At 46.0% G+C, this 53,685-nt stretch overlaps 4 protein-coding genes across 4 annotated transcripts; all 4 read left to right on the top strand.

Annotated features, from left to right (window-relative positions):
* The first annotated feature begins 7,280 nt into the window (after positions 1-7,280).
* LOC142388973 (olfactory receptor 4B13-like) lies at positions 7,281-8,210 on the top strand. The gene has a single exon (XM_075474524.1). It carries the CDS (start codon positions 7,281-7,283, stop codon positions 8,208-8,210), a length of 930 nt encoding a protein of 309 aa, XP_075330639.1.
* Positions 8,211-18,406: 10,196 nt separating this feature from the next.
* Positions 18,407-19,759, top strand: LOC142388972 (olfactory receptor 11A1-like). Its single transcript, XM_075474523.1, has 2 exons — positions 18,407-18,414; positions 18,820-19,759. Exons 1-2 carry the CDS (start codon positions 18,407-18,409, stop codon positions 19,757-19,759), a joined length of 948 nt encoding a protein of 315 aa, XP_075330638.1.
* Positions 19,760-33,632: 13,873 nt separating this feature from the next.
* On the top strand, positions 33,633-34,571 carry LOC142388971 (olfactory receptor 52K1-like). Its single transcript, XM_075474522.1, has one exon. It carries the CDS (start codon positions 33,633-33,635, stop codon positions 34,569-34,571), a length of 939 nt encoding a protein of 312 aa, XP_075330637.1.
* Positions 34,572-46,483: 11,912 nt separating this feature from the next.
* On the top strand, positions 46,484-47,434 carry LOC142388970 (olfactory receptor 52K1-like). The gene has a single exon (XM_075474521.1). The coding sequence runs from the start codon at positions 46,484-46,486 to the stop codon at positions 47,432-47,434; it is 951 nt and encodes a 316-aa protein (XP_075330636.1).
* Positions 47,435-53,685: the final 6,251 nt, after the last annotated feature.

Raw genomic sequence — 53,685 nt, 5'->3', positions numbered from 1 at the left:
GTTATGAGGCCTCCAAAATAGGGTAGTTTTTTGCTTTTTTGGATCGTTAAGTGCTTTTCAATTGATTTTCGGCCCAACATTCATAAGACAGGTCTTTTTTTTTTTTTTTAAACTTTTTATTTTGGATTTTGAATTTTGTACAGAAAGAAATAAAGGAAAAACAAAAAGCAAACATACAACATACTCATGGGTGTAACAGTATAGGGTCACATTCTTCTCAATACATCGAAGTACAGTGTCACACTATTCCAGGTACAGTGCATACATGATCCATTTTTCCCAACGTTCAACACATTTCTCCAATTCCAATCTTAAAATATAAGTCAGTCTCTCCATACAATAAACTTCTTTCACTATTTCCCTCCACTGGTGCAATGCTGGGGGGTCAGTCCGGAGCCATTTTCGGGTTATAGCCTTTCTACCACATGCCAAGAGAATCTTTAGCAGATATTTGCATTTGTGAGGGACAGATTCTGGTATTTTACCTAGATACAAAGTAGTAAAAGAGTAGTCTATTTCCATTCCCATCATCTTACATATTTCATTAGTTACTTCCTTCCAATATGGTTGAATTCTTTGACAAGACCAAAAGACATGAAAATGATTAGCCATAGCGACTCCACATTGTCTCCAACAAAGCCCCGGACTCTGAGAGCCTGATTGCAAAGCTGTTATTTTAGGAGTGATAAAAAACCTCACAACATTCTTCCAAACAAACTCTCTTAATGATCTTGAGTTTGCAGTGGTTGCTTGTGTCTCACATATCTCCATCCAAGACTCATCTGATATTTCTGTACCAGACTCCTTTTCCCATTTTTGTTTGATGGATAATGTAGAGTGATTTTTGGAGGTTTGCATACTTTCATATATTCGTGAGATCAGTTTTTTAATGTTGTTTTTTTCATATGCTTCATGGAATATAGAGATCAGGTTATATTCTTTCCCCGTTTTGATTTGTGATATTTTATTAAAGTAGTCTCTGGCTTGTAGGTATCTAAAAAAATCGCATTTTTCCAATCCAAATGAGTCAGAAATTGCCTTGTAACTCTGAAATTTATTGTTTGAAGTGAGTGAACAAAAGGATGTGATGCCTCTCCTAATCCACTGTTTAAAGCTCCCGTCCAGTCTTGCAGGTTCAAATTCTGGATCATATGCTACCCAATTCAAGACCCTGGCCTGTTTCTCTAGCTGCAATTTCCTCATCACCTTAAACCACAGTTTAACCGAGAATAGGGTCCATTGATTCAAGCTGTTATAATTCTTTTCTGCTTGGCTTTTGTTTCCTAATATTGATTGTATTGGAATATCTGTCTGTGTAATTTCCAAAGACTTCCATTTAGATTCATAATTTGGTGTACACCAGTATACTAAGGGTTTCAATTGTGCAGCATGATAATAGTCCTGTAAGCATGGTAGAGCTCTTCCTCCCCTCTCCTTCTTCAATTGCAGTGTCATGAACCGTACCCTCGGTCTTTTACCGTTCCAAATAAACCTTGAAATCCACCCGTCCCATTCATCAAATTGTTTGGGTGGTATCTCCAGGGGTAAGGACTGGAAGAGATAAAGAAATCGTGGCAACACATTCATTTTGATTATTTCTATTCTATTGCTCATATCCAGCGGGAGCATCGTCCATCTAGAGATGTCTGATTTTACCGCTTTGTTGATGGGGCCATAATTAATTTCAGAAAGCTTCGACATATCTTTTGGTAGATTTATTCCTAAATATTTTACTGTGGGAGAGTCCCATTTAAAGTTGTACTTCTTTTTTATATCTGGATGGGGAGTATAATTAAATGTAAGGGTTTGAGTTGTTTGAATATTTAGCTTGTATCCAGAGTATGAGTTGTAAGTCTTTAATAGACACATCAATCTGTCAGGGGTTGTGATAAAGAGCAGGACATCATCTGCAAACATACAAACTTTATGTTCCTCTCCTCTAACAGTTGTCCCCTTTATCTCAGGGTCCTCTCTAATTGCTTGGGCCAAAGGTTCAATAAATAAGGCAAACAAGGTCGGACTCAGGGGACATCCCTGGCGTGTCCCTCTTTCTAGGTGAATAGTTTGTGACAGGTGTCCATTTATCCTAATCCTGGCTGTTGGAGAGGAGTATAACGATTTAATACATGTAATGAAGCAGTCCTTAAAGCCAAATCTTGCAAGTACCCTATACAAATATTCCCAGCCTACTGAATCAAAGGCCTTTTCGGCATCTAGACTGACCAACACTGCACCAATTTTGGTCGAAGTAACATGACTCATCACTTGTAATGTTCTCCTTAAGTTATCCTGTGTCTGTCTATTTAGTACAAAGCCTGTTTGGTCCAAATCTATTAGCTCCGGGATAATAGCTTCCAGCCTTTTAGATAGGACTGAGGCAAATAGTTTATAGTCTACATTGAGGACTGATATTGGTCTATATGAGCTGCATTCATTTTTATCTTTCCCTTCTTTTGGGATGACAGAAATGACTGCTTCCTTCCATGACTGCGGGGCTTCTCCTGTTCTCAAAGTGTGGTTAAAGCAGTTAAGCAGCATGGGTGTTATTTGTGTTCTAAATGTTTTGTACAATTCAGACGAATATCCATCTGCCCCAGGAGCTTTATTAGCTTTCAATCTTGAGATGGCTTTATTCAATTCTTCTAGCTTTATCTCAGCCATAATTTCTTTGTTCTGTTTTTCTCCAATGGATGGTAGGTCCAGCGAACTTAGAAACTTCTCTATTATTGTGGTATCGGCTCTGGTTGGTTGAGTATACAAGTCCTTATAGTATAGTTGAAACGAGCGTTGGATGTCTTCTAGATTGCCGCTCATATTTTTTGTCACAGGGTTCCTAATTTACATATTGTATTTTTATCCTGTTGTTTTCGTATCCTCCAAGAAAGGAGTTTCATAGCCCTCGATCCTGTCTCATAGTACTTTTGTTTGATAAATTTAAGTTGTTTTTCAATTTCTTCATCATATATACCATTTATATCTTGAGGCCGTAAGGGTAATTATCTTACCTCGAATTACAGCCTTTGCTGCATCCCACAAAGTATTAGGAGACACTTCTCCATTATCATTATACTGTAGGTATGTTTCAAATTCCTGCTGGATCTGTTTCCGTACTGCTTAGTCATTTAAAATGCTTGTATTAAGCCTCCAAAGTGTATTTTTCCGTTGGTTGTTTAGATATAAGGTCAAATATACGCCTGAATGATCAGATAAGTCTCCAATCCCTATCTCACAATCTCTGACCCTATGCCAGTCTGATTTATACATAAATAAGTAATCAATCCGCGAGTAAACAGAGTGACAAGGGGAGTAATATGTAAATTGTTTTTCTATGGGATGGGACTCTCTCCACACATCAATAAGGCCCAGTTCTGTAAGCGTTCGCTGAACCAAGGTGGCATTTGGGCTTTTCTTTTGGCGTTGGTTAGATGTATCTAATTTTGGTTGAAGTTGGATGTTAAAGTCACCACCAAGAATCAGGATTCCCTGTGTTTCCTTTACCATCAATTCGAATATTTTCTTAAAAAAGGATTTGTTACTCCCCGGGGGGGCATACACATTAAATAAAGTTACTGCTTCATTATCTAATTTACCTTTTACTAAGACAAATCTCCCTTCATTATCTTTCACCTGGGAAATGAACTCAAAATTTACTGTATTGGGGATCAGTATGGCCACACCTCTCCTCCGGCCTGATTTATGAAATGAATAATAGGTATTTTGGAACCCAAGCTTTTTTAATTTTTCATGTTCAGAAGAAGAGAGATGTGTCTCCTGCCAGTATATTATCTGCGGCTTTTCTCGCTTCATTTTTGCAATAATTTTACTCCTTTTTATTGGATTATGCAGCCCATTGATGTTTAGTGTGACTACTTTATACTCCTGGTGATGCATATCTTTTTCCAAACTGTGTAAACTTGTGTGACATTACCCATGACAACAAGAACAACAAACAGTGAACAATGAACTATAAAAGCAGAAACCAAAGACTTCCAAGTCCGAAGTTCAAATAAAGCTTCAAAATGAGAGGAAATCCTCGCGTCCATCGAGGGCCTCTCTGTGTCAGAGATGGTACTCTGCACTGGTAACATATAAAACCGCTCCCAATAATCGGTAAAAAGTTCTAACCTGTCCAGCTCTTCGAGAAACGATAGACAGTGTCTTAGTAGCTCACCCACAGACGCTTCACTCTGCAGCGTCAGATGTTCCCGGAGAGGCGCGCTGAAAGCTCCGTAGTTTCTCCTTTATCCGTCCGCGATCCACCACCCGTCCGGACCGTTTTACACCCACCTTCTCCTACGTTGATAATCTCCGTTGTTTCTCCACGGTAGGGTCTGGCTCCGTCTCATTTTCCAGAGTTATTCCTCTCTTCTTTAGGTCCTTCGCAGCCTCCGCCGCGCTCTCGTAGATCCGGGTCCCGCTGTCAAAAAACACCTTCAACTTAGCTGGATGTGGCGTTTGGAAGCGGATACCCTTGGCTTTAAGCACTCTCAGCATTCCCGCATACGCCTTTCTCTTTTTCAAGATCTCGGGGGGGTAATCTTGGTCGAAGTAGATCCTTTTCCCCTCATATTGAACGCCTTGGGGAGGTTTTGGAGCCAGTGCCCGGTGGCAGCGCTGTATGCCGAGGTCCATGTCCGCTACCGGCATGCCGACTGATTTTATTAGCTTGGACACGAACGCTAACAGATCGGGCCCCTCAGACTCCTCCGGTATTCCGTGTATACGAAGGTTCTTTCGGCGTGAGCGTGCTTCTAATTCAGTTAATTTAGCCTGTAAAGCCTCTCGGGTCTCTAATGCCTGGATGAGAGCCTCCCTCGCAGCTTCATCCCTTTCTTCAATATCAGATATACGTTGTTCTGCCTCCGCAACTCTGGCTACAGTAGCCTGTAGCTCGCTCGTAGCTTCTTCAAGTTTCTGGTTGATTTCTCCTTTAAACTCGTTCAGTTCCTTCTTCATGTCGTTGCGAAAAGAGCGTCGGAATTCACTCATTTCACTTTTTAGATCTGACCTGAGTGCCCGAATCTCGTTGTAGATGGCCTGCATGTTCGGGTTAGCTACTTCTTTATCAGCGCCGCCATTGTCCTCATTGCCTTCTTCGTCTTCATATGTTTCGTCGGATGTCGCCGTTTTATCACGTTTTGAGCTTGGTTTAAGTTTAGTCTTTTTTTGCTTCTCCCCTTCCATAGTTAATATCAGTAAGTTGTTTTTATCAGTAAGGCTTTTCTAAGGGGATTATATCACACCGGGTGGGAGCAAGATTTTCAGGCAGCCATTAGGTTCAGCGCCACCGGAAGTCCATAAGACAGGTCTGCTGTAGACAGCTGTGTTATTTTTTATCAAGGTCCTGTTTAAAATACGGCTTTTATGGCATTTTCAAAATGGCCTCGTTAAGTGCTTTTCAATGCATTTTCCCATTGCATTGTGGGTATTTTCAAACTTCCCCTCACTATCAGTTTAAAGGGGAAAAGCAGATCAGATTTATAACATGAAGCTGTTATAACAGGGCAAACATCTTGGCTCTGCCCTCATCAGCAGTCTTAGAACAGAGCAGGCTAACAAGGCGTTGCTACGGAGATGGAACCAGCTGCGGCTCGTCTGTGTTATACAGAGAGCAAACTGACATATGTGCACACACTATGGCTTCTTAAAATTGCACTATAATTTTGACTGTAGCCTTTCTCAAACAAATGGGCGCTGTTCGAAAAGTAAAAGTCGTATCCGAATAATTCTTGAACCGTCAGCACCCCAAGAGACGGCAGAAGCCAGCAGTGTAATTTTTATTCGGCTACTATGTTTGGCTCGTTTTTAATGGCCGTTTTAAAATAATTTTTCACATTAATTTTATGATTTTAGGCGTTTATAATGGGCGGAATGTCAGCTGGAGGGCCAACTCTCTGCCCTCAGAGGCAATTTGTGAGAAATCTGTGATGCAAAGCTCAATGAGTGTGACTGTGTGAAAGAGGACAAAAATACCTACATTTTTAAGTAAAATTTGTCCAGATTGGGCAGATATTTTGGATATGAATGACATTTGTTCGAGGAATTGGTGCAGTATCGAATTTCGAGTAAGAAACAGAGTGGGAGAGACACCTCAGCTGAGATGTAGTCTTCCTAAAACGTAAACTGCCATTGTGTCAAAGCTGTATAATGTATCAACAAACCCTTTAGTTCAGTTAAAGCCGAGAGTCTACTGTCACATATAGACTTTGAATGAGGTCTGTGCGATGCTGTATGGCTGAGTTATAAGGCCTCTAAAATAGGGCAGTTTTTGGCAGTTGGCGCCACAATTTTCCCACTTTTTCCCATTTTGAGAGAGAGCCCAAAGAGCTAGCGCCCAGAGAGCCGGAGCCAGAGTTAGTGCCTAGAGCGCGTTTTGAGAATCTACACCAACATATGACATAAATACTGATCTATACGTCAAATATCTTGAACGAGTTAACTACTCATATTGAGCTACATCCTGCTTCCTCTGTTATTAATTCACAGGCTTGATTGACGCATCTGAATTTAAATGTTGTGTTTACAGAGAGGAACAACTTTAAGTTAACAGATTTGAACAGCTGTGGTGGAGATTGAATGTGAAATGATTATGATCACAAGGTAGAAAGAATATGCTTGGAGTACTTGACAAAGCACAAATGTTCCTCTTTGTAAGCCCATCACAAATGTATCAAGTTCTCTTTACGTACTACATCCTGAACAGGGCTGTTTTGGAGGATAAAATATCTTCCTGATAAATCATTTAGCCTCTGATTCAAACAGATATTTGCTGTATAAATTATTGTGATTCACACAAAAAAGAAATCTCCATCAGTGCTGCATTTAATACGGTCGATCACAGCATTCTGTGACAGAGACTTCAACATGTTATTGGGATTAAAGGCCTTTCATGATCAGCAGGGAAACAAAGCCGACACAAAAGTGGGTGGAAAAAAGGGACGGAAGTGGATGTGTTCAGTTGGGGGGGGGGGGGGGGCAGAGATGGTGGGAAACTAAAACACCAGTGGGAACTTTCATAATGAGGCAACTCAGCAGCTGCTGTCACCCTCTGCTGAAAAGTTAAAAGATGTTTAGGAAGTTGAAATGTTTCAGTCGGCAGAGAGACTGAAGCAGGACAGCAGGTTTGAAGCATGGATGGTCCTCTCAGTGGTGGCTTTGTGTGTGTTTTATCTTTCAGCGGGAGCTTGTTGAAAAAGGCAGATTTGAACCAGGAAAAATGCAACAACTTTGTTTCACAGAACATGAACTCATTCTTTGTTTGATGTGTAGAATGATTCATCATGATGAACACCTCACAGGTTTCATATTTCACACTTGGTGGTTACTTTGACCCTGGACTTTTAAAGTACTTTTATTTTATATTCACCCTGTCATTGTATATTTTAATAGTTGGTTCTAATGTTCTGCTCATCGTGGTTATCGGTGTGAACAGGAGCTTACATGGACCCATGTACATGTTTCTGTGCAGCCTGTTTGTGAATGAGCTGTATGGTAGTTCAGGGCTGTTTCCATTCCTGCTGATTCAGATCCTCTCTGACGTTCACACTGTTTCTGCTCCTCTTTGCTTCCTGCAGGTTTTTATTGTTCATTCTTACGGAGCTGTAGAGTTTTTAAACCTCGCTGTCATGTCCTATGACAGATATCTTGCTATCTGTTATCCTCTGCAGTACATCTCACGTATGACACCTAAAAAGATTGCCATTCTCATCTCTGTGACGTGGATATATCCTTTTTTTGGTTTGGTTATCTCTTTATCTCTGCTTACACCATTGCAGCTGTGTGGGAACAGGATTAACAAAGTTTACTGTGATATGCACTCTGTGGTCAAACTGGCATGCTATGACACAACTTTAATCAACATCTATGGGCTCATTGCTACTTTTGGCACAATCATTGTTGCTTTATTTCTAATCCTTTACACTTACATTCAGATTTTTATTGTATGTTTCTCTGGATCCAAACAGACCCGACAGAAAGCTGTCAGCACCTGCACGCCTCACCTGGCTTCCATCTTGAACTTTACCTTTGCTGGCACCTTTGAAATATCACAGAGCAGATTTAACATGAGTCATGTACCGAAGGTGTTGCGTATTTTTCTGTCATTATATTTCTTCACGGTTCAGCCTCTTTTTAATCCTGCGATATATGGTCTGAACATGTCCAAGATCCGGAATATTTGTAAAGATCTTATTTCAAATATAAAGAATTGAAATAAGTTTATTTTAATTAATCGGATAAGATTTTAAAGTAGCTCTGCTTATCTTCATCACGCAGCCATAAAACACACTGATGCACGTTTTTAGCCTCTTTTAAATCTCTGAATACAGGAACAGAACCTCTTCTGTGTTCCTTCAAAAAGCCCCGCATCAGATTCAGATGAATGTGAGCAGATATGAGGTTTGTTCAGCACCTCATAAAGACCTGAATATTACCTTTAATAGCAATTCCAATTCCAATTAATTGAATTCCAATTGGCTTGAATTGGACTTTATTATCTAAGTGCCTTGAGATGACATTTGTTGTACTTGGCGCTATATAAATAAAAATGAATTGAATTGAATTCCACATCAAGTTTCCTGATTTTTTTAATCAACACAAAACAGTCTGATAAATGTTGAACAGTTTAACAGTGAAATGTAAGTTCTTTTTTGCAGTGTTTGTCACATTTTAAGTCGTGAATTTCACTCGTGCCTTTAGGAAATTGGTGTGTTCGACATCTTTAATTTTCCTCATGAAAAGACCAAAGTCAAAACATCTGTATTCATGAGAAGGGCAGGAAATATGCTGCTGAAAACATCTGTCTTTGCCTTTGTGTCCGCAATCCACCGCGACATTGTCACGTCTATAATAAAACTAAAAACATTGGGTTTTCTCCATGTTTTTAGTTTTATGTTTTTATCGTGTTTTAGGTTGTTTATGTCTTGGTTTTTGAGTTCATGTTTAGTTTTAGTTTTGCCATTGTCTTCCCCACAGTTTCACTCATTTGTCAATCACTCCCAGTTTAGTATTTATTTCTCAGGCTCCCCTTTCAGTTTGTGATTTCCTTTCCCTGAATTCACCATCTCCTTTGTCTTGCCACCACTTAAGCTAAGTGCTTTTCATGCCATGTCAAGTCATTTGTTTTCTTATCACAGTTTATATTCATGTTTTTGTTCCCACAGTCTAGTTTTGTCATGCGGCCTTTTGTTGACTCTGTTTCTTAAAATAAACCCAGTTTGCTTTTACCTTTTGAAGTCTGTATTAGTGTTCTGCCACCCCACCCCTGACAGAAGGAAATCACCAGCCATGGATGCAGCGGACTCCGACAGGTTCTGGGATTTATACGAAGACTTCTGGCGCTGCTTGGAGTGGGACACCACCTAAGGTGACTAACGATCTGCTGGACTTTCTTTTAGAAAAACGGAATCTCCAGAATTGGACTGAGAACCTGGCAGACGTCTTGACTCATGCGAGGAGTGTACAGCGTGATTTGTTGCTGGACATTTTTGACATGGAGCCATAAAAACTCATCACGCTGTACAGATCCTCCCTCACCTCTCCAACACCACAGTCCACAGACTCCCAGTCCAGATAGCTAGCAGCCACAGAGCCCAGAGAGCTAGCAGCCACAGAGTCCAGAGATTTAGCATCCACAGAGTCCAGAGAGCTAGCAGAGTCCAGAGAGCTAGCAGTCACAGAGTCCAGAGAGCTAGCAGCCACAGAGTCCAGAGAGCTAGAAGCCACAGAGTCCAGATAGCTAGCAGCCACATAGCCCAGAGAGCTAGCAGCCACATAGCCCAGAGAGCTAGCAGCCACAGAGTCCAGAGAGCTAGCAGCCACAGAGTCCAGAGAGCTAGCAGCCACAGAGTCCAGATAGCTAGCAGCCACAGAGCCCAGAGAGCTAGAAGCCACAGAGTCCAGAGAACTAGTGCCCATAGCGTCCACAGAGCTAGCGCCAATAGAGGCCACAGAGCTAGTGCCCATAGAGGCCACAGAGCCAGAGCTAGCGCCCAGAGATCCAGAGCTAGCGCCAGAGCCTAGAGAGCCCAGAAAGCCATAGCTAGCGCCCATAGAGGCCACAGAGCCAGAGCTAGCACCAGAGCCCAGAGAGCCCAGAGAGCCCAGAGAGCCCAGAGAGCCCACCAGACCGCCCGCCAGACCGCGCCTCCACGTCACCGGAAGCTTCTTGCTAGACTTTTCTGTTGTATCAACATCAGTCAAACTAAATTTTAAAAAAAAGAAAGTAAACAAATTATTGAATGTTCAGGCTCATGCTTCTTTTATATGGCTTCTTAAAATTGGAGTATAATTTCTACTGTAGCCTGTCTTGAACAAACGGTCGCTGTTCGAAAAGTACAAGTCGTATCCGAATAATTCTTGAACCGTCAGCACCCCAAGAGACGGCAGAAGCTAGCAGTGTAATTTTTATTCGGCTACTATGTTTGGCTCATTTTTTATGGCTGTTTTAAAATCATTTTTCACATTAATTTTATGATTTTAGGAGGTTATAATGGGAGGAATGTCAGCTGGAGGGCCGACTCTCTGCGCTCAGAGGCAATTTGTGAGAAATCTGTGAGGCAGAGCTCAATGAGTGTAACTTTGTGTGAAAGAGGACAAAAATACCTACATTTTGAAGTAAAATTTGTCCAGATCGGGCAGATATTTCGGACATGAGAGACATTTGTTCGAGGAATTGGTGCAGTATCGAATTTAGAGTGAGAAACAGAATGGGGGAGACACCTCAGCTGAGATGTAGTCTTCCTAAAACGTAAACTGCCGTTGTATCAAAGCTGTATAATGTATCAACAAACCCTTTGACTCAGTTAAAGCTGAGAGTCTCCTCTCACATATAGACTTTGAATGAGGTCTGTGCCATGCTGTATGGCTGAGTTATAAGGCCTCTAAAATAGGGTAGTTTTTGGCAGTTGGGGCCACAATTTTCCCACTTTTTCCCATTTTGAGAGAGAGCCCAAAGAGCTAGCGCCCAGAGAGCTGGAGCCAGAGCTAGCGCCTAGAGCGCGTTTTGAGAATCTACACCAACATATGACATAAATACTGATCAAAAAAGTCAAATATTTTGAAAGACTTAAATATTCATATTGAGCTACATCCTGTTTCCTGTGCTTATTTATTCACAAGCTTGATTGACGCAGACATATATCTGAATTTAAATGTTGTGTTTACAGAGAGGAACAACTTTAAGTTAACAGATTTGAACAGCTGTGGTGGAGATTGAATGTGAAATGATAATGATCAGAAGGTAGAAAGAATATGCTTGAAGTACTTGACCAAACACAAATGTTCCTCTTTGTAAGCCCACACAAATGTATCAAGTTCTCTTTAAGTACTACATCCTGAACAGGGCAGTTTTGGAGGATAAAATATCTTCCTGATAAATAATTTAGCATCTGATTCAAACAGATATTTGCTGTATAAATTATTGTGATTCACACAGAAAAGAAATCTCCATCAGTGCTGCATTTAATACGGTCGATCACAGCATTCTGTGACAGAGACTTCAACATGTTATTGGGATTAAAGGCCTTTCATGATCAGCAGGGAAACAAAGCCGACACAAAAGTGGGTGGAAAAAAGGGACAGAAGTGGATGTGTTCAGTTGGGGGGGAGCAGAGATGGTGGGAAACTAAAACCAGACATCCCAAGTCTCCCGGAAGTTCCGGGAGTCTCCCTGATATTGATAGTTAATCACGGATGCCCGCGAGTCGGATAAAATATCCCGGATTTTAGACTATTCGAGGGAGTGTTTTTTTTTTTTTTTTTCAACGCGAGTGAGAGCGTGCAGGCAACACAATAACTCGTGCACCATGCGCGTTTGGACTGCGCAGGCACGAGAGAGAGAGAGAGAGAGAGGGGTGTGAGAGGTTGCTTGTGAAACCTGTGCGTATGCTCTGTTCAACGAGCGTTCAGGGCGACTGCTGGTCAGCTGATTGGTTTAGTCAGCAAAATAAACCAATAACGTTCGGTGTGGGAGGGCTTCGATTTACTCTCCGACAGTCACCTAAGTTACCACTCAAAACTGTGCATCCTGCCAAATGGCAGAGGGTAAAAACGAAAATATAAGACTAATTTTACAGCAGAATATACTAAAGTATATCCATGTCTAGTGAAGGTGAAGAATGATGACACCGTGGCGAGGTGCACTGTATGCAATAGTGACTTCAGTATTGCCCACGGCGGACTTAATGACTGTAAAAACATGTGGAGGTAGGCTAAGTTGAACGCACCATCATCTGCATTTTATTTCTGTAGGTTAAATGCTGTTATAAAATAAAGCAAAACGTATCAAACACTTATTTAAAGTATAAATACACATTTAGTTACTAAATTGTGTAGTTCTATATCTAACTAGCCAGCTACAGTATCTAACTATCTATATCCAGCCTGTCTAAGCCTTTTAAAAAATCCCCAATTTAATATGTTGATAATAAATAGGATAGATAAATATGCAAAATAAATTAAGCGTAAATTAATTAAAGAAAATATGTGTGCGTGTGTGTGTGTGTGTGTGGGGGGGGGGGGGGGGGGGGTTTCGATAAGCATCTCCCTGAAATGAGATTTTGGAACTTGGGATGTCTGTAAAACACCAGTGGGAACTTTCATAATGAGGCAACTCAGCAGCTGCTGTCACCCTCTGCTGAAAAGTTAGAGCTAGAAGCCACAGAGTCCAGAGAATTAGCAGCCACAGAGCCCAGAGAGCTAGCAGCCACAGAGTCCAGAGAGCTAGCAGCCACAGAGTCCAGAGAGCTAGCAGCCACAGAGTCCAGAGAGCTAGCAGCCAGAGCCCAGAGAGCTAGCAGCCACAGAGCCCAGAGAGCTAGCAGCCACAGAGTCCAGAGAGCTAGCAGCCACAGAGCCCAGAGAGCTAGCAGCCACAGAGTCCAGAGAGCTAGCAGCCACAGAGTCCAGAGAGCTAGCAGCCACAGACTCCAGAGAGCTAGCAGCCACAGTCCAGAGAGCTAGCAGCCACAGAGTCCAGAGAGCTAGCAGCCACAGAGCCCAGAGAGCTAGCAGCCACAGAGCCCAGAGAGCTAGCAGCCACAGAGTCCAGAGAGCTAGCAGCCACAGAGTCCAGAGAGCTAGCAGCCACTGAGCCAAGAGAGCTAGAAGCCACAGAGCCCAGAGAGCTAGCAGCCACAGAGTCCAGAGAGCTAGCAGCCACAGAGTCCAGAGAGCTAGCAGCCACTGAGCCAAGAGAGCTAGAAGCCACAGAGCCCAGAGAGCTAGCAGCCACAGAGTCCAGAGAGCTAGCAGCCACAGAGCACAGAGAGCTAGCAGCCACTGAGCCCAGAGAGCTAGCAGCCACAGAGTCTAGAGAGCTAGCAGCCACAGAGTCCAGAGAGCTAGCAGCCACAGAGCCCATAGATAGAAAGATAGATAGATAGATTTATTTGTCTTTGCAGAAAATTGTTCTGTGCCATTGACAGTGCGTCTGATACAATTACAAAAAACAAAAATACACAATAAACAAGCACACCCCACCCCCACCCCAGGACAAAAAAGACAGGATGACATAGAACAAAGAACAAACCCCTCATATTTTAAAATAGAATACAATTGTAAAGTGCAGTTATTCGGAGACCAAGTGCAATGGGTTATTAAGGCAGACATCCCAAGTTCCAAAAACTCATTTCAGGGAGATTACTCAGTCGTCGTCCCCCCCGACAAGCAGTCGCTTTGGACAGATACGCACAGGTTTCACAAGCAACCTCTCCCCACACCCCTCTCTCTCTCGTGCCTGCGCCGTCGAAACGCGCATGGTGCACGAGTTATTTTATTGCCTGCACGCTCTCACTCGCATTGAAAAAAAAAAAAAAAACTCCCTCGAATAGTCTAAAATCCGGGATATTTTATCCGACTCGCGGGCATCCGTGATTAACTATCAATATCAGGGAGACTCCCGGACCTTCCGGGAGACTTCGGATGTCTGTTAAGGTACAATTTCACAGTCCCTTATTTAACAGGGATGTACTGGTGGGTATGAATGATCTACAGGCTCTGTTTGTCTGGAATAAAGGCAGCCTGAACCTCCTGCCTGAAGGCAACAACTCATATTTCTGATGTAAGGGGTGTGACACATCATCACAGAAAGTATGTGCCTTCTTTACCACCCTTGCTTCAACAGTCATGGCCATGCTGTTAAATGGCTGGCAGGCAATCTTGCTGGCCATATTAATTATCTTATGAAGCTTGTTTTTATTTGCTACTGACAGAGAAAAATACCAGGCCACAGAGCAGAAACATAAAATGCTCTCAACAAAAGAATGGTAAAAAAGACGCATCATGTTTCTGTCGACTCTTCAATTCCTTTGCTTTCGCATAAAATAAAGCCTTTGCAGCCCCTTTTTATAGATGGCATCGGTATTCCAAGCCCATGTTAATTTGTCATCTATTATTGTTCCCAGGTATTTGTAATTGCCCACAACCTCAATCCCTTCCCCATTTATGACCATACTCTGGTGGATATGACTCCCCGTCCTGAAATCAATTATCAGTTCTTTTGTCTTTTTTGCATTGAGAAGAAGACAGCCCAGAGAGCTGGAAGCCACAGAGTCCAGAGAGCTAGCAGCCACAGAGTCCAGAAATTTAGCAGCCACAGAGTCCAGAAATTTAGCAGCCACAGAGTCCAGAGAACTAGCAGCCACAGAGTCCAGAGAGCTAGCAGCCACAGAGTCCAGAAATTTAGCAGCCACAGAGTCCAGAGAACTAGCGCCCATAGCATCCACAGAGCTAGTGCCCATAGAGGCCACAGAGCCAGAGCTAGCGCCCAGAGAGCCAGAGCTAGCGCCAGAGCCTAGAGGGCCTAGGGAACTAGAGCTAGCGCCAGAGCCTAGAGAGCCAGAGCTAACACCAGAGCCTAGAGAGCCCAGAGAGCCATAGCTAGCGCCCATAGAGGCCACAGAGCCAGAGCCTAGAGTGCCCAGAGAGCCCAGTGAGCCCAGACAACCCAGAGATTCCAGAGAACCACAGCCTAAGGACCCACAGTTTCAAGCCCCTCCCTCCCACCCTCTTTTTGGAATGTCTGGGATCCATCCCTTGAAGGGGGGCTCCCCCGTCACCGGATGTCTGGCCGCCCGCCAGATCGGTTCCTGCCGCCACGTCGCCAGAAGCTTCTTGCTGTACTTTTCTGTTGTATCAACATCAGTCAAACTAAATCAAAAATAAATGAAAGTAAACAAATTATTGAATGTTAAAATAAGTTAAATAAATACTTCATGAAAATAAACAAAGAGTTTGATTTAATTTGGACACCTTAAATGGAAGATTAACATGAAATGAAGGCGAAGCCGCAAATTTAACATGGCAGACTCACCAGGTGTTGGCAGTCACTCATCAACCTCCAGGTGTTGGCAATCGTTCATCAACCATCCAGATCCACATATAAGGCGCTCCTGCCTGGGGCTTTACCGGTTCATCTGCAAGCTGCATGCATTAGCTGTCGCTTGTTGGTCAAGGCTCACTGTTCCTGCAGCCCAGACGGGCTCACTGTTCCTGCAGCCCAGACGGGCTCACTGTTCCTGCAGCCCAGACGGGCTCACTGTTCCTGCAGCCCAGACGGGCTCACTGTTCCTGCAGCTCAGGCGGGCTCACAGTTCCTGACGCAGCCCAGGCGGGCTCACAGTTCCTGCCGCAGCCCAGGCGGGCTCACTTCCCGGCAGCCCAGGCGGGCTCACTCCTCTGCAGCCCAGGAGGGCTCACTCTCTCTTTCTCTCTGTCCGCAGGCAGCCCAGGTGGGCTCAATCCACGGCAGCCAGGCGGACTTACTCTCCCTTTCTCTCTCTCCGCAGGCAGCCCAGGCAGGCTCAATCCACGGCAGCCAGGCGGGCTCACTCTCACGTTCTCCCTCTCCTCAGGCAGCCCAGGCGGGCTCACTCTCCCTTTCTCTCAATCTGCTGCAGCCCAGGCGGGCTCACTCTCCCTTTCTCTCAATCTGCTGCAGCCCAGGCGGGCTCAATCTCCCTGTCTCTCTCTCCTCAGGCAGCCCAGGCAGGCTCAGTCTACCGCAGCCCAGGCGGACTCACTCTCTCGTTCTTTCTCTCCTCAGGCAGCCCAGGCGGGCTCTCTTCTTTTTTTGGAGGGTGGGCAACCCTTCTCACAGGCTCCTTCCTCACCTTGCAGCCAGTCCCTCACCAGCTCGGCCCCGGCTCAGTTTTTGGGGGGGAAGATATTCAGCATCTATCTCCATATGCCGGACTTGCAAGCTCACAGCGGTTCAGCTTGCATGTCCTCCACCGGGGCCCGAGCGCCAAAGAAATATTGACAATAAACCTTGCAATTGTCTCCCTATCTCTCCGTGTGAGTCTCTCCAGGTTGAATTGATTGTGTTTAATTAATCTTGAGCATCATCTTCACCGTATGAAACCACCCAACAGATCTGTCATTTTCCCTCTCAGCTCACCATAATAAACTCTTAAATTTTCTTTTAAAGATGCGGAGACTCCAGAAATGGACGGCTAAACTGGACGATGTATGGAGCCATGCCAGGACATTTTTGGCATGAACCCAGAAGAGGTAGGCGCGCTGTACAGCTCCTCTCCAGCCATAGCCACAGAGTCCAGAGACCTCCAGCTGGACCCCGGCAGCCACAAAGGCCGTAGCGCCTGAATTAGCCACAGAGGCCGCAGCGCCTGAATTAGCCACAGAGCCCGTAGCGCCTGAATTAGCACAGAGGCCGTAGCGCCTGAATTAGCCACAGAGGCCGTAGCGCCTGAATTAGCCACAGAGGCCGTAGCGCCTGAATTAGCCACAGAGGCCGTAGCGCCTGAATTAGCCACAGAGCCCGTAGCGCCTAAATTAGCACATAGGCCGTAGCGCCTGAATTAGCCACAGAGCCCGTAGCGCCTGAATTAGCCACAGAGGCCGTAGCGCCTGAATTAGCCACAGAGGCCGTAGCGCCTGAATTAGCCACAGAGCCCGTAGCGCCTAAATTAGCACAGAGGCCGTAGCGCCTGAATTAGCCACAGAGGCCGTAGCGCCTGAATTAGCCACAGAGGCCGTAGCGCCTGAATTAGCCACAGAGCCCGTAGCGCCTAAATTAGCAACAGAGGCCGTAGCGCCTGAATTAGCCACAGAGCTCGTAGCGCCTAAATTAGCACAGAGGCCGTAGCGCCTGAATTAGCCACAGAGCCCGTGGCGCCTAAATTAGCACAGAGGCCGTAGCGCCTAAATTAGCCACAGAGGCCGTAGCGCCTAAATTAGCACAGAGCCTGTAGCGCCTAAATTAGCCACAGAGGCCGTAGCGCCTGAATTAGCCACAGAGCCCGTAGCGCCTAAATTAGCACAGAGGCCGTAGCGCCTGAATTAGCACAGAGGCCGTAGCGCCTGAATTAGCCACAGAGGCCGTAGCGCCTGAATTAGCCACAGAGGCCGTAGCGCCTGAATTAGCCACAGAGGCCGTAGCGCCTGAATTAGCCACAGAGGCCGTGGCGCCTGAATTAGCACAGAGGCCGTAGCGCCTGAATTAGCACAGAGGCCGTAGTGCCTGAATTAGCCACAGAGGCCGTAGCGCCTGAATTAGCCACAGAGGCCGTAGCGCCTGAATTAGCCACAGAGGCCGTAGCGCCTGAATTAGCCACAGAGCCCGTAGCGCCTAAATTAGCACAGAGGCCGTAGCGCCTGAATTAGCACAGAGGCCGTAGCGCCTGAATTAGCCACAGAGGCCGTAGCGCCTGAATTAGCCACAGAGGCCGTAGCGCTTGAATTAGCCACAGAGTCCGTAGCGCCTGAATTAGCCACAGAGGCCGTAGCGCCTGAATTAGCCACAGAGGCCGTAGCGCCTGAATTAGCCACAGAGTCCGCAGCGCCTAAATTAGCACAGAGTCCGTAGCGCCTGAATTAGCCACAGAGGCCGTAGCGCCTGAATTAGCCACAGAGCCCGTAGCGCCTAAATTAGCACAGAGGCCGTAGCGCCTGAATTAGCAACAGAGGCCGTAGCGCCTGAATTAGCCACAGAGGCCGTAGCGCCTGAATTAGCCACAGAGGCCGCAGCGCCTGAATTAGCCACAGAGCCCGTAGCGCCTGAATTAGCCACAGAGGCCGCAGCGCCTAAATTAGCCACAGAGGCCGCAGCGCCTGAATTAGCCACAGAGCCCGTAGCGCCTGAATTAGCCACAGAGCCCGTAGCGCCTAAATTAGCCACAGAGGCCGCAGCGCCTGAATTAGCCACAGAGGCCGTAGCGCCTGAATTAGCCACAGAGGCCGTAGCGCCTGAATTAGCCACAGAGGCCGTAGCGCCTGAATTAGCCACAGAGGCCGTAGCGCCTAAATTAGCCACAGAGGCCGCAGCGCCTGAATTAGCCACAGAGGCCGTAGCACCTGAATTAGCCACAGAGCTTCTTGTAAAAGCATGAATGCTCTTGACCTTTACGTTGTGCCTCTTTTCATGGCGGCGCCTGGCAGATGTGCTATGATGCTAATGTGAGCGTACAGGGTGTCTGAATACAACCTGAGTCTGACCTTAAACCTGTCACATTGAACATTTGTTCATCACACTCTCTTGTACATTCATGCGTTTCTGCAACAGGTGTTTGTAATGCCAGTTTGATGCAGGAGACAGTGGGAAGCAGGTGGGAAGCAGTAAGTCCTGGGATGATTGCATCACATTCCTTCTGTGGGCAGGTTAAAGGAGGCAGAGCTGTAACGTCTCTGGGAGGAACTTCCACCGTCAGAACACTGTCAGCCTTCTGGGAGGCTCAGCTGCTGCTATAAAGACTTTATCCTGAGCTGGAAGCTGAGCTGCATCTGTGTGATGACATGAAATGATTTATACTCACAGCTTCTGTTTCAGATTGTTCCCAGAGATAATCCTGATGTGACACAGAGGATGAACGACACAAAGGTTTCGTATTTCACCCTCGCTGCTTACTTTGACATCAGAGCCTTCAGATATTTATTTTTCTTTGTGGTCATGTGTTTGTACGCCCTGATCATCAGCTCTAATGTTCTGCTCATCGTGGTTATCGGTGTGAACAGGAGCTTACATGAACCCATGTACATGTTCCTGTGCAGCCTGTTTGTGAATGAGCTGTATGGTAGTTCAGGGCTGTTTCCATTCCTGCTGATTCAGATCCTCTCTGACGTTCACACTGTTTCTGCTCCTCTCTGCTTCCTGCAGGTTTTCTGCTTGTACACTTATGGAAGTGTGCAGCTCAGTAACTTATCCATCATGGCTTATGACAGATACCTCGCCATCTGTTTTCCTCTGCAGTACAACACTCTGATGGCGCCTGGGAGGACCGCCAGGCTGGTGTTCATCGTGTGGTTTTACCCTTTTCTTGCTATTGTCGTGTTGGTTTCCATGACCGCAGCTCTGCGGCTGTGTGGAAACGTCATTAACAAAGTTTTCTGTGACAACTACTCCATCGTGAAGCTGGCCTGCTCTGAGTTCACAGCCATCAACATCTATGGCCTCCTCATCATGTGCCTTTTAGTCATTTCTCCTGCAGTTCTGATCTTTTACAGCTACATGAGGATCCTCAGAGTGTGTTATTCTGGGTCCACGCAGACCCGTCAGAAGGCTGCCAGAACCTGCACGCCTCACCTGGCTTCTCTGCTTAACTTCTCCTTCGGCTGCTGCTTTGAAATCTTACACGGCCGGTTCGACCTGAGCGGCGTGCCCAGCATGCTGCGCATCGTGTTGTCGGTGTATTATCTGACCTGCCAGCCGCTCTTTAACCCCGTTCTTTATGGACTCAACGTGTCGAAGATACACAGTTTATGCAGAAGTCTTCTGTGTGGGAAAAAGTTTGTTTTTAACCTCTAAACGCCTTATTGTCGCATATATGCTACAACCAGCTGAGATAGCATCTTTATTCCCCCAATGCCGGTTAGTCCATATTCACTACGGACCCAGGAACCTTTATATAAATAAATATGTTTAAAAAAAAAGGGTGAATAAAAAATATTGTTTTTTCACTGTTATATTACTGTGTTGTTGTTATCTTATTATTGACCATTATGCCTGGTAACATACCAAAATTTCTATTTATTTTTTGTGCAAAAGTGAAATTAATAATCTCAGCATTATTTACCATCTACTTAAAGGCTAAAACACACACAAAACATTTTTTTATATACGGCTATATAAATTCAGGCGTTAAGGGGTTAATGAAAAGGATGATTTTAAATGGTTTAGGGATTCATCATGAGAATGAATTTCACAGTTACATTAATTTAATTCTGTTAGCTGTGCAGTTATATCCATAGCTGAGTCATAAATACACAAACTTTGTCCTCTCTTCTGTGATTAAAAAACCTCTTGAAGTGACATCTTAAACATATTTTTATAATGATTTTTCATTGATTTAAACATTGACATTTAAACATGAACATTATATCCCCATCTGGCAAATAATAGTAATAATAATAATAATAGTAATAATGAAAAAATAAAATAGAATAAAAATAAATAAACAGATATAAACATAGAATAAAACAAACAAAATAATACTAATGTAGATAAATAATAATTAATTAAAAAATATTATATTCCAATAGGGTCACAGCAGTGCACAAACTGCAGAACTTGTGCACTTTTTTTTTTAAAAATATTTTTATAATGATTTTTCATTGATTTAAACATGAACAATATATCCCCATCTGGTAAATAATAGTAATAATAATAATAATAATAATAATAATAATAATAATAATAATAATAAAAAAATAGAATAAAAATAAATAAACAGATATTTGTGTTTCAGATGATGATGTAGATAAATAATAATTAATTAAAAAATATTATATTCCAATAGTGTCACAGCAGTGCACAAACTGCAGAACTTGTGCAGTTAATCAAAATTCAAGGTTGTGAGTTTCCAGAAAGTCCATCTAAGGTCTCCATAAGTGAGCAAAATTCTTTTTCTTTTTACAATATATGTTAGTCTCTCCATCAGTTCTTTTGTGCACATTCCAATTGAAGGAGAGATCATATTTCTCCAGTTTTAGCTTCTCTTCATTGGCTCCCTGTTAAATTCAGAATAGAATTTAAGATTCTTCTCCTTCCATATAAAGCTCTTAATGACCGAGCTCCATCATATCTTAAAGATCTCATTGTAAGATATTTTCCTAACAGAGCACTTCGTTCCCAAACTGCAGGTTTACTTGAGGTTCCCAGAGTTTCTAAAAGTAGAATGGGAGGCAGAGCCTTCAGTTATCAGGCCCCTCAATTGTGGAATAAGCTGCCAGTAAATCTCCGGGAAGCAGACACCCTTTCCACTTTTAAGACCAGGCTTAAAACTTTCCTTTCTGATAAAGCTTATAGTTAGGGATGGCTCAGGTAATCCTGAAACATCCCATAGTTAAGCTGCTATAGGCCTAGACTGCTGGGGGGCCTCATCTGTCACACCTTTCCTCACTTTACTCTCTTTATGTATATGTGACATTATTGTGGTCATTAACTCGTGTTTCCCCCCCCCCCCCCCCCCTTTTCTGTCTTCTCAAACCCCAGCTGGTGGAGGCGGATGGCCACCCTTCCTGAGTCTGGTTCTGCCAGAGGTTTCTTCCTGTTAAAAGGGAGTCGTTTCTCTCCACAGTCGCCTCAGGCACGCTCAGGCCGGGAGATTGGACCGAAAAACAAAAAGTTTTCAGTGCAATCTGTTGGTTTCCTTAGCTAGGAAATTGTTTTTGAATTGGCTCTATATGAACGAATTGGATTATTTTATGAATTATGATTATTATTAATTGAATTCCAATTGGCTTGAATTGGACTTACTATCTAAGTGCCTTGAGATGACATTTGTTGTATTTGGCGCTATATAAATAAAAATGAATTGAATTGAAGGTGTGTCCATACTTTTCCACAATAATGCCAAAAATCCTTTATTGGGTTTTCGGCATTTCATGATATAGATTGCATCACAAAACTGGACGAGTTGCTGTTTTCCTTTATGATATTCTGTGATACACTGTGACAAAAATAAAGTCACCGATATGACTTAACCCTCCTGTTGTCCTGCGGGTCAAAAGTGAGCCACCACCATGTTTAGCTGTAGAAAAAACACCTTAAACTATCTTTTTCCAACTTGAAATGTTATGACTTTTCCTAAAGGGACCCCATCATTAGAAAAAGTCAGACTTTATTTCTGTTTATGTTTCCATGTGGGCTGTACACCACTAGGGTACAAAGATTGTCTTATGGGTCATTTTTGACCCGTGAATTATAAAAACATTTAAACAGTAGAAAAAAGTTCACTGTTTTTTTCCCTTTCAATATAATTAATTCAGAAGTAATTACTTCACATTTATATAATAGCAATAATAAACCTTTATTATGTAAAAGAGAACTGAGAAAACAAGAAAACTGTTGGTCCAACTGACAGTTGGTTTGTGGTAAAAAAAAAAGTGTAATCCTGAAAACTGCTGATTGTACACTATAAAGATGGAGGGAAGCCGATTAGCATCAGAGCCGCTATCCATTAAGAAATGTCAAACATCCAGGAAGACATCAGGAAGTTGGCCCCCAGTATGAAGTGAGTGTCTCAGGTAGCTGAAACCCGGGGAAAGAAAAAAGGAAGAGGAGAAAACCTCTTGGAAAGATAAGCGTCTGCTCGATGTACCACCGACAGATTGCAGGTCACCAGAGGTCTGATCAGTGGCTGGAAACCTCTGGTCTGAAACACAGCGCAGAGGCACTAATAACAGGCCGAGGTCCAGCATACCGGACAGGACCCCAGGTGCAGGCTGTGCAAAGAGGCCTCTGAGACGGTCCAGTGGGGGTCATCAACCGGGCGATGTGGGGGTCATCAACCGGGCGATGTGGGGGTCACCAACCGGGCGATGTGGGGGTCACCAACCGGGCGATGTGGGGGTCACCAACTGGGCGATGTGGTTGTCACCAAACGGGCGATGCAGGGGTCACCAAGCGGGCGAAGTGGTGGTCACCACCCGGGCGAAGTGGGGGTCACCAACAGGGCGACGTGGTGGTCACCAACAGGGCGATGTGGGGGTCACCAACCAGGCGACGTGGTGGTCACCAACCGGGCGACGTGGGGGTCACCAACGGGGCGACGTGGTGGTCATCAACCGGGCGACGTGGGGGTCACCAACAGGGCGACGTGGGGGTCACCAACCGGGCGACGTGGGGGTAACCAACAGGGCGATGTGGGGGTCACCAACAGGGCGACGTGGTGGTCACCAACCGGGCGACGTGGTGGTCACCAACCGGGCGACGTGGGGGTCACCAACAGGGCGACGTGGTGGTCATCAACCGGGCGACGTGGGGGTCACCAACAGGGCGATGTGGGGGTCACCAACAGGGCGACGTGGGGGTCACCAACCGGGCGATGTGGGGGTCACCAACAGGGCGATGTGGGGGTCACCAACAGGGTGACGTGGGGGTCACCAACCAGGCGATGTGGGGGTCACCAACCGGGCGATGTGGGGGTCACCAACAGGGCGATGTGGTGGTCACCAACCGGGCGACGTGGGGGTCACCAACGGGGCGACGTGGTGGTCATCAACCGGGCGACGTGGGGGTCACCAACAGGGCGACGTGGGGGTCACCAACCGGGCGACGTGGGGGTAACCAACAGGGCGATGTGGTGGTCACCAACAGGGCGACGTGGGGGTCACCAACAGGGCGATGTGGTGGTCACCAACCGGGCGACGTGGGGGTCACCAACAGGGCGACGTGGTGGTCATCAACCGGGCGACGTGGGGGTCATCAACCGGGCGACGTGGGGGTCACCAACAGGGCGACGTGGGGGTCACCAACCGGGCGACGTGGGGGTAACCAACAGGGCGATGTGGGGGTCACCAACAGGGTGACGTGGGGGTCACCAACCGGGCGATGTGGGGATCACCAACAGGGCGATATGGGGGTCACCAACCGGGCGACGTGGGGGTCACCAACCGGGCGACGTGGGGGTCACCAACCGGGCGATGTGGGGATCACCAACAGGGCGATATGGGGGTCACCAACCGGGCGACGTGGTTGTCACCAACAGGGCGATGTGGGGGTCACCAACCGGGCGACGTGGGGGTCACCAACCGGGCGATGTGGGGATCACCAACAGGGCGATATGGGGGTCACCAACCGGGCGACGTGGGGGTCACCAACAGGGCGATGTGGGGGTCACCAACAGGGTGACGTGGGGGTCACCAACCGGGCGATGTGGGGGTCACCAACCGGGCGACGTGGGGGTCACCAACAGGGCGACGTGGGGGTCACCAACCGGGCAATGTGGGGATCACCAACAGGGCGATATGGGGGTCACCAACCGGGCGACGTGGGGGTCACCAACCGGGCGATGTGGGGGTCACCAACCAGGTGATCTGGGGGTCATCAACCGGGCGATGTGGGGATCACCAACAGGGCGATGTAGTTGTCACCAACCGGGCGATGCAGGGGTCACCAACCGGGCGATGTGGTGGTCACCAACCGGGCGACGTGGGGGTCACCAACAGGGCGACGTGGGGGTCACCAACAGGGCGATGTGGGGGTCACCAACAGGGCGACGTGGGGGTCACCAACCAGGTGATGTGGGGGTCACAAACCGGGCGATGTGGTTGTCACCAAACGGGCGATGCAGGGGTCACCAACCGGGCGACGTGGGGGTCACCAACAGGGCGACGTGGGGGTCACCAACCGGGCAACGTGGGGGTCACCAACAGGGCGACGTGGTGGTCACCAACCGGGCGACGTGGGGGTCACCAACCGGGCGACGTGGGGGTCACCAACAGGGCGACGTGGTGGTCACCAACCGTGCGACGTGGGGGTCACCAACCGGGCGACGTGGGGGTCACCAACCGGGCGATACGGGGGTCACCAACCGGGAGATATGGTGGTCACCAACCGGGCTATGTGGGGGTCACCAACCGGGAGATATGGGGGTCACCAACCGGGCGATATGGGGGTCACCAACAGGGCGATATGGGGGTCACCAACAGGGTGATGTGGGGGTCACCAAACTACAGAACTGCAGCAGTGATAGATCTAGTGCTTCCAACTGATGGCAACGCCAAGAACAAGGAAGAAGAGAAGTCTGAATAATACCAAGGGTCAAAGGAGGAAGTGAAGGCAACAGTGGTACCCTGGTATCAGATCAGAGATCTCTGTCCCCAAGAGTTCTAGGAAAAGCTCAGAGACTGAGCTGAACAATCAAGCCTCTGTTAGAGAACCTGAGCGTGAAAGAGGGACGAATATGGAGAACGTGGAAGATTCCAGAAAAGGATCATTCAGCTTTATCACTAATCTATGCAAAAGGAGGAGTTTGGTGTATTTGGGCTTTAACAGATTATCATTACAAAGTATTTGACATTCTACAAATAAAAAATGAGCTGGTAAGCTGTAAAAGTCTCATCACAGAGAGGGGCTTTACAGATATAGATATAGTTATTATATATTTATATTTTTAGCAGAAATAAAAGAGTTTATCATGTGAATTCAGTAAATTGGAAAGTTTTTATTGTTATTCCCAAACTGTTGAGAGGACATTCTGATTTCATCAAACTTACAGAGCACAAACAGTTGGAGAAAATTGTGTGATTCACCCATGCAGGGACGCTTTCTGTGGATCTTTTCCACACCATCCCACCATCAGTGACGCCATCTCAACAGAACTGTTGCTCATCCTGCTGTTCTAAAAGTTTCTTCCCTCGTTCTTTAGTTTCTTCTGAGCTCGATGAAAGTTTGTGTTTGTCGCAAAGTAACCTCATCGCTCTCCTCCCTCTGGATGCTGCACTGGAGCGTAAACACCCAAAGCAAAGTCCAGCGATTAGCAGGAGGACAGTGGAGCCTCCGGCCTCCGTCCCCTGTGCTGCAGACTTAGCTAATTGGCCCGTTAGTGTCCGCACAGACCGCCTCCTCTGAGGGCTGTTAGGCTACAGACGATGAGGCCGACATGGCGAGGAGCTCCACCAGGGCTCATTAGTGTGAGCTGACACCGTAAACATGATGCAATCACACCGCTGCCCCCTGCTGTGACCCTGAAGCCCCTCTAACCGGTCGATCAGCATCAACTTTGTTTAGTTTAGAAGTAACACGAGTCATGACCTCACAAACCCAACAACGGTGAGGTCCACATTGGTCTATCCTGGCCTGGGTAATTTAACTCTTCCTGCTCTGGTGAAAGGAGAAGCTGGAGGTAGAGGTGAACTGGGGGTAGCACCACCAGCCTCTGGCTAACCAGCCTCTGGCTGGTTACCTGCAGTGTTAGCCGAGGACATGCTAACGCTGCTAACGTTGCTGGGTTCAGATTCACCAATGTTAATCATTCATTCATAGTTATTGCATGTTGGTAGTATTTCCTCCCTTTGGTGAAATATTCACTTTGCAAGTTGCCCTGTTGTCGTCTTTTTTAGGGATGTGGAACCAAACTTTCGAGCGTTTGTACCGCTTGGGCGCCATGTTTACTGTTGGCTGCTGGGTGCGCTGGACTCACCACGCAACGCTGCGTGGTGACGTCATTCGCACCCACTGGAATCGATAAGGGAATCGTTTGCAAAATCGCCAAACGATTCCAAGGAACACTGGGAAGCGGTTCTCAACAAGAACCGGTTCTTGATTCCCATCCCTAGGTGTGACCCTGAAGCCCCCCTGCTGTGGCCCCCCTGCTGTGACCCTGAAGCCCCCCTGCTGTGACCCTGAAGCCCCCCTGCTGTGACCCTGAAGCCCCTCTGCTGTGACCCTGAAGCCCCCCTGCTGTGACCCCCCTGTTGTGACCCTGAAGCCCCCCTGCTGTGACCCTGAAGCCCCTCTGCTGTGACCTTGAAGCCCCTCTGCTGTGACCTTGAAGCCCCTCTGCTGTGACCTTGAAGCCCCTCTGCTGTGACCCTGAAGCCCCCCTGCTGTGACCCTGAAGCCCCTCTGCTGTGACCCCCCTGGTGTGACCCCCCTGGTGTGACCCTGAAGCCCCTCTGCTGTGACCCTGAAGCCCCTCTGCTGTGACCCCCCTGGTGTGACCCCCCTGGTGTGACCCTGAAGCCCCCCTGCTGTGACCCCCCTGGTGTGACCCCCCTGGTGTGACCCCCCTGGTGTGACCCTGAAGCCCCCCTGCTGTGACCCTGAAGCCCCTCTGCTGTGACCCTGCCGTGACCCTGAAGCCCCCCTGCTGTGATCCTGAAGCCCCTCTGCTGTGACCCTAAAGCCCCCCTGCTGTGGCCCCCCTGCTGTGGCCCCCCTGCTGTGATCCTGAAGCCCCTCTGCTGTGACCCTAAAGCCCCCCTGCTGTGGCCCCCCTGCTGTGGCCCCCCTGCTGTGGCCCCCCTGCTGTGGCCCCCCTGCTGTGACCCTGAAGCCCCCCTGCTGTGACCCTGCCGTGACCCTGAAGCCCCCCTGCATCTCCAACATTGGACATGTTTTAATGTTTTTAACAGTCTGGTTCCAACTCAATTCAGTTTATTCAGAAAAACGCCAAAAATAACAGCAAATGTCATCTCAGGGCACTGATGTGGTACAGTCCAGTTCAAGCCAATTAATGGAAAACAATCATAATCCAAAAAAATCCGGTTAATTAATATTCCAGATTAGTCCAGTTTAAAACAGTTTCCAGCTCAGGAAACCAACAGAGTAACTGAAATTCCTCTCTGATCCAATCCTGAGCTGAAACCTCCATCAGAACCAGAACCAGCATGGGAGCTCCCCCAGCAGGCTGGGCCTGTAGCAGCAGAACTATTTCAGGTGACCCTGAGCCATCCCTAACTACGATTTGTCTCTTTTTTCTGTCTTTGAGGCATGTTTATAATTGTGGGTGCCAATGCCGAAGGCATTAGACACACATCTTACTCTTGTGCCAGACTGGTGTGGCCATAGGTGTCCATAGGTGTGGCCATAGGTGTGACCATAGGTGTGACCATAGGTGTGTCCATAGGTGTGACTATAGGTGTGTCCATAGGTGACCATAGGTGTGACCATAGGTGTGACCATAGGTGTGTCCATAGGTGTGACCATAGGTGTGACCATAGGTGTGTCCATAGGTGTGACCATAGGTGTGACTATAGGTGTGGCCATAGGTGTGGCCATAGGTGTGACCATAGGTGTGACCATAGGTGTGTCCATAGGTGTGGCCATAGGTGTGACCATAGGTGTGTCCATAGGTGTGACCATAGGTGTGTCCATAGGTGTGGCCATAGGTGTGACCATAGGTGTGTCCATAGGTGTGACCATAGGTGTGACCATAGGTGTGTCCATAGGTGTGACCATAGGTGTGGCCATAGGTGTGACCATAGGTGACCATAGGTGTGACCATAGGTGTGACCATAGGTGTGTCCATAGGTGTGACCATAGGTGTGGCCATAGGTGTGGCCATAAGTGTATCCATTGGTGTGGCCATAGGTGTGACCATAGGTGTGTCCATAGGTGTGGCCATAGGTGTGACCATAGGTGTGACCATAGGTGTGTCCATAGGTGTGGCCATAGGTGTGACCATAGGTGTGTCCATAGGTGTGACCATAGGTGTGGCCATAGGTGTGACCATAGGTGACCATAGGTGTGACCATAGGTGTGTCCATAGGTGTGACCATAGGTGTGTCCATAGGTGTGACCATAGGTGACCATAGGTGTGACCATAGGTGTGGCCATAGGTGTGACCATAGGTGTGGCCATAGGTGTGGCCATAGGTGTATCCATTGGTGTGGCCATAGGTGTGACCATAGGTGTGGCCATAGGTGTATCCATAGGTGTGGCCATAGGTGTGACCATAGGTGTGTCCATAGGTGTGGCCATAGGTGTGGCCATAGGTGTGACCATAGGTGTGGCCATAGGTGTGGCCATAGGTGTCCATAGGTGTCCATAGGTGTGGCCATAGGTGTGACCATAGGTGTGACCATAGGTGTGTCCATAGGTGTGTCCATAGGTGTGACCATAGGTGTGACCATAGGTGTGTCCATAGGTGTGACCATAGGTGTGTCCATAGGTGTGACCATAGGTGTGGCCATAGGTGGCCATAGGTGTGGCCATAGGTGTGACCATAGGTGTGTCCATAGGTGTGGCCATAGGTGTGACCATAGGTGTGTCCATAGGTGTGGCCATAGGTGTGTCCATAGGTGTGTCCATAGGTGTGGCCATAGGTGTGACCATAGGTGTGACTATAGGTGTGGCCATAGGTGTGGCCATAGGTGTCCATAGGTGTGACCATAGGTGTGGCCATAGGTGTGGCCATAGGTGTGACCATAGGTGTGACCATAGGTGTGGCCATAGGTGTGGCCATAGGTGTGGCCATAGGTGTCCATAGGTGTGGCCATAGGTGTGTCCATAGGTGTGACCATAGGTGTGGCCATAGCTGTCCATAGGTGTGGCCATAGGTGTGGCCATAGGTGTGGCCATAGCTATGTCCCCCCCCCCACTTTCTCTTGTCTTTTTGTTTATAATGTCTTGTTTTTGTCTCTGCTTTCTGTTTGTTCCTTATGTAAAGCGTCTTTGAGCATTTGGGAAAGCGCTATATAATTTTATTATAATATTATATTTTATATAATATATAATATTATTATTATTATTATATTTGTGGCCATAGCTGTCCATAGGTGTGGTGTTGGCACTGAAATCAGCAACGGTGGAATTAAAGCTTTAACTTTGGTTTCCTTATTCTCAGACAGCTGGTCTGTGGGGTATAAAGGTGGAGGCTCTGTGGGGTCGGGTCAGATGACATCATCTCAGAGTCCCGACACCGAAGTAAAGCTGCCGCCTCTTTACTTCACACCGGCACATCGGCAGCTCCTCAGCTTTGACTCCTGCTGCATCTCTGTATGTTTCCATCTCTTATAAGAACGTTTTAATCTGCTGAGTTTCTGTTTCCTCTTCAGCTTCCAACAGGAAAAGCATCTCTCTCTGCACTGCTGTGTGTTCCTGATACTGAGCTGCACGCTTTTATAGAAAATGTTTCACACTTTTTTCCTCCTCGTCAGGTATTTGCTGAACATTAAGAATGTGTTTCCAGCTTCTCTCTGAAGGAACTTTGTTCAGGAAACTGCTTCATGTGTAAAGCTGAGACTTTCTGTAGATTCATGGACCTAAAACCCCACATGGTCGTTGTTGCATCAGGTAACATCTGGATGTTTTCTTTTCCTGTTGAACACATTCAGAAAATGTCCAAAATCTTAAATCTTTATGCCTGTTTAATAACTGCATTATTACATTAAACCCTGGAAGGTCTCACTGTGAGCTTAAAAATAATTTGTTATGGTTGCTGATGATGAGAATCATTTCTTTCTGTAAATGTTTTACTGTAATGAAGTATTTCCTAATATTATGATTTATTTAACATATTTACAGACTTACAGACTGCTTCGGCTGTGTGCTGCATGTTGTCTGTACAGATGTTGGATTAATCAAAGATCCAAAGGTTTTTACACTTAAAAAGAGGCTCTTTTTTACCTCTTTTTTTCTGGATACTCTCTCAGTATGCTCTGTTCCCTCCTGAAGGAGAAGTGCTTAATGCTAAAGTTTTATACAGTAAATATTCCTCATCTTTATAGCAGCCTTTCACCCTTTAACCTCAGTTCCAGGAACAGCTCAGATACTGGAACCCTCAGGCCCTCAGGCATCTGGTGGAGGTCCAGGGCTTGGAAGGGCGATTGGTTAAAGGAGAGGGTGGGAATCAAACCACATCCTGAGCCATGGGTGCCCCTCTTCTGTTGCATTAATGTCAGGGTGGCTGTGTGTTTTGGATTATTAATGTGCTGGAATTCACCCCTCTGCAGAGCGGCTGCTGTATCCTGGTGCATGTGCAGATATTTCTGGTGACGGCTGAAAAAAACAGAATCACTCCAGATGTTTTTCAGCTGCAGTTCTGACAAACAAGGGTTGTTTTCATTAGAAATGTCTCCTGCAGAGCAACAAACTGACTCTTCTCTTGGATATCATCCTGAGAAGTGAATTATACTGAAGGTGTTGTGTTGGTGCGATGACTCGTTCCATACCTCTGTCCCAATGCTTTTTCCCTATTGGTAAAGACTCGTTCCATACCTCTCTCCGAATGCTTTTTCCCTATTGGTAAAGACTCGTTCCATACCTCTGTCCCAATACTTTTTCCCTATTGGTAAAGACTCGTTCCATACCTCTGTCCGAATGCTTTTTCCCTATTGGAAAAGACTCGTTCCATACCTCTGTCCCAATGCTTTTTCCTTACTGGTAAACACTCGATCAATACCTCTGTCCAAATGCTTTTTCCCCATTGGTAAAGACTCGTTCAATACCTCTGTCCAAATGCTTTTTCCCTCATGGTCAAGACTCGTTCCATACCTCTGTCCAAATGCTTTTTCCCTATTGGTAATGACTCGTTATACCTCTGTCCAAATGCTTTTTCCCTATTGGTAATGACTCGTTATACCTCTGTCCGAATGCTTTTTCCCTATTGGTAAAGACTCGTTCCATACCTCTGTCCCAATGCTTTTTCCCTATTGGTAAAGACTCGTTCCATACCTCTCTCCGAATGCTTTTTCCCTATTGGTAAAGACTCGTTCCATACCTCTGTCCCAATACTTTTTCCCTATTGGTAAAGACTCGTTCCATACCTCTGTCCGAATGCTTTTTCCCTATTGGAAAAGACTCGTTCCATACCTCTGTCCCAATGCTTTTTCCTTACTGGTAAAGACTCGTTTCATGCCTCTGTCCCATTGCATTGTCCCTATTCGTAAAGACTTGTTCCATACCTTTGTCCCAATGATTTTTCCTTTTGGTAAAGACTTGTTCCATACCTCTGTCCAAATGCTTTTTCCCTATTGGTAATGACTCGTTCCATACCTCTGTCCAAATGCTTTTTCCCCATTGGTAAAGACTCGTTCAATACCTCTGTCCAAATGCTTTTTCCCTCATGGTCAAGACTCGTTTCATGCCTCTGTCCAAATGCTTTTTCCCTATTGGTAATGACTCGTTCCATACCTCTGTCCGAATGCTTTTTCCCTATTGGTAAAGACTCGTTTCATGCCTCTGTCCCATTGCATTGTCCCTATTCGTAAAGACTTGTTCCATACCTTTGTCCCAATGATTTTTCCCTATACGTAAAGACTCGTTCCATACCTCTTTCCCAATGTTTTTTCCTTTTGGTAAAGACTTGTTCCATACCTCTGTCCAAATGCTTTTTCCCTATTGGTAATGACTCGTTCCATACCTCTTTCCCAATTTTTTTCCTATTGGTAAAGACTTGTTCCATACCTCTGTCCCAATGCTTTTTCTCTCATGGTAAAGACTTGTTCCATACCTCTGTCCCAATGCTTTTTCCCTATTGGTAAAGACTCGTTCCATACCTCTGTCCCAATGCTTTTTTCCTATTGGTAAAGACTCGTTCCATACCTCTGTCCCAATGCTTTTTCCCTATTGGTAATGACTCGTTCCATACCTCTGTCCCAATGCTTTTTCCCTATTGGTAATGACTCGTTCCATTCCTCTGTCTGAATGCTTTTTCCCTATTGGTAAAGACTCGTTCCATACCTCAGTCCAAATGCTTTTTCCCTATTGGTAATGACTCGTTCCATACCTTTGTCCCAATGCTTTTTCCCTATTGGTAAAAACTCGTTTCATGCCTCTGTCCCATAGCTTTGTCCCTATTGGTAAAGACTTGTTTCATGCCTCTGTCCCAATGCTTTTTCCCTATTGGTAATGACTCGTTACATACCTCTGTCCAGATGCTTTTTCCCTATTGGTAATGACTCGTTCCATACCTCTGTCTGAATGCTTTTTCCCTATTGGTAAAAACTCGTTTCATGCCGCTGTCCAAATGCTTTTTCCCTATTGGTAAAGACTCGTTCCATACCTCAGTCCAAATGCTTTTTCCCTATTGGTAATGACTCGTTCCATACCTTTGTCCGAATGCTTGTTCCCTATTGGTAAAAACTCGTTTCATGCCTCTTTCCCATAGCTTTGTCCCTATTGGTAATGACTCGTTCCATACCTCTGTCCGAATGCTTATTCCCTATTGGTAAAAACTCGTTTCATGCCGCTGTCCAAATGCTTTTTCCCAATTGGTAATGACTCGTTCCATACCTCTGTCCAAATGCTTTTTCCCTATTGGTAAAGACTTGTTTCATACCTCTGTCCCAATGCTTTTTCCCTATTGGTAAAGACTTGTTTCATACCTCTGTCCCATAGCTTTTTCCCTATTGGTAAAGACTTGTTCCACACCTCTGTCCCAATGCTTTGTCCCTATTGGTAAAGACTTGTTCCATACCTCTGTCCGAAAACTTTTTCCCTATTGGTAAAGACTCGTTTCATGCCTCTGTCCCATAGCTTTGTCCCTATTGGTAAAGACTTGTTCCATACTTCTGTCCCAATGCTTTTTCCCCATTGATAAAGACTCCTTCCATACCTCTGTCCAAATGCTTTTTCCCTATTGGTAAAGACTCGTTCCATACCTCTGTCCCAATGCTTTTTCCCTATTAGTAAAGGCTCGTTCCATACCTCTGTCCCAATGCTTTCTCCCTATTAGTAAAGGCTCGTTCCATACCTCTGGCCCAATGCTTTTTCCCTCTTGGTAAAGACTTATTTCATGCCTTTTCTCCATGTGGACAGATGATGAATACATAGAACATTCTGGTATTTATTGTTGATTGTGCAAAGATACTTTAGAGGTGAACATAGAAGTAATATTTGTACTCCAGCATCCAGTAATCTGTAAATGAGTGGAAATGTTGACTTTATCCTCTCTCTGTTCGCAGACTGCCTGAATTAAAGCTGGACACTGAGTTTTTAGAAGGAGGAGAAGATGGAGAACATCTCTTCACACAAACACTTTATCCTCAACGGCTTCGATGAGCTCGGAGAGCTGAGACCCGTCGTCTTCGTGCCGTTCTTCCTCATGTTCATAGTGGCTCTGCTGGCCAACTCCCTGCTGCTGTACGTCGTCGTTTCACGGCGAAGCCTTCATCAGCCGATGAGCATCCTCATCGCCTGCATGGCCTGCATCGACCTGTGCCTTCCAGTTTTCTTCGTCCCGAACATGCTGCTGAGCCTCTTGTTGGACTGGAGGGGCATCTCCCTGCTCGGTTGTCTCATTCAGATGCACTTCATTCACTTTTTTGGAACTTTCCAGTCGACGTTGTTGGTCTGGATGTCTCTGGACCGCTACTTTGCCATCTGCACGCCCCTCTACTACCACGAACGCATGGCCCCGCAGAGGTTCCTGAAGTTCATGATCCCCCTTGTTGTCAGAAATGTGCTGATGATCACGTTGTTCGTGGGTCTGGCAGGAAGTCTGTCGTTCTGCAGAAACATGATGAACCACTGCTTCTGTGAGCACATGGCGCTGGTGGAGCTGGCCTGTGGAAGCACCGCCACCAACAACCTGGCCGGGCTGATCGCCATGTTCTTCATTCCCGTTTTCGACTTCTTCGTCATCGCCGCCTCTTACGTGGTGATTTTCAGCTCCGTGCTGAGGTCCGGCAGCTCCAGCACCAGAGCTCTCCACACCTGCGTCACACATATCATGGTCATCACCCTCAGTCTGACGTTGGCGCTGATCGCCTTCCTGTCGTACCGGATCAGAAACAGTCTCCCTGCAGCCGTTCGGGTGTTCTTCAGCACCATGTATCTGCTGTTCCCCAGCTGTTTCAACCCCATCATCTATGGGATCAGGACCTCTGAGATCAGAGAACAAATGCTGAAGATGCTGACACACTTTGTCCAAACTGCACCCCAGATGTAAGAAAACCCTAAAACGTTGTGTTTCAGGGACATTTCCATAGGGAAAACAGACCGGAAGTTATAAAAGATGACATTTTAGACGCTCATAGATAGGGATGGGAATCGAAAACCGGTTCTTGTTGAGAACCGGTTCCCAGTGTTTCAATTCCTTGGAATCGTTTTGCAATTTTGCAAACGATTCCCTTCCAGTGCAGCCAGCAGTCAACAGTAAACATGGCGCGGTACAAACGCTCGAAAGTTTGGTTCCACATCCCTAAAAAAGACGACAACAGGGCAACTTGCAAAGTGAATATTTCACCAAAGGGAGGAAATACTACCAACATGCAATAACTATGAATGAATGTCGCTTTTTCGATCTGCTCCGGACTAACGTTGGTGAATCTGAACCCAGCAACGTTAGCAACATTAGCAATGTTAGCATGTCCTCGGCTAACACTGCAGGAAACTAACTAACAAACACTGCCTATCATGTTAGCAGCATTTGCCTGATTGTAAAAGCTGCTGTTAGTAACGGTTAAGGTTAAATGAATGCCTTCTCAGGCATTACATTTAGATGAAATCATGAGAGACAGAGCCTGACTGGCTCAGAGCCAGAGGCTGGTGGTACTACCCCCAGTTCACCTCTACCTCCAGCTTCTCCTTTCACCAGAGCAGGAAGAGTTAAATTACCCAGGCCAGGATAGACCAATGTGGACCTCACCGTTGTTGGGTTTGTAAGGTCACGACTCGTGTTAAACAAAGTTGATGCTAATCGACCGGTTTTCCCCCAAATGAGAATCGATAAGGGAACCGATAAAGAACCGAATCGTTAAGCAGAATCAAAAATGGAATTGGAATCGTAAAAATCTTATCAATTACCATCCCTACTCATAGATAACTTTGACTCTTTGGTTGTCAGGCCCAGTCATGATAAAGCAGGAGACATGGTGCCTCATCCATGAGCACATTCACATTCTCTTAGGGGCTTTTTTTAACTGGTTCATTTCCTGAAGGCACACTTGGACTCTTTTTCATTGTTACCAACCATCCAATGCAGATGGACTCCAGATACTGTGCAGTGTATTTACTCATTAACCTTTATATTATTGTAATTTCTATTTCACATGAGCACCACCTTCTAACAGGCTTCATTACTTTTTACTGCAAAGTAAACTCTTGCGTCATCTGTTGGGGCAGCAGCATCAGAACCAGGGACCTAAAAAGACTCAACAACCTGATAAGGAAGGCTGGTTCTGTTCTGGGGACGACTGTGGAACCTCTGGAGACAATAATGCAAAGAAGGATTTTGCATAAAATCAAGAGAATTATGGATAACCCTGAACATCCTCTCCATGAGACTGTTATCGGAAAACAGAGTCTCTTCAGTCAAAGGCTTCTTCAGTTTGGATGCAAAACGGAGCGCTACAGGAAATCTTTCCTGCCCACAGCCATCAGCATCTATAATAACTCCTTGATTTAATTGAGCTACATCAACATTTAATTTCCCTCTGGGATAAATAAAGTATTTTTGAATTGAATTGAATTTGAATGCTGGTAGGAATGAATGAGCCGGTTCCAAAGTCAACCTAAAGCGCTGAGAGAGGACCAAGGGCTGCAGCTTGGGCACCACCTGCTGGTGGTTAAGATCACCTACCTGTTACAGCAGGTTACACAGCAGCATCACTCCTCTGTGGACGACACCCTGAGCAACCAAATGTCACATTAAGCCTGATTTCATGTCTCAACCTCAGCTAATAAATGTAAATGTATTTTATTTCTACAGCCCTTTACAGACAATCCTTACGATGTACCAAAGTGCTGTACAGCAGGTGAAAAATAAAGAGAAGAAGAAGTAAAAACAAATAAAAACAATAAAAGAACAGTGAAAGTAAAGTACAACAAAATCTAATCAGATAAAAGTGTCATCATGCTACTGGGTATTAAAGCCATCCTAAATAAGTAGGTTTTTAGCCCAGATGTGAAGAGGCCCAGGTCAGAAATAAGACGCAGCTGGACGGGGGGCTTATTCCAGAGCCTGGGGGCAGCTTTGGGAAAAGGCTCGCTCACCCCAGGGTTTGTATTCTGACCTGGGCACTTCCAGCAGAAACTGATCTGCTGACCTCAGAGCTCTACCAGGACTGTTAAAAGCTCAGATAAATACGACGGGGCGAGGCCGTTAAGAGCTTTAAAAACACACATTAAAAGGTTAAAATCAGTTCTATAAAGGACAGGAAGCCGATGGAGGGAGTTAAGAACAGGAGTGATGTGCACACGTCTGTTGGTGTTGGTTAAAAGACGGGCAGCAGCGTTCTGCACCAGCTGAAGGCGGCTGAGAGAAGACTGGGAGACGCCCACATAAAGAGCATTAAAACAGTCTGATCTTATGAACTTATCAGGGCATGGACGGCTTTCTCAAGGTCATGACCACTTAAAAACATTTTAACTTTGGCCAGGAGACGCAGCTGGAAAAAACTAGTCCTGACGACCTTGTTCATTTGTTCGTCCAACCTCAGGTCAAAGGTCAAAGGTCACTCCCAGATTTCTGATGGTTGAACTGAGCTTTGAAGACAAGGTGCCAAAGCCAGCCGTCACAGTGTCCCCAAACACAATGCATTCAGTTTGGTCATCATTTACATGAAGAAAGTTTTGGGCTTAAAGCGATACTCCGGAGTAGATTCACCCTGGGGTTATTTGAACCGTGATATCCAGCCAAGTAGCCCAGCCGCAGTTTTTTCGATATTGGCGGAACATCAGCTGAGTTACTGAGTTATCCCGAATAGCTTCGTACAAGGGTTAATGGATCCTGGTCCGTATCTCCAAATTACCACACTAAAATCACATGCCATGACACCAAAGTATATGCTATATTCTACATGTTTTTTTATGAATTTTTATGTTGTAGAGTTGTGAAATTATTTTATCAATGGAGAAACTGAGCAGCCTTGCTTTGTTGTCTACAGTAGTAGATCAACCCTCATCTTATTTTGAAGCTCCCTGAAGTGACGTCGACACAGCTTTAGCAGCAGAGAAGCTATCAGGCTTGTGTTGATAATAATAAACTCCTTGACTATGTACAAACTTCCAAATGCATCGTTTTGTGAGGACAGACCATATTTGTATCACTGTAGAAGTTTGGTGTCATGGCATGTGATTTTAGTGTGGTAATTTTGGAGATACGGACCAGGATCCATTAACCCTTGTACGAAGCTATTCTGGATAACTCAGTAACTCAGCTGATGTTCAGCCAATATCGAAAAAACTGCGGCTGGGCTACTTGGCTGGATATCACGGTTCAAATGACCCCAGGTTGAATCTACTCCGGAGTATCGCTTTAATATCAGCAAAACAATTAAACAAAGAACATTGTGCACTGTTACTGTTTGGCTTCAATGGTAGATAAATGTGTAAATCGTCTGCATAACAGTGGAAAGAAAGGTTGTGGCTGGCTATAATTGATAGCATGTACAACGAGAAGAGGATAGGGCCAAGAATAGATCCTTGAGGCACTCCACAGGAGAGAGGAGCACTGATAGAGGAAAGGTCACCAACCATAACGGAGAAGGTTCTACTGGACGAGTAAGACGCAAACCACTTCAATGCAGAGCTGTGGATGCCAACATAATTACTGAGATGTGACAGGAGGACTGCATGGTGAGAGTAATCAGATTACAGCTACAGTTGGGTAATTCTCCTTGGATATATGGCGGTGAATGAATGGGATCAGAGGCACAAAGCGTGTCATACCCCGGTATGATAGGTGGCGCTGTACCCATTCCAGCTGTTGCTAATAGAGCCACTTCCTGTTGACCTCTGCACCACCAACAACAACAACAAACTCAGGCATTGGAGAAAGATGGAGAACGCAGAGCCAGATGAAGCTACGTCCCTCTACATTTGGTCTGTGATGAGCTGCTTGTTGCACAAACTCGATGCCCAACGGAGCATTCTCCATCGCGTTGTTTGTTTGTTTCTGACGGCGACAACAACAGGAATATCGTCTCCTTTGACTTCCGGGTCACGACCCCGGGAAAACATCTGGAGCATGCGCAGAACGCAAAGTCTGATTCACCACGTGCTTCAGCGTCTACAAGCAGGTTTAGAGTGACTTTCAACCCAGTTATCTCGGGGTCTGAATCCCATCCGATCCAGTTCTTAGTCAGATTAAGGTGTCTACATGCACTTAATAACTCAAGCTGTGTTCCAAACCGCATACTTCTCCTACTACTCCTACTAACTTTTTGAGTTAGTATGCGAGTTTGAGTAAGCGAGAAGTTCCCGGATGCATACTAGATTCTCCTAAATGTTGGGTATGCATCATGAGGTTACTACTCATACTCAAACTACCCAAGATGCAACGTAACGTGACGTGGCCGATCGTCATTTCCTGTCAAAACGGCAGTTTCAAGCTAGCTACGAGGGCAGGTTCACTTCCTGTTTTCAGAACAAAAGCACCAATTGTATGGTAATGGCTTTCCCTATGATAAAAGGCAACGGGTATTTTATTTTGTGAAAATAACCGGAAGTGCGTTGCTCACTGCGGCTAGCTTTAGTAGCGCCGAATTCGTGGGAACTAAATGGTAAACAGCCGGTATTTTGTCAGGTTTTCAACACGTTGGGGATCTAAACGACTACTTTCTCACCTGAAAATGTTTCAAATGTTGCTAAAGTTTACAGAGTTTAGAGCTTAAGGGAAATCAGCTTCAGGCCGGCTGATTTCGGCTCGGGCAGGAGCGCAATGCATTGTGGGTAAACGCTCTGCATACTGTCTGATCGAGTAGTATGCAGTATGCAGTATGCAGTATGCAGTATACAGTATGCAGTATGTAGTATGCAGTATGCAGTATGCAGTATGTAGTATGCAGTATGCAGTATGCAGTATGCAGTATGCAGTATGCAGTATGTAGTATGCGGTATGTAGTATGCAGTATGCAGTATGCAGTATGCAGTATGCAGTATGTAGTATGTGGTATGTAGTATGTAGTATGTAGTATGCAGTATGTAGTATGCAGTATGCAGTATGCAGTATGCAGTATGTAGTATGCAGTATGCAGTATGCAGTATGCAGTATGTAGTATGCAGTATGCAGTATGCAGTATGTAGTATGTAGTATGCGGTTTCGAACACAGCCTCATTCTCTGAAATCACCCAAACCCCCGTTCACTCCCATTATATCTGAGCTCTGACTTTTACCTTCACGTTTGGAGGTAGATTTAGTCTAATTCACCACGTGCTTCAGAAAAACTTTTTTTTAATATTAATATTTCTTTCTTCTCTTCTTCCCTTGTCTGTGGGGGTATCTGCACATATTCCTGAAACTTTCAGCCAATGGCAGCGTCGGACAGAGAACATTAAAGGGCAGAGTCGGCGGGTTGACGTACAGACGGAGAAGACGTCTTCAAGCTGCCGACACGTTCAGAAACAAACTCCAGACAGCAACAGGTAAACGGCTCCGTGCTCGGCTTTAACCGGCAGAACTGGTTCAGCTGGTTCAGCTCCAACTCTAACTTTCATTTCTTCATCCTCACATCCGACACAGGAAGCTGATCTGATTTCTCTGCACATACGTGACATTATGTTGGATTTCTTGTGTTTTCTCCAGCATCTTCATCTCTGCTCTGAGGAAAGCTGAACTTCTTCTGCTCTTTTTCCCTGTATGAGTGTGTAATATCTCTAAATGTTTAAGCTGCATTAGGATCTGGGCTTCCTCTTTAGAATAGAAATAGAATAGAAAAATACTTTATTCATCCCCCAATGGGGGAAATTCAAAGTATTCAAGTAGCTCAACATTTTTTTAAATATTTACAATGATTGTATAAACAACAATAATAATACCAATTCTAGTAAAAAATACTACTAACTAATAATAATAATAATAATAATAAATGACTAAATAAACAAATAAATAAAGCTTTAGTAGTATTGCACATTGTCAAAGAAATTAAAATAAAACAAAAAAGCAGATCAATAAAAATGACAAATAATCAAATAAACGACGAGAAAAATTGAGAGCTACACAGACTTGCTGCCGATAATAAAAACCAAATCTTTAGTCAGTTTCTGTCACTTGTGGTGCTTCCTTTCTTGTGTTATTAGAATATTAAAAAGTTGTTTCAGCGGTGAGCAGCTGGGAGGGTTTTTAGTCAGATCAGGAAAGCGGCTGCAGGCCTCATCGTGCAGGAGTTTGGCTTTTTACAGGCTTCATGTGTCAGTTCTGTTCCAGAACATTCTGTATCTGTATTCAGATTAAAACAGAGGAGGGATGGATTCCATCTACCTGCTCACACAGGGAACAGGTGGCGTGTTTACTGGGAAAATGCAGTGATTCCACCACAAGTTCAGTCTCAAATCAAATCAAATCATGTCCAAAACAGTTCAAAGTGCTTCACATAAAATAAAAGCATTGCAGCAGGGAGTGCAAGAAGCATTAAAATACATAAAATAATATAAAGAGAAACAAATAAAATCATTTAAATGATTAAAAGAATATAAAGAGAAAGAAATAAAATACATAAAAGAATATAAAGAGAAACAAATAAAATCATTTAAATGAATTTAAAAACCAGCAACAGTCCAGATAAGTTCAAAGATAGCGTGCAGATTTCATGCATAGACACATGAGAACAGAAATGTCTTTAACCTGGATTTAAAAATGTCTCCATTTGGTGAAAGTTTAATCTCCACTGGCAGTTTGTTCCACTTGTTTGCAGCCAGTGTTGTAAAGTAACGAAGTAAAAATACTTCACTACTGTACTTAAGTATATTTTGGAATACTTTGTACTTTCCTCGAGTTTAAAATTTTTTGACAACTTTCACTTTTACTTCACTATATTTCCGAACTTAATTGCATACTTTTACTCCATTTTCATTGTTCGGTTTAGTTACTTGTTACAAAAAAAAAGAGTTAGGGAGAGAGAAAAAACGCAGCAGTGTTCTGACCCCATGCATGTTCTGCCTGCCCAAAGACGTGGAAATTCTATCTTACAGAAACTCCCCTTTTTTAGGTTTTACGGTAGTTTTATGAAAAAGATGCCAGATAAGCTGCAGTTCCCTCCCAACTCTTTTTTCTTTTGTATAATGAGCGGTTGTGTGTGCACCTCCTACAGCTTGTGAAGTTTAACAGCTTTTTTTCTTGGTGATGTTGGCCGCATTTTCTGTACTGAGTTATTTTATTTATTTTTTAGAAAGCTTTACAAAAGGGGTTTCAAACTGGACTCCCTCTTCAGATGCCAGATAAGCTGCAGTTTTCTCCTATTTTTTTCTTTAAATTTTGTTTATAATGATGGCAATAACAGTAGCAGCCTCTTTTGTTTCATTTTTTTCTTAAAGGTGTAATGTACGCCTCATTTTCAGCAAGAAGAAAGAAAAACTTAAAGGTTCACAAAGTTTGTATTTTCTGTCTAAACCTGGTCTAAATTTTGCCTGCACTTGGTTGTGTGCAGATTTTAAGTGTATTTGACCTTCAAAGTTTACCCAAAATATAAAAAATGTCATTCAAACTGCATTTGCCTTGTTTACTTTTTACTTATACTTTTCATTACATTACTTAAGTACATCTATTTTTACAGTAATTCTCATACTTAAGTACAAGACGTTTCGGATACTTTAAGACTTTAACTCGAGTAACATTTCAGTCAGTGACTTGGACTTTTACCAAAGTCATATTTTGTCTCAGAGCTCTGCTGGCTTTATATTCTCTGAACACATCACAGATTGTAAACCATCAGCAGGCTTTTAAAATCTATTCTGTGACTGACTGGAAGCCAGAGTAAAGATTTTAAAGCTGCTGTGATGTGTTCAGATCTCTTAGTCCGGGTTAAAACTCCAGCAGCAGCGTTCTGGATGAGCTCCAGATGTTTAATGCTCTTTGTGGGAAGTCCAGTTAAAAGAGCATTACAGTGATGGAGTCTGCTGGAGATGAACGCATGGATGAGTTTCTCCTGGAAACCTTTCATTCTGCTGATGAGGGGATTTTCTTTTAAAACCTTTGAATCTCTCATCAAATCTGTTCAGATTCATGTTCCATCTCTCCTCAGTTTGAGCTTTAATCACTGAATCCTAAACCGTATTCTTTACTTGACTTGATCCAAACAGGTTTCGATGCTGGGAAACGGACGGATCCTTTAATTTTTTTTGTTTTAATTTTATTATTATTTTTACTTATTTATTATTAATTATTTTATTTAGTCATTTATTATTATTATCAGTTAGTCGTAGTATTTTTTACTAGAATTGGTATTATTAATGTTGTTATTAATACAATCATTGTAAATATTTAAAAAAATGTTGAGCTACTTGACTAATTTGAGTTTCCCCCATTGGGGGATGAATAAAGTATTTTTTTTATTTCTATTTCAGTTGATATTTATTCATTTATCAGATACATTGATTCAAATCCTTCTGTCAGCATCAGCAACTAAATCTGTTTAAAGAACAGACTCCAGGTAGAACTGGCCCACAAATCCAGAGTCAGAGTGAGTTTGCTGTGTTTGGCTGTTACAGCAGTTAGACCCTTTAAGATGTATTAAAGTACAAATAAAAGCTTTTTAAACTATGAATATTGTTTTTTTGGGATAGAATTGGACACCTTTGGTTAACATGTGAACATATTCAGATTATATTATTATTATATTATAGATTAGAAGTTTGGCTGTTGAGGCTGAGCGGTGGTGAGGTGGTCAGCACAGTCTCCTCACAGCAGAGGGTTCCTGGTTCTATTCCCGGCTGGTTCTCCCCGTGAACTCAGAGAAACCGTTAATCAAATTAAATCAGATCAAAGCCTCAGAATGGATATTCCTGGCCTCAGTTATTTCTTTGCCTTCATCAGGAACTGGGGGTCTCTGGGGGTCTCTGCTCTGCTGGCAACACATCTGCATTCTCCCTTACTTATATTGATTGATTGATTGATTCTTATATTGATTTGTTTCCTTTATTTTGTTTGTTTCCATCAGGCTCATCCTACAGCTGCAGACCAGCAGGGTTGAGCAGGGTTCAGCAGGGTTCGGTAGGGTTCAGCAGGGTTCGTGAGGGTTGAGCAGGGTTCAGCAGGGATCGGTAGGGTTCAGGAGGGTTCGGTAGGGTTCAGGAGGGTTCAGGAGGGTTCGGCAGGGTTCAGCAGGGTTCAGCAGGGTTCAGCAGGGTTCAGCAGGGTTCGCGAGGGTTGAGTAGGGTTCGGTAGGGTTCAGGAGGGTTCGGTAGGGTTCGGCAGGGTTCGGCAGGGTTCGGCAGGGTTCAGGAGGGTTCAGTAGGGTTCGGTAGGGTTGAGCAGGGTTCGGTAGGGTTCAGCAGGGTTCAGTAGTGTTGAGCAGGGTTCGGCAGGGTTCGGCGGGGTTCGGTAGGGTTCAGCAGGGTTCAGCAGGGTTCGGCAGGGTTCGGCAGGGTTCGGCAGGGTTCAGGAGGGTTCAGCAGGGTTCAGGAGGGTTCGGTAGGGTTCAGCAGGGTTCAGCAGGGTTCGGCAGGGTTCAGGAGGGTTCAGGAGGGTTGAGCAGGGTTCAGCAGGGTTGAGTAGGGTTCGGCAGGGTTCGGTAGGGTTCATCAAGGTTGAGTAGGGTTCGGGAGGGTTCGGTAGGGTTCAGGAGGGTTGAGTAGGGTTCGGCAGGGTTTGGTAGGGTTCAGCAGGGTTCAGCAGGGTTGAGTAGGGTTCGGCAGGGTTCGGTAGGGTTCATCAGGGTTGAGTAGGGTTCGGCAGGGTTTGGTAGGGTTCAGCAGGGTTCAGCAGGGTTGAGTAGGGTTCAGCAGGGTTCAGCAGGGTTCGGTAGGGTTCAGGAGGGTTCGGTAGGGTTCAGAAGGGTTCAGGAGGGTTCGGCAGGGTTCAGCAGGGTTCAGCAGGGTTCAGCAGGGTTCGCGAGGGTTGAGTAGGGTTCGGTAGGGTTCAGGAGGGTTCGGTAGGGTTCGGCAGGGTTCGGCAGGGTTCGGCAGGGTTCAGGAGGGTTCAGTAGGGTTCGGTAGGGTTGAGCAGGGTTCGGTAGGGTTCAGCAGGGTTCAGTAGTGTTGAGCAGGGTTCGGCAGGGTTCGGCGGGGTTCGGCAGGGTTCAGCAGGGTTCGGCAGGGTTCGGCAGGGTTCGGCAGGGTTCAGGAGGGTTCAGCAGGGTTCAGGAGGGTTCGGTAGGGTTCAGCAGGGTTCAGCAGGGTTCGGCAGGGTTCAGGAGGGTTCAGGAGGGTTGAGCAGGGTTCGGCAGGGTTCGGTAGGGTTCAGCAGGGTTCAGCAGGGTTGAGTAGGGTTCGGCAGGGTTCGGTAGGGTTCATCAGGGTTGAGTAGGGTTCGGGAGGGTTCGGTAGGGTTCAGGAGGGTTGAGTAGGGTTCGGCAGGGTTTGGTAGGGTTCAGTAGGGTTGAGCAGGGTTCGGCAGGGTTTGGTAGGGTTCATCAGGGCTCAGTAGGGTTCAGCAGGGTTCAGGAGGGTTCAGCAGGGTTCAGGAGGGTTCGGTAGGGTTCAGCAGGGTTCAGCAGGGTTTGGCAGTGTTCAGGAGGGTTCAGGAGGGTTGAGCAGGGTTCGGGAGGGTTCAGGAGGGTTCGGCAGGGTTCAGCAGGGTTCAGCAGGGTTCGCGAGGGTTGAGTAGGGTTCGGTAGGGTTCAGGAGGGTTCAGCAGGGTTCAGCAGGGTTCGGTAGGGTTCAGGAGGGTTCGGTAGGGTTCAGGAGGGTTCAGGAGGGTTCGGCAGGGTTCAGCAGGGTTCAGCAGGGTTCGCGAGGGTTGAGTAGGGTTCGGTAGGGTTCAGGAGGGTTCGGTAGGGTTCGGCAGGGTTCGGCAGGGTTCGGCAGGGTTCAGGAGGGTTCAGTAGGGTTCGGTAGGGTTGAGCAGGGTTCGGTAGGGTTCAGCAGGGTTCAGTAGTGTTGAGCAGGGTTCGGCAGGGTTCGGCGGGGTTCGGTAGGGTTCAGCAGGGTTCAGCAGGGTTCGGCAGGGTTCGGCAGGGTTCGGCAGGGTTCAGGAGGGTTCAGCAGGGTTCAGGAGGGTTCGGTAGGGTTCAGCAGGGTTCAGCAGGGTTCGGCAGGGTTCAGGAGGGTTCAGGAGGGTTGAGCAGGGTTCGGCAGGGTTCGGTAGGGTTCAGCAGGGTTCAGCAGGGTTGAGTAGGGTTCGGCAGGGTTCGGTAGGGTTCATCAGGGTTGAGTAGGGTTCGGGAGGGTTCGGTAGGGTTCAGGAGGGTTGAGTAGGGTTCGGCAGGGTTTGGTAGGGTTCAGTAGGGTTGAGCAGGGTTCGGCAGGGTTTGGTAGGGTTCATCAGGGCTCAGTAGGGTTCAGCAGGGTTCAGGAGGGTTCAGCAGGGTTCAGGAGGGTTCGGTAGGGTTCAGCAGGGTTCAGCAGGGTTCGGCAGTGTTCAGGAGGGTTCAGGAGGGTTGAGCAGGGTTCGGGAGGGTTCGGTAGGGTTCAGGAGGGTTGAGTAGGGTTCGGCAGGGTTTGGTAGGGTTCAGTAGGGTTGAGCAGGGTTCGGCAGGGTTTGGTAGGGTTCATCAGGGCTCAGTAGGGTTCAGCAGGGTTCAGCAGGGTTCAGCAGGGTTGAGCAGGGTTCGGTAGGGTTCAGGAGGCTTGAGTAGGGTTCGGCAGGGTTCAGCAGGGTTCAGTAGGGTTGAGCAGGGTTCGGCAGGGTTGAGTAGGGTTCGGCAGGGTTCGGGAGGGTTCGGTAGGGTTCAGGAGGGTTGAGTAGGGTTCGGCAGGGTTCAGGAGGGTTCAGTAGGGTTCAGCAGGGTTCAACAGGGTTCAGCAGGGTTCAGTAGGGTTCAGTAGGGTTCAGCAGGGTTCAGCAGGGTTCAGGAGGGTTCAGCAGGGTTCAGCAGGGTTCGGGAGGGTTCGGCAGGGTTCAGGAGGGTTCAGCAGGGTTCAGCAGGGTTCAGCAGGGTTCAGCAGGGTTCGGGAGGGTTCGGCAGGGTTCAGTAGGGTTCAGTAGGGTTCAGTAGGGTTCAGCAGGGTTCAGTAGGGTTCATCGGGGTTTAGGAGGACGTGAGGATGGAGCCATTGAAGGACAACATCTCCTCACATGAATATTTCCTCCTCACGGGCTTCAGTGAGATCGGAGTTCTGAGGCCCGTCATCGCCATCCTGGTCCTGATCATGTTCGCCGTGTCGCTGTTTGCAAACTGCCTGCTGCTGTACGTCATCGGCTCGCGCAGGAACCTCCACTCGCCGATGTGCATCCTCATTGGCTGCATGGCGTGCATCGACCTAAGCCTGCCGCTCTGCTTCGCGCCCAGCATGCTGCTGAACATCCTGCTGGACTGGAGGGGCATCTCTCTGACTGGCTGCCTGCTTCAGATGTACTTCATTCACTTCTTGGGAACTTGTCAGTCCACCGTGCTGCTCTGGATGGCGCTGGACCGCTACTTCGCCATCTGCATGCCGCTCTCCTACCACGACCACATGTCTTTACCGAGATTCCTGAAGTTTGTGATCCCCCTTTTGGTCAGAAACGTGGTGGTGGTGTCGGCGGTGGTGGCGCTGGCCGGCTCGCTGTCCTACTGCTTCAGGAATGAGATCCACCACTGCCTGTGTGAGCACATGGCCCTGGTGGAGCAGGCCTGCGGAAGCACTGCCATCAACAGTCTGGTGGGCTTGCTGTCGGTGTTCTTCGTCCTCGTGCTCGACTTCCTCCTCATCACGACCTCCTACATCATCATATTCCACTCGGTGTTGGGTTCGGGTAAATCCGGGGCCAAAGCCCTTCACACCTGCATCACCCACATCATCGTGATGGTGGTCGGTCTGACCTTCGTTCTCACAGCTTTCCTATCGTATCGGATGAGCAACAGTTCTGCAGGCAGTCGGGTTTTCGTCAGCATCTTTTACCTGTTCTTCCCGAGCTGCTTCAACCCGATCATCTACGGCATCAGAACCACCGAGATAAGACAGCACATCCTAAAGATGTTTTCATCCTGTCGCCTGGCCCAAACTGTCAATTAACCGCAGAAGATCATTTCATTTTGTCCGTGAAAAACCTGTTTTTGAACTGAAAAGTATTCCTGTTTCATCATTTAAATAGTTTAACACGAAGAACATATTTTCTGAGAAGGATTTTTTTTTTAATTGATTTTGGGGGCTTTTTATGTCAATTGTTAAAATTGGCCTTACTAAATGTACTTTTCCATGATGGACACGAGACAGGACCTTAACTGAGACCTCAACTGATCCAGAGAATATGAAGACAAAACAATTAGCCTGGGAAAGCAGGTGCAGAGGCACACAAACATTTTTTGGCTTATTCAGAGACTATGACGAAGCATGTTGAACCTACTCATATCCAATCATATTGAAACAATAAAGCATGGAAATACAAAATGTCATCGGAAATCGAGGCTCTGTCTGACGGATTTCTTGCGAGAGTTAAAATGAGTCCAGTGCTGATAAACTCCATTTGTTGCCAGAAATAAAGACTTCATTTAACTTGAGATTACTCCGGCTTGTTCTTGAGCTTCCAATGAAAGAATTGAGCTAACACTTTGATGGACATAATGGACAATTTAAGGGAGACAGGAAGCAGGGGGCAGAGAGAGGGGGAATGACATGCAGCAAAGGGCCAGCTGCAGCGAGGACTGTAGCCTCTGTACATGGGGCGCCTGCTCAACCCTTTACACCACCGACCCCCCCTGTGAGAAGGATGTTAAGGAGAAACAACAGCGAGCTCTCAGCAGAATAATTCAGAAAATATCCTCCAATCAAAGTCTGTGATCACTTAATGAACTCAAATTGTTTCCAGAGATGTCAGCACACTGAGCTGAACAGTAAACAGGTGAAACTGTGCGCCATCATCACACCTGCGTACCGGAGACCTCACCTGGGACGACTCATCGGGTTCGACTCTGTTGTTCTCTGATGAAGTTTCACAGATTATAATGTTGAGGCTGATTAGTGTGAGTGGATGCTCAGTGAAGCCTTTCACTCATTCTGTAACAGCTGTTCAAAGCTGATTTTCTCCTCATTCATCTTCCTCTTGATGCTTCTGTACAACATAAAATGGTGATGATCTGCGAACACATTGTTCATAAAGAAGTAATAATTAGGTAATGTAATTTAATCATTTAATTACCAAAGTAATAACCAGGTAATAACATGTGGTACAACAGGTCTATCTTTGATGACATTGTAATAAAGGGCCTGAAACCAAGAAAAACAAAATGGTGATTTATGAACATCCGAGGGACGGCGAATTCCAGCAAAATGGGAAAATGTGGGAAAATTGTGGATGGGAAAATGCATTGAATACTCAAAAATAGGGCTGCGCAAACTGCCAAAAACTGCCCTATTTTAGAGGCCTTATAACTCAGCCATAAAGCATAAGACAGACCTCATTCAAAGTTTATATGTATTATATCAAATGTAATGTAATGTAATAATGTGACAGGAGACTCTCGGCTTTAACTGAACCAAAGGGTTTGTTGATACATTATACAGCTTTGACACAACGGCAGCCTCACAGAGACCCAAAATGCAATGGGAAAATCGATTGAAAAGCACTTAACGAGCCAAAAATGCCCAAAAATGCCAAAAACTGCCCTATTTTGGAGTTCTCATAACTCAGCCATACGACATCACAGAGACCTCATTCAAAGTTTATATGTGACAGGAGACTCTCAACTTTAACTGAACCAAAGGGTTTGTTGATAGGGCGGGCAGTAGATTGGCACCCATCAAAATTTCTTCAGAAAGTTTCTAGTTATCTGTAAAACCCAACTTCTTTCAGCTTTTTATCTCCCACTAGGGGGCAGTCTCATAAATGTAAGAAACAATCTGAGGTGTGGGCTGCTCTTGGTTGTGTTGGTTTGCTGTTGCTGATCACTTAACTTTGCTCTGCTTTGGTAAAGACAGAATACATTAAGGATCTACTTTGTGGAGGAATGAAACTAAGCTTTAAACAAATAAAGATGTGTGGTGGAGTAATACAGCTGGCATTACCCCACAAACAGCATGGACTCTGGAACACCAAACTCCTGGAGAGGAGCTGGACTCTCTCACCCTCACTCTGGAGTTGCCCGGGGCGAGAGGTGTCTGGCGGGTGTGATGATACTCACAAGCCCCCAGCTGAGTGTTGGAGCTCTCCCCGGTGAGGGGTTGCCTCACTGTGGGCTGTGGTTTGTACGTACTTTAGTCTTTGTTAGTCTCCTTGGAGTCTCTGGGAGGTGTTCTGGTTAGGATAATGTTCAGGCATAAAGTGGTTCATAGAGCCTCCTTTCCACTGTCAGTAAGGTTCGGGTCACTTCGTATTGGTACGGTCCGGTACGGGTCGGGTCTCTTTGGGGTCAGCTTGCGTTCCCACTGTCCAAAGGGGACCCTCAGGGGTGGGCAGAGCCGAAGCGTAAATAGCAAATAACAGCAAACCTCCATAATGTGGAACCACCTCCCAGCTTCTTCAGCTTAATGCCACACCGGCTTGCGGTCCGGGTGAAACCACTCTCTGACATTTCTGCTCAATCAGCTGGAAAACATTTTGGTTTGTCCCAGCGCCATCGAGCTGCCGCTGCACAGCCTCCTCACCAACACCGGAGAGCAGAGCCTGGAACCGGTCCGGTGGGCTGGGTACCCCAAGCAGAAGGGTTACAGACATGGGAACCACGGGTTCCATGGTAACGGGTTCCATGGTAACGGGTTCCATGGGACCGGTACGCTTTGGTGGGAGTGGAAACACAGAAATAAGCGAACCGTACCGGACTGCAGTGTGCAATATATCTATATACTTGAATCTACTAACACCTTATTTATCCATTACCACTAACACCATATTTTATTTATTTTATTACCGTAACAAAAAACTGTGCATCTTACACCCTTCCCTTTTTTTTTACATCATTTATATATTTTTAATATTTTTATATACGCACTCTCTTTGCACTGTTTTTGGTGGCTTTAAATTTCGTTGTACCACGTATAATGACAATAAAGGCATTCTGATTCTGATTCTGATTCTGATTAAATGTCCTTGGTACCAGGTCACCTTAGGCCAAAGGTAGAGGATTCATTTTGTGGTTGTATCATTTGACCTGGTAAACCCAGGTCTGATGGCAGGGCACCAGAGATGGACCAGATTTGCTCCTAGGTGCTGAAGGCTTTGGACATTGTGGGGCTGTATTGACTGACATTCCCTCTTAAATGTTGCATGGAAGTCGTTAAAAACACCTGTGAAGTAGCAGACTGGGATGGAAGTTCCCATTGTTAACCCTAACCCCAACCCCAGGGAATGTGTTCCAACTTTAGGGGGATCAGTCTCCCCGGGAAAGTTTACTCCTGGATGTTGAAAAGGAGGCTCTGACCAATTGTTGAAGAAGAGCTTTGTCTGCATTTTTAGGACTCGAGGCTTCTGTAGGGGTTTCTGTGGGAGAGCCGGGTAAGATCTGTCCTCTGACTCGCATTTAAAACAGGTTCCTAGGACCGCCTTCTTTCACCTTCAAAATTTTGTTAAACTCAGGAACATCCCGTCTAACAGTGGATTCTCTGAAAGGCCTCCAGCTGATTGACTTTAACTCGTCTTAACATTGTGTTTACTCCCTTTGTCCTACGGGTCAGAAATGCCCCGCCCTACCAAAGCCCCAAAATAAAGCAACTTAATTTAATTTTAAATCCAAAATCTATTTAGTATGATGAAACCACCTGTTATTTATCTATTCAACTCAATTCAACACATTTTTTATCATGTATTTTTTGTTACACAATACAAAAAGACAATCGTTTTCAGGATTACACTTTTTTTTTTTTTACTGTCAGTTGGACCAACAGTTTTCTTGTTTTCTCAGGTTTCTTTTACATAATAAAGGTTTATTATTGCTATTATATAAATGTGAAATAATTACTTCTGAATTGATGGGGTCCCTTTAGGAAAAGTCATAACATTCAAGTTGGAAAAAGATAGTTTAAGGTATTTTTTCTACAGCTAAACATGGTGGTGGCTCACTTTGGACCCGCAGGACAACAGGAGGGTTAAACAGGACAACAGGAGGGTTAAACAGGACAACAGAGGGTTAAACAGGACAACAGGAGGGTTAAACAGGACAACAGGGGGGTTAAACAGGACAACAGGAAGGTTAAACAGGACAACAGGAGGGTTAAACAGGACAACAGGGGGGTTAAACAGGACAACAGGAGGGTTAAACAGGACAACAGGAGGGTTAAACAAGACAACAGGGGGGTTAAACAGGACAACAGGAGGGTTAAACAAGACAACAGGGGGGTTAAACAGGACAACAGGAGGGTTAAACAGGACAACAGGAAGGTTAAACAGGACAACAGGGGGGTTAAACAGGACAACAGGGGGGTTAAACAGGACAACAGGAGGGTTAAACAGGACAACAGGAAGGTTAAACAGGACAACAGGAGGGTTAAACAGGACAACAGGAAGGTTAAACAGGACAACAGGAGGGTTAAACAGGACAACAGGGGGGTTAAACAGGACAACAGGGGGGTTAAACAGGACAACAGGAGGGTTAAACAGGACAACAGGAGGGTTAAACAAGACAACAGGGGGGTTAAACAGGACAACAGGAGGGTTAAACAGGACAACAGGAGGGTTAAACAGGACAACAGGAAGGTTAAACAGGACAACAGGAGGGTTAAACAGGACAACAGGAAGGTTAAACAGGACAACAGGAGGGTTAAACAGGACAACAGGGGGGTTAAACAGGACAACAGGGGGGTTAAACAGGACAACAGGAGGGTTAAACAGGACAACAGGAGGGTTAAACAAGACAACAGGGGGGTTAAACAGGACAACAGGAGGGTTAAACAGGACAACAGGAGGGTTAAACAGGACAACAGGAGGGTTAAACAGGACAACAGGGGGTTAAACAGGACAACAGGAGGGTTAAACAGGACAACAGGAGGGTTAAACAGGACAACAGGAGGGTTAAACAGGACAACAGGAGGGTTAAACAGGACAACAGGGGGGTTAAACAGGACAACAGGAGGGTTAAGCAGGACAACAGGAGGGTTAAACAGGACAACAGGAGGGTTAAACAGGACAACAGGAGGGTTAAACAGGACAACAGGGGGGTTAAACAGGACAACAGGAGGGTTAAACAGGACAACAGGAGGGTTAAACAGGACAACAGGAGGGTTAAACAGGACAACAGGGGGTTAAACAGGACAACAGGAGGGTTAAACAGGACAACAGGGGGTTAAACAGGACAACAGGAGGGTTAAACAGGACACCAGGAGGGTTAAACAGGACAACAGGGGGGTTAAACAGGACAACAGGAGGGTTAAACAGGACACCAGGAGGGTTAAACAGGACAACAGGGGGGTTAAACAGGACAACAGGAGGGTTAAACAGGACAACAGGAGGGTTAAACAGGACAACAGGGGGGTTAAACAGGACAACAGGAGGGTTAAACAGGACAACAGGGGGGTTAAACAGGACACCAGGAGGGTTAAACAGGACAACAAGAGGGTTAAACAGGACAACAAGAGGGTTAAACAGGACAACAGGAGGGTTAAACAGGACAACAGGGGGGTTAAACAGGACAACAGGAGGGTTAAACAGGACAACAGGAGGGTTAAACAGGACAACAGGGGGGTTAAACAGGACAACAGGAGGGTTAAACAGGACAACAAGAGGGTTAAACAGGACAACAGGAGGGTTAAACAGGACAACAGGGGGGTTAAACAGGACAACAGGAGGGTTAAACAGGACAACAGGAGGGTTAAACAGGACAACAGGGGGGTTAAACAGGACAACAGGAGGGTTAAACAGGACAACAGGGGGGTTAAACAGGACAACAGGAGGGTTAAACAGGACAACAGGGGGGTTAAACAGGACAACAGGAGGGTTAAACAAAACAACAGGAGGGTTAAACAGGACAACAAGAGGGTTAAACAGGACAACAGGAGGGTTAAACAGGACAACAGGGGGGTTAAACAGGACACCAGGAGGGTTAAACAGGACAACAGGGGGGTTAAACAAAACAACAGGAGGGTTAAACAGGACAACAAGAGGGTTAAACAGGACAACAGGAGGGTTAAACAGGACAACAGGGGGGTTAAACAGGACAACAGGAGGGTTAAACAGGACAACAGGAGGGTTAAACAGGACAACAGGGGGGTTAAACAGGACAACAGGAGGGTTAAACAGGACAACAGGGGGGTTAAACAGGACAACAGGGGGGTTAAACAGGACAACAGGAGGGTTAAACAGGACAACAGGAGGGTTAAACAGGACAACAGGAGGGTTA

The sequence above is a fragment of the Odontesthes bonariensis genome, chromosome 9 (genome assembly GCF_027942865.1).
Source record: "Odontesthes bonariensis isolate fOdoBon6 chromosome 9, fOdoBon6.hap1, whole genome shotgun sequence".
Taxonomy (NCBI): domain Eukaryota; kingdom Metazoa; phylum Chordata; class Actinopteri; order Atheriniformes; family Atherinopsidae; genus Odontesthes; species Odontesthes bonariensis.
This window is presented reverse-complemented; position numbering and strand designations above follow the sequence as displayed.

What these genes read in the sequence shown, in the direction of transcription:
- LOC142388973 (XM_075474524.1), top strand. Translation starts at nt 7,281, where the DNA reads ATGATGAACACCTCACAGGTTTCATATTTCACACTTGGTGGTTACTTT.
- LOC142388971 (XM_075474522.1), top strand. Translation starts at nt 33,633, where the DNA reads ATGGAGAACATCTCTTCACACAAACACTTTATCCTCAACGGCTTCGAT.
- LOC142388970 (XM_075474521.1), top strand. Translation starts at nt 46,484, where the DNA reads ATGGAGCCATTGAAGGACAACATCTCCTCACATGAATATTTCCTCCTC.